Source organism: Lactuca sativa, chromosome 6 (assembly GCF_002870075.4).
Source record: "Lactuca sativa cultivar Salinas chromosome 6, Lsat_Salinas_v11, whole genome shotgun sequence".
NCBI lineage: Eukaryota > Viridiplantae > Streptophyta > Magnoliopsida > Asterales > Asteraceae > Lactuca > Lactuca sativa.
The window spans coordinates 197903629-197975717 of NC_056628.2; the positions used below are offsets into that span (position 1 = coordinate 197903629).

The window sequence follows — 72089 nt, forward strand, 5'->3', positions numbered from 1 at the left end:
GACGGTTGTCACATCATCCCCCCGTTAGAGGGAATTTCGTCCCGAAATTCGAATTTAGGCAAGGAGTTTGAAAATGACTAAGGTCGGCTCTACATTATTTTGATTCTGACTAAGAGACGAGTTATCATACATGAAACATAGCTTATACACATTATGATATAACCAATACTGGGCGGATAGTAAAATGTGTGATTCTATTTCAGTTTCACATCCCAACGAGGAAAAGAAACTAAGTCAGAATTCTCACATTTTATTATCTACCAGGTATTTGTTATATATAACTGGGGAATGTATAAGCGAGGAAATCATAACAAATAACTTAGTAATTCTTCTTAATGAATTAGAGTTCCTAGTCAGGGCTAACATTGAACCTAGATGTATTTTAACCGCTCACCTATAAAGTAGAAGTATGTTCTCGAAAGTTGACCTACATCCCTATGATGCAGTCCCATTGCGGAGTCGAAGCAATTCCTAGAATGGTCTTATGACGGCCTTGGAATTTCCTATTGTTTATGCTCCCAGTTTAATCTTTGGCATTACAACTATGCATGCTTAAATCAATGTTAGACTTAATTAAATAAAGAAATTTGGAATTTAAACGTCGGTGTTAGAAACACGTACTAATATTTGCAGGCAGTTCCGGGGTGGTCTCTCCTTCGGTGATCGCAGGTACCCTTCCACCACCACTGGCATCCCTTGCTCTTGGGCAGTTCCTTTTAAAGTGGCCTGTTTCTCCACATTTGTAACAGGCTGGGCTTACTCCAGAGCCGGGGAACTGGTTGATGGGTCGTACCGGTGCCTTACAGAAACGGGTAGTGTGCCCTTTTCTATTGCAGTTCATGCAATGCAATTCTCTACAAGCCCCAGTGTGATGGAAGCTACACTTGTTACATTTCGGGAGGGTTCCAGCATATTGCTTTATGGGAGTGGGTGTGGTGAGGGTTGTGGCAGCATGAATCGCGACAATTGGCGTGGTTGTCGAAGTGTCACGGCTGGCTCGATGGTCGATGAGTTGTTGTGCCAACTCCTTGGCGCTGTCGAAGGTAGTTGGTCTTGAGGCCAATACACTATCATGAATCTGGGATGATAGCCCCCAAAGGTATCGTTCTATCTTCTTCTCCTCTGGGGTGACCATTGCAGGACAGAGGAGTGCTAGGTCATTGAATCGGGCAGTATAAGCTTCGAGATCCATTCCTGACATTTTGAGGTTCCAGAGTTCCTCTTCTAGTTTTTGCACTTCGCCTCTTGGGCAATACTCCTTTAGCATTAAAGCTTTTAGATCCTCCCAGCTTATAGAGTTAGCCACGGCAGGAGTAAGTGACTTAACTCGGCTATTCCACCAAGTAAGAGCTTTTCTTGTAAAAGTGAATGCCGCATACTTGACTTTGCTCGCTTCGGGACAAGCGCAGATTTCAAAGACTGCTTCGGTCCTTTCAAACCATTGCATCAGCGCGATAACGCCCCCGCTTCCGTCGAAAGAATCAGGTTTGCCATTTGTGAAGTCTTTGTAAGAACACTCCTTAGTGCGTCCTGTGCTGTCCCCCTGATTCGAGTTAGTATTCCCGGATCCGAAGCCGCCGGATCCATTTGTACCCATTTGCGACATTGCTGCCGCCACTGCTGCTGTTACGGCAGCTTGAAACATTATGGGATCAAACTGCGGAGGGGGCGGTGCTGTGCTCCCGGAGGGTCTGGACTTTTTCTTTGGCGGCATAGTCCTGTCATAAGTTGGTAGAGACGTACAAACGATAAGTTTTTAATAATAGAGACAAGTCAGAAGTTATCAAGCCAGACTTGTCTGTATCATGTTCTGTTTTAAAAGTATTTTGTATGTATTTCGCAACAAAGTCCTCGTGAATGAATTTTAGTGGTGGTGACTCAAATGCAACTAGTGATTTGTTTCGCCTGATCCCTTTCTAAAATTACTTGATATATATTAAGAATTTCTTAGAGTTACCATATGTATATTGATTGTAGTATGGGGTTCGAGGATAATAGGTTTACATCTTATTAACGTAAGGAAGATTCTGGGCAATGCTACGGTTCCCTTGAATAGTGTAGTCTCCGGATTCTGAAGGAGTCGAATGTCTCCACTTAACAACCTAGGTTGGTCGTGTTCTTCTTTCCAGGTTTCCAAGCACTCTACCTAAGGAGGCGTTGGGCCTTGAATAACCGGACGAGGGTTAGGATTTGGAACAAGGGCTATCAGAGTAGGTTCTCCACCTCAGGGTTGGGGTCAGGGCCATCAGCAAAGCCTTCGGCTTGGTGATCATCCAAAGAGATTTGGTACTCACTCTATGGCTCCTCTCCGAGCCATTTAGTATTGCCGTGGTTAGGGTAGTACGGGTCGTCGTGGAGAAGGAATTCAGCCATAATATCTTTGCGAGAAATGGGGATATAAGAAATAACTAAGTAGACGTACTAATTAGATAATTATAAGATGATCTTTATCAGGTACTTCAATATATTATTTAGGGTATACTAGTCACATGTATTTGGGACAGGATAGACCTTCGAATAAGCGATCCTAACTCTAAATCCCCAATCCAACGAGAACAGGAAGTAAAGCAAAGATTCACAGATTCTAAGCCTATGACGTCCTGGATACATATAGTTTTATTGTATCCTCTAGGCAGTTATTGACCTATTGATAAAATCTATTTAGTTCTCAAATAAGTAATTATAATAATTCCAAATACCCCTATGGTATTTCATTGTGGTAGTGTTGGTAAGTTTTTAGACTTGTTGCAACTCCTACGACCATTCCTGGGCATATGGTAATCATTTCTGGGTGAGACATAGTTGATCAGGCTATGTCATTCCCAGTCCTGACTATACATCCCCAAGCCTACTCGTATTGTTCAACAATTACTACTTTTGTCCCATCCCATCGTGATACTGACCCTAGTGTGTGTGTGCACATGCTCTTACTTTTACCGAAGAATCATTTGTTTCTAAAAGTATAGTTGTTTTGAAAACTTTTAAATCAGAGACTTTCGGTCCCAATGTATTTATAGTTTGTATATCTTATGTGGTTCGATATACTGAGTTCACTATAAACAATGCTCTGATACCAATCTGTCACACCCCCAAACCAAGGATGGCGGAAACGTCCAGGGGTGGAGGACTTCATGTACAGTATCACAACAACGTGTATAATAGTGCTCAAAGTAAATACAACCATCATAAATATAATTGAAAAAGTTACATCAAAGTATATGTTTACATGTTTCAAAATCAATTACAATATGATGACAAAAATAAATTGTTGACGGTTTAACGTCCCATCCTCAAAGCGCTGAAGTTTTCCTGTTTCACTGATTTCCTGAGAATACAAGTAGTTTTGAAAAAGAGTGTCAACAATTAAGTTGGTGAGTTCATAAGAGTTTTGTTTGGAGTAAAAACCGTTTTCCTTCTTAACATCGATGAAGTTTGATTTCCAGAAAATCCAATATTTTCTTAGTTAAGTGTAAACAGAATAATCCTAAATGATACATTGATGTATTCTAGATTTACCCGTAGATTTCCCCTATAATTGTCCAGCTTATATAAGTTATATAAGATTTAGGTTAGATAAAACGTCGAATGTAATGGGTCCGCCCTAGGTCCACAACCAAACAAGGAACAGGAGATAAGGCGGGCACCACCAATTCCAAGCCAATCTAGACTAAATTCTTGTATGACTCAAGCATATACGCTCAACGATTATAGTTGAAGTCTAACCATATGAAAATCTATTGTGATTATAACCTATACATATCATAGTTCACCGGGGAGTAATAGGGATTAGGGAACCTGAACTATGCATATGAATAGCTTATCAAAAGTGATGGTGATGGTGAGTGTAACCTATACAATGTGTTAAAGTGAATATAACCTATACATATCATAGTTCACCGGGGAATAATAGAGATTAGTGAACCTGAACTATGCATATGAATAGCTTATCGAAAGTGATGTGAATATAACCTATATGATGTGTTAATGTGAATATAACCTATACATATCATAGTTCACCGGGGAATAATAGAGATTAGTGAACCTGAACTATGCATATGAATAGCTTATCGAAAGTGATGTGAATATAACCTATATGATGTGTTAATGTGAATATAACCTATACATATCATAGTTCACCGGGGAATAATAGAGATTAGTGAACCTGAACTATGCATATGAATAGCTTATCGAAAGTGATGTGAATATAACCTATATGATGTGTTAATGTGAATATAACCTATACATATCATAGTTCACCGGGGAATAATAGAGATTAGTGAACCTGAACTATGCATATGAATAGCTTATCAAAAGTGATGGTGAATTCCTTTCTTGTAATTAAGTTCCTAGAGTAGATGAAACATAAACTATACCTATTATAGTTTATTACATTGTTTGTAATATGTATTTACCATAACTATACCAATTATAACTAACGAGTTCGTTTGTGGGGGTATAATGGCTTAACTATACTTATTATAGATTATCTTAATCGTCCATAGCGGCAATAACTCTTATGTAAGTGTAAGACCTTTAATATTGTGTTTGTTATATGAATGACCCTAAACTATACCTATTATAGTTTATCGATTGATTTCGTGGGAAATGAGCATAGGCCTTACTTGTCATAATTTATCAATATTTATATTTTAATGGATATAGCCTCGTAGTATCGTATATATATATATATATATATATATATATATATATATATATATATATATATATATATATATATATATATATATATATATATTTGTCAAACTTGTGAAGATGTAAATCCATGTGTTTTCTGATGTATGTCTATGTAGGAATACAAAATTTGTCATATATTGCAACTACACATATTCAACTAACGATGTATACCTTGCTCGACATGTTACAAGGTGAAATGAAATTTATTGTGTTTTTCTGTTAATAACCTTTTCTGTAACTGATATTGGAAAAATTGTAGAAAAATCATAAAATGTCCAAATCAGGTTCTGTAACTTCTGAGAGTTTGGAAAATGAGTCTAGTTTGTTCATAATTTTTATTATAATTTTTAATGATCTCTAACTTGGGTGAAAAAGTCCATAATCACAGACTGGTCCGGATTGATGTTTGAAATGATAGGCGGTTTTGTAAAAATCACCATAAATTGTAGAAAAATCGTATGGAGATGTGCAAGTAGTCATTTTAAAGCTAAGAAGTGGAACTACATGCACCTAAAACAGTTTTGAAAACAAAAATATTTAAGATGTCCAAAACAGTCCGTGAATGGAGTGAAACTTTTCTGATGAAAGCTGTTAGAAGAATGTAGTTATGTTCTAAGCATTTTAACTTGTATCCCCCCCCTAAAAACTTGAGAAAACGTGAAAATGTAGGGGTATGAACTCACCTTGTGTGATTTCAGTAGATAAGTGATGAAGAAGAGAAGTGTTCAACCCAAGAACACTAGAAGAACCGTTTGAAGATTCGAAGCTCTAACACAAATATAATGGAGTTTGTGTAAGATATCCATGATTTGAGTGGAAATAATAGAGGTAATCATAAAGGAAATGGATTATGCTTACCAAAGGTGGAGGAAACTCTCAAGATCAGCCATTGAATCTTGGATTTCTAGAGAGAGAAAGTGAGAGAGAAAGGAGTTTGATCTTCTTGTGAAATGAGAACAAATGAAAGAAAAATGAGGAGAGAGGATGATTATCCAGCCCTCAAAGCATGGAGGTGGCTTGTGAGGGAGGTAAAAAGTACAAGGTATGGTGGGGAGGAGTGTGGGTTGTCATGGAGTGGGTGAGGGGGGTTGCTTGTGTCATAAAATAAGGTAAAGTCAACACTCTTCTTTTTTGTACTTTACCAACTCTTTTTTTAATAAGATTTTATCCTTAAAAATGTGATTAAATCATTAATTTAGGGGCCTTATATTTAAAAATAAAGTTTTGGGTGAAAATCCCATGTTAAAATAATTAAAAATGGGTTTAAAACGCAAAAATATGCAAAAACGGGCGAAAAATGCAATTTCCAGCAAGTTTCTTCGGACCTAGGCCGAGGCTCGGTCCCTAGGCCGAAGTCTGGTCAGGCGGCGCTTGGGTTCGGACGCGGGTGGCTAGTCTCGGAAGCGAAGGCGCGAGCCGGAGGGAAGAAACGAAGCGAAGCTGGTCCGAGGCTCGGTCCGAAGTGAAGGCGAGAAGCGAAAGCGGGTTCGGTCCGAGGCAGGCTATCCGACGCGAAGGTAGAGTTCGGTCCGAAGGGTGGCTAGAACCGAAGGTACTGTAGTGAACAGTAATGAACAGTAGCTTCGGTTCGGACCTTCCTTCCAAGTTGGGTTCGGTTCGGATCTTCTTCCTTGCATGGTTCGGTTCGGATCTTCTTCCTTGCATGGTTCGGTTCGGATGAACAGTACTTTCGGTTTAGCTCATGAACAGTACTTTCGGTTCAGCTCATGAACAGTACTTTCGGTTCGGACCCTCATGAATAGTGCTTTCGGTTCGGTTCATGAATAGTACTTTCGGTTCAGAGGGTTCGTTTCCTTAAGTCCGTTTTTCGCGTAGACTTCCGTTCTTGGGCTATTTTTCGCCAAATTCGAGGGTCGGGATGCCCCGAGTGATTATGGAAAGTTGGGAGAGATTTCGAGGGAGATTTGGGAGAGATTCCTCGTTCTCAGAGAGATTTGGGAGAGATTTGACATACTTGGAGAGATTTCGCATACGAAGAGATACGTGAGAGAGATTTCACATACTTAGAGAGATTTGGGAGAGATTTGACGTACTTGGAGAGATTTCGCATACGAAGAGATACGTGAGAGAGATTTCACATACTTAGAGAGATTTGGGAGAGATTTGGCATACTTGGAGAGATTTCGCATACAAAGAGATATGTGAGAGAGATTTCACATACTTAGAGAGATTTGGGAGAGATTTGACATACTTGGAGAGATTTCACATATAAAGAGATATGTGAGAGAGATTTCACATACTTAGAGAGATTTGGGAGAGATTCGACGTACTTGGAGAGATTTCGCATACGAAGAGATACGTGAGAGAGATTTCACATACTTAGAGAGATTTGGGAGAGATTTGACATACTTGGAGAGATTTCACATATAAAGAGATATGTGAGAGAGATTTCACATACTTAGAGAGATTTGGGAGAGATTCGACGTACTTGGAGAGATTTCGCATACGAAGAGATACGTGAGAGAGATTTCACATACTTAGAGAGATTTGGGAGAGATTTGACATACTTGGAGAGATTTCACATATAAAGAGATATGTGAGAGAGATTTCACATACTTAGAGAGATTTGGGAGAGATTCGACGTACTTGGAGAGATTTCGCATACGAAGAGATACGTGAGAGAGATTTCACATACTTAGAGAGATTTGGGAGAGATTTGACATACTTGGAGAGATTTGGGAGAGATTTGGCATACTTGGAGAGATTTCGCATACAAAGAGATATGTGAGAGAGATTTCACATACTTAGAGATATGTGGGAGAGGTTTCACATACTTAGAGACATGTGGGAGAGGTTTCACATGCTTAGAGATATGTGGGAGAGGTTTCACTGGTGACCTTTTTGAGTGTCCGGCCACGCACTGCAAGGTCCTTAAACCCAGTTAAGCCTTGATTAGGGATCTTGCATACTCCCGATGAGTATGTAACATTGTTTTATCGGTTTGGCTCTCTACGTACCACTGTTTCAGGTTAAGGAGATTTAGGTGAACGCACTTTTCAATTTATGATCTCTCATTAGAATAGAGAGTTGTTTAGAAGTTACTTAACGTAAACTCTAGTACTCACGGCAAATTGGGTTGACCGGTTTGACTTGTTGACTTTTGTTGACTTTGACTTGACCGAAAATTGACGGTTGTCACATATTGTGTTCTAGTAATAGTTCTAGTATCTTCCTAAACTACCCATATGGTAGTTTACTAGTAATCTAACTTGTACGTATGGACATGGATGTATACCCTTTCTACCCAAGGGCATGGGATGGACTGGAAGGGCCTTTATGACTATATATGTACATATGTTATATAACTAATATTTAAACGACCTTCGGACGAGTACCCGATATCCCACCAGACCACATCTCAAGCGCGAAAAGGAAATAGGGTGAATAGCCTTCCTAAGTCTTTTAAACATTTCTTATATAACTATACATATAGAGGCATGCAATTTATAATTTAAAATCATAAAATAAGATTCGTAAAACCTTTGAACATAAATATTTTCTAAGAAAAGACCGACTTGATGTCGATCTATAAAATGGTTTTGAAGGCATGGGTTTGATAAAACAGTTTAGTATAAAGAACATTTGTTTGAAACAAAATTGTAAATAAGTTTGAAATTTAATATACAGAGTAAAATGTACAGTGTAATAAGGAGTTTTTAAACACATAAAGTGTTTATGAAAAACATTTGAAGGAAACTGTTTGGTAAAATGGCTAATGAGTAGCCAATCATTTGAATGCTGCTTATTAATCACATGTGATTGATATAATAATTAGCATAATTCTACTTGTATCCCCCCATAAAACATTTAAAAATAGTTTAAAACATTGATTAAGGGGTATGAATTCACCTGCAGTAAGTGACTGGAATTGAACGGACTGTTATCGTAAGGAAGGATCGGACAAGTGCTTGGTGTCAAGTGAAGACTTTAGACACACACAATGATCCTAATTACATATGAAGACATATGTATATAAATAATTAGTGATTAAAACACTAATTATACAAGTATAAACATTTTAACGCGAGGAAAACACTTTTGGTCAAGTGCTAGGAGGCAAATGGGTTGCAACAAAGGAGTGCAAAACATCTAATGGGAGTTTATGGTCAAATGACCATATGCTTTGGAGTTTACGGCCCAGGGGAGTAAACTCCTGGCCGTAAACTCTTAATAAGGTCTCTAAATGAAGCTTATAATTAATACAACTCTAGTGGTGAATTGTTTCAAGGCTAAATCAAGTGTTTGGGTGACATTTTCCCCCTTTATAGGGGTTTACGGCCCTGGTACCATATCCCATGGAGATTACGGTCGTAATCTCCTTTGGGGGAAGGTTTATGGTGCTTTCAAACCTCTAATTTAACAAGGAATGCATCAAGGCAATTGTTCAAGGCTTTAGGGGGATTTATGGCACCATTTGGCACCATTTAATGGAGTTCACGGCCCTGGAACATCTTGGGCCGTGAACACCTTTTTCTTGGTGTTTTAATGATGTTTGCTTGCTCCAAACACACTAGGGTACTTGTCCTAATTCAAGCCTAATCCTTAGGAAGTGTTTCAAGGCATTTTGACACCTAAACATGGAGTTCACGGCCCAAGAACCTCCTTGGCCGTGAACTCACTTTCATCATTGATTTTAATTGCTTTTGGTGTCCTAAACATGCAATGGTGGGTTCTAGTTCGAGTTCTAAAGCTTTGAGGGTCATTGGGACACTTTTGGCCCTTAAAACGGAGTTTACTCCCCAAGTGTTCTTGGGCGGTAAACTCCCAAATCTTGGGGTTTTGGTCCGATTTTGATGTTTTCTAGTCATATACACACTAGCATACAAGTCTAAGGTAGTTACAAATCACGGGGAAAGGACTAGGTAGCATTTAAGCCACATAATGGAGTTTACTCTCCAAGAACGTTCTTGGGCGGTAAACTCCCGAATATAGTTGTTTTGTTATGAAATTGATGTTTCTAAACACAATCTAAGTTATATAACATAACTAGATCGAAGTACTCACAGTTTGGGATAAAAACCCGAAGATCCGTGAGAGAGAATTTCGGCTTTTCTCTAATCGGAAATGTAACTAATGAACTATTTGGTTCAGTTTTCTATATATAGTCCTGAGATTTTTGGTAGAAAATATTTCTATTCCCGGAATGAACTCTAATATCCTATAGTATTGGAATAACAGTGTTGCACAAAACCCTAGTGCATCCACTCTCCTAATATCTCCTTAAGTGTAAATCCTGAAAACTGCCAAACTTATACTCGATGTCTGAATTTTCACTATAATTGTTCTAGTTCTATTGGCTTCAAATGGTTTGTACATAATGGAAATTTCGGGTTGTCACATCATCCCCCTGTTAAAGGGAATTTCGTCCCGAAATTAGAATTTAGGCAAGGAAGTAGGTACGAATGATCGGGTCGTGAGGAGGAAACTTACTAATTGATTGGTTCTAGCGCACCTTAGTGAAATCGGATTCTCGGTTGGACTCCCAACGAACCTTCACTAACGGGCGATGGTGTTGCTTCGTCCGCTTGACCTGTCGGTCGAAGGTCACTACGGTTCTAATACGAAGGCGAGGATCTCGACGAGTGGACTTACAAGAGTCCTAACGGAAAGGTATGGTTTCACGATCGAGACGCGAAGAGTATAATGTACGTTACTGAGTTCGCGGAGTAGGTCTAGTTTGCGAGATACAGGACTGATTCCGGTAAGAATCTCGGAGGTCCTGTCTATCTTGGATTTACCTTTCCACGCTTTACGAAGCGTATTAAGCGGTTCCCGAGTGAGACTTCCTAAAGAATTTGGTCTCTCACTTGGAATCTCCAAAGGTTCTTTCTCTTGCTTAACTTCCCAGTCAAGGGCCACTCCTTGCTGGGTCAAGGTCGTATGGGTTTCTGCAATTTGCGAGGAGTTCTGAATGAACTATGACAGTAGGTCGGTAAGACCTAGAATTTGGCGAATGACTGTCGGCGTCTCTGGTGTTGACAAATTTCTCAACTGTTTTGACAAATTGAAAGAGTACTCAGGATTCCCACATCACTAATAGTGTGTCTTAGGAATCTGACTCTTAAATTTCAATACTCGCGCCTAGAGGATTTTGTGAAAAGTTCCTCTGAAGGAAATGTTTCCATGGGTTTTCTTCTTACTAAGAGGGTAGATAAGTAAGTCAGTACATGGGGAAATGACGAACTGATCCAAGTAAGAAAGACGTACCCTACTCATATAGCTCATGAAAACTATGGGCGTATTGGTCCTATCCGAAGGGTATCACTATAGACTCGAAGTGTCCGTATCGAGTTCGGAAGATAGTCTTACGGACATCCTTCTCTAACACTCGAACTGGTGATATTCGGATCTCAGATCCATTTCTGAAAGTAATTCTTTCCTTGCGTTTGCTCAACCATTTCATCTATGCGAGGCAGAGATAACGATTTCTAATGAAAAATCTTGACGGAGTCCTCGATATCCGAGGCACATACGATGCAATCCGTCGATCTCTGGGAGAATAAGATTGGGGTTATCTAGGGTGAGAAGCCTAGTCTTCTAATTCTATTTATGTGTGGTTCGCTAAGTTGTCTGTACTGTTCTTGTGTCTCCGTAGGTGTTTAAGCAAATGGGAGATCCGTTCACGGGAGTCGTATTGGGTTCTAAGTTTGTTCACATGACGATGTGATTACTCGTAGTCTTGAGCAGTTCTCCGTCCTGAAGTTCATATTAGAATTCATACTTGGTTCACAATCACCATTTCGTGTATACGAGTCGTATATAATTAAGATTGAAAAGGTAGTCGAATAACTGATTCTTCTTTAAGCTCACATCCCATCGGGGAAAAAGAAGTTAAAGTGAAATCATCAATTCCAAACCTGTAGAACCTTGATTATATATCACTCTTATACATACATTCCTCTTAGTGATAGATCAATCGTATGAATCCTTGGATGGAACTTGACGTACTGCACGAGTGGTACTTCGGGGATTTCTTCGGAAAGAAAATAACTAAGAGGTACTCCTGGCATGAGTACTTCGGTGTTCTGATATGATGGCTTCGCTAAAGTGACATTTACTGACAAAGGGATGTACGTATGAAGCTGTTATGGCGTGGATCAAATTGAATCTAATCGTATGATAATGTCGGAATCATACAGAAAATTTAAAGACATTAGATTTGAACATAAGGCGTTTACAGACAAAACATAACCGTGCAACCATGAACAGAGTTACAGTACTTTAGATTTTATACTGGACTATTGCTGCGAATAAGGTATACTACAAAAGACAAGTATACCCAGCACGAGAATCCCTATACAAACAGGATCTCGCTAAAAGGTATTACTTTAGTTGCACTAGTTTCGGATAATTTATAAGTCTGTTACAACTAAACGCCTAAATTACATTAACGATGGTTCCGGAGTAGGCTCTCTTGCGGCTGTGATCCTGAGGATCTTCCCATCTGCACCCGAGTTCTTTGCTATTGGGCAATCTTTCTTGAAGTGTCCAATTTCACCGCATTAGGGACAAATCAGGACAGCACCAACTTTGGTGGTAGAAGTGAAGTGTCGAGTAGGAGTTATGGGGACGCGGTTGCTTTCGTTGATCTTCCCTTTTGGGCAATTTCTATAATAGTGCCCTGCCTCACCACAACTATAGCAAACTAGGCTTGCTCCAGTGGTGGAGGTAGTTCTACAGAAACGAGCAATGTGTCCCATCTTGTTGCAATTATTGCATTTCCAGGCTCGGAAAATTCCCTTGTGGTGGTGGTTGCACCGGTCGCACTTCGGGAGTGTTCCTTTATATGGTCTGCTCGGTACTGGGATGGCAGAGGTTTCTACTTGTGGTTGTTGCCTGGAAATTCTCTGAAATCGTTTGCGTTCCACTTTGGCTTGACGTTTTCTTTTCTTGAACTCTGAGTTGTTGTTTTGGGTGGTGGCGACTGTTACTATTTGTTGATTCCTCGGATCGTTAACACGATCAGGATTGTCAGCTTCTTTTTCAGCCTTGTTTGCGTTGGCAGTGCTGCGATTTGCCAGGACTGCCGTCACGGCAGCTGTAACGGTGGCTTGAAAAGTAGCGGCGTCCATAGGAAAAGTAGAGGTCTCGTTGCTTGGCTGGTTGTTTCCGGATGAGGACATGATTCTGTTACACGAAAGATAAGGATTTTGTGAGCGATTCTGGTTGAACCTAGATGTACTTAGATTGTTCAAGTAAGGAGTAAGACTATGTTCTCGAAAGGTTGACCTACATCCCTATGATGCAGTCCTAGTACTAAATGGGAGTGAGTTTGTGAAATAGTCTCAAGACGTTTGCCGTTCAAGCCGAGGGATCGATGGTTGGTGAATAACAAGATCCAACCACTGAAAGAGACTTGGAGATGTCTCCGGAGCTAAAATATTATACTCCAATGACTTGACTAAAGCATGTTTCAAATAGGCTTCAATGAAAGTACATTAAGAGTACTTGAATAAAGAATGACACGAAAGTTAGCCGACTGTCAATATCTTTGATATTCATGACGTAAAGATTCAGGAAAATGACCTTGTAAAGGTCTTACATCATATCCAGAGAAGATAGTTCTTGACAGCATAAGGACCTAACCCAAAGTACTTACAGTATAAGGTAATTTCATAGAAAATGCCACATCGGCCAAAGACAGAAAAGCGATTCCTTTTAATAAGGAAAATAAAGTAAGGCGTCTACTAATGGCGACGGTCATCCCTCTGGTGAACTCTCAGTTCAGCCAGTTGACATTCCACATCAAGTAGGTGTCTTTCGTACACCTTCTGGCATACTCGGAGCTCTATGACTTCGGCTCGTGATTCAGTCAGTGCTTGCAGCTAGGTCTCATGGTTTCTCTCTGATCTCTCGCGAGCATCTTCTAGACGAATGGTGCGGAGGGTATGCATTTTAGCATCGGTGACAACTTCGGTAATCTGATATAGGGCTGTCCTGCCTTGAATCTCATTTCGGGCCACTCTGCGGATCAAGATTGGCAAGATTCTATCTGCTGAGCCCCCATTACTCAGGTCATAGAAGCTTCGGTCACCATTAAATGGCATGGGCTGATCTTGTCCTTGGCTCCATGTTTCCAAGCATTCCACTCACTCAAGCGTCGGGCCATGAAAAGCCAGACGAGGGTTAGGAATTGGAACGGGAGCTGCTCGGGGTAAGTTCTCAACCTCTGGTTCGGAGTTAGCATCTTCAGAAAGGTCTTCATCATGGTGATCATTCAAAAGGATATGATGATCATTATCTGGTTCTTCTCCAAACCAACCAGCAATGACCTCGTTCGGAAAGTACTGGTTGCCGAGGGGATGCAGTCCAGCTATGTTTTCTATGCGAGAATTTAGGGTAAGAGAATAATTATTAGACGAACTATCTAGATAATTATTTAGAAAACCTTCATTAGTTACATCGCTATTTGTGAAGTGCATACCAGTTATGTGTAATCTAAACAGGATAGACCTTCGAATAAGTGACCTTAACTCCATATTCACACAGAATAGGGGTGAAGTAAAATTTTCACAGATTCTAAGTCTATAACATCCTAATTACATATAGCCTTAGTGTATCCACTTAGCAACTATCAACCTAGTAATGAAGATCCCGTTTTAGTTCTACAGTATAAAGTACTTATAGTAACACCAAATACTCCTATAGTATTCTAAAATTTAATGTTATGTTCTATAGTTCTCATTGTGGTAGGGTTGGTAAGATTTTAGACTCGTTGCAACCACACAACTACACTTAGGCACATGCTAGTCAACCCTCAGATAATATAGGTGATCATGCTATATCTTCCTAGTTTTGGCCATATGTCTCTAAGCCCACTTGTGTTGCCCAACAATCGTAATTCTTTTGTATTGTCCTAGTGACACTGATTTTAGTATGAATGCAGGCACGTATACTTTATTAAATATTTTATTATTTAAAGTATAAACTCTTGGTCAGAGTATTTTTAATCCCTTATGTATTTATAGTTTGTATATCTTTTATGGGTTGATATACTTAATTCACTATAAACAATGCTCTGATACCAATCTGTCACACCCCAAAACCAACAACGGCGGAAACGTTCTGGGGCGGAGGACGTCATGTATAGTATCACAACAATGAAAAGTAGTAAACAAGCAACAACATCATCCATTGCATTAATAATATAATTATTATGCAAGTGTGTTCTGTCAAATTTTGATAAACACTAAAGCATATATCAAAATGAAAGATGAGTCTTCAACGAGCTCCATCTTCCCTAATCCTTGCGTCGGTACCTGTCTATGTTGACCTGAGGATACAAGTAATTTTGAAAGCGAGTATCAGCTTTGAAGCTGGTGAGATCATAAGTATTTTAGTGTCTTAATTTGTATGTAAGTATTTGTATGTATATGAATTGTAAGTATTGAGAATGTATATGAACTGTAAGTATAAAAATGTATATGAACTGTAAGTATAAAAATGTTTTGTATGATCCTAGGAAGCCCTATGTTTCCTACTAATTGTATCCTTCTACCAAGGCATCTAGTGTCTATGTGTATGGCTCACGTAAGAGAGTGTATTTTCCCAAATCTGACTATCATTAATCAAAATATAGTTTCTACATTACCGTGCTTCATGTGAAAATTTACGAAGTGAATGTAATGGGAAAAGAAATAGTACTATGGTGTAGTGTCGAACTACAACTGTACCTATTACCTTAAATCTAGGGTAATACTTCCAAGTACTATAGTATTTGTAATAAATAACTACATCGGTACTCAACTGCCTTATTTGAGGTGATAAGGTATAATGTGATGTCTAGATCCCAGGCTATACGCTCCCCTGTCAAAGGGATTTTGGGACCTACCCACGACCCCTGCATGTATGCAAGCCGTGAGCATCTACATTACTATGATCATGTATACTCGATATAACTATCACAATTGCATTGTGATTCATCGGTATAGTTAGATCCTGAACTGGTTCCATGCTATAGCACCTAGTGACGTTTGTCCTATGTATACGTAAGTGTGATCATGTAAGTGATCATGTAGTTGTTCTCATGTAAGTGTGATCATGTAAACATATCTATGTAATAGTATAGTAATGTACTGTAATGTTATAGCTGTAATGTATGCTCTCTCTCTCTCTAGCAAGTATAGTAATGTACTGTAATGTTATAGCTGTAATGTACGTGCTCTCTACTTAGCAAGTATAGTAATGTACAGTAATGATCTAGAAAGTATTGACTCATGAATGAACTGACTCATTGTATGATATTGTGTTCTATTAATAGTTCTAGTATCTTCCTAAACTAACCATATGGTAGTTTACTAGTAATCTAACTTGTACGTATGGACATGGATGTATACCCTTGCTACCTAAGGGCATGGGATGGACTGGAAGGGCCTTTATGACTATATATGTACATATGTTATATAACTAATATTTAAACGACCTTCGGACGAGTACCCGATATCCCACCAGACCACATCTCAAGCGCGAAAAGGAAATAGGGTGAATAGCCTTCCTAAGTCTTTTAAACATTTCTTATATAACTATACATATAGAGGCATGCAATTTATAATTTAAAAGCATAAAATAAGATTCGTAAAACCTTTGAACATAAATATTTTCTAAGAAAAGACCGACTTGATGTCGATCTATAAAATGGTTTTGAAGGCATGGGTTTGATAAAACAGTTTAGTATAAAGAACATTTGTTTGAAACAAAATTGTAAATAAGTTTGAAATTTAATATACAGAGTAAAATGTACAGTGTAATAAGGAGTTTTTAAACACATAAAGTGTTTATGAAAAACATTTGAAGGAAACTGTTTGGTAAAATGGCTAATGAGTAGCCAATCATTTGAATGCTGCTTATTAATCACATGTGATTGATATAATAATTAGCATAATTCTACTTGTATCCCCCCCATAAAACATTTAAAAACAGTTTAAAACATTGATTAAGGGGTATGAACTCACCTGCAGTAAGTGACTGGAATTGAACGGACTGTTATCGTAAGGAAGGATCGGACAAGTGCTTGGTGTCAAGTGAAGACTTTAGACACACACAATGATCCTAATTACATATGAAGACATATGTATATAAATAATTAGTGATTAAAACACTAATTATACAAGTATAAACATTTTAACGCGAGGAAAACACTTTTGGTCAAGTGCTAGGAGGCAAATGGGTTGCAACAAAGGAGTGCAAAACATCTAATGGGAGTTTATGGTCAAATGACCATATGCTTTGGAGTTTACGGCCCAGGGGAGTAAACTCCTGGCCGTAAACTCTTAATAAGGTCTCTAAATGAAGCTTAGAATTAATACAACTCTAGTGGTGAATTGTTTCAAGGCTAAATCAAGTGTTTGGGTGACATTTTCCCCCTTTATAGGGGTTTACGGCCCTGGGACCATATCCCATGGAGATTACGGTCGTAATCTCCTTTGGGGGAAGGTTTATGGTGCTTTCAAACCTCTAATTTAACAAGGAATGCATCAAGGCAATTGTTCAAGGCTTTAGGGGGATTTATGGCACCATTTGGCACCATTTAATGGAGTTCACGGCCCTGGAACATCTTGGGTCGTGAACACCTTTTTCTTGGTGTTTTAATGATGTTTGCTTGCTCCAAACACACTAGGGTACTTTTCCTAATTCAAGCCTAATCCTTAGGAAGTGTTTCAAGGCATTTTGACACCTAAACATGGAGTTCACGGCCCAAGAACCTCCTTGGCCGTGAACTCACTTTCATCATTGATTTTAATTGCTTTTGGTGTCCTAAACATGCAATGGTGGGTTCTAGTTCGAGTTCTAAAGCTTTGAGGGTCATTGGGACACTTTTGGCCCTTAAAATGGAGTTTACTCCCCAAGTGTTCTTGGGCGGTAAACTCCCAAATCTTGGGGTTTTGGTCCGATTTTGATGTTTTCTAGTCATATACACACTAGCATACAAGTCTAAGGTAGTTACAAATCACGGGGAAAGGACTAGGTAGCATTTAAGCCACATATTGGAGTTTACTCTCCAAGAACGTTCTTGGGCGGTAAACTCCCGAATATAGTTGTTTTGTTATGAAATTGATGTTTCTAAACACAATCTAAGCTATATAACATAACTAGATCGAAGTACTCACAATTTGGGATAAAAACCCGAAGATCCGTGAGAGAGAATTTTGGCTTTTCTCTAATTGGAAATGTAACTAATGAACTATTTGGTTCAGTTTTCTATATATAGTCCTGGGATTTTTGGCCGAAAATATTTCTATTCCCGGAATGAACTCTAATATCATATAGTATTGGAATAACAGTGTTGCACAAAACCCTAGTGCATCCACTCTCTTAATATCTCCTTAAGTGTAAATCCTAAAAACTGCCAAACTTATACTCGAAGTCTGAATTTTCACTATAACTGTTCTACTTCAATTGGCTTCAAATGGTTTGTACAGAATGGAAATTTCGGGTTGTCACATGATGTGGCGTCATTCACATGTGGCTTCCTTCACATTTATCTCTCAATATATTTGGTCTAAATAATCCCTAAACATTTTTTGTTGTTTTAATTTCTATCACATATAAAAAAATATCAATAAGATATATGATAATTTTGGAATTAGGTCTAATTAACGAACAAACTAATGAATAATTATTCTCAATCACATAAAAAAATATCAACAAGATTTACTTGTGAAAAAAAATCCAAATTAAACGATTTAGTTGTTATCAGATCAAATAAAATTAGAGTTAGATGAGGTGAAATTGATTGAAGCGAAAGTGATACGATTTTGAATCCAACACAAATCAGGTTTCTCGAATCAAAGAAGTATGAAGTGAGAAAACCGACAAGAAGAAAGCCTTTATTCTCTACATTTGGAGCATATGAGCTTCATGGAACACCTGATGATGACGAGTAATAGAAGTTGTAATTTTAGTAGAAATTGTTGTATTCTTGGTCTAGTTGCACAAATTTGCCTCTCTCTTTAATGTGTATTTGTTGAACCTGAGTTTTTTCTAGTGGAACTCGGATTGTTTTCTACTTAAAGGGATGAGGTCGTAAAGAATACCCATAGTTAGATGGGATTTGGTGGGATGCACAAATAATATTTGTTTGGGGATGAAAAGATAACGGTTTAAGTGAAATCCGGAAAATAGAAAGAACGAAAAAAATCCTAATAATCACAAAACGCCTTTGTGGTGGAGGAATTAATAAAAAAAAAATCTAAGCTTTGTGATGAAGTCGAGTTCGGGAAACGTGGTTTTGAAGTTGTTTCATGCCTAGGTGGTGAGCTTTCGAGTGTTAAGAAGGCCGCAACAGTAGATTTCAGCTTGTTATCGAAGGAAGTAGGAAGATTAGCGATGGGGTTAACCAAGGTTGGTGTAATGGTGGGTTTAAAAGAACATACCGGATCTAATGAAAGATTCTCCATGAGCATGTTCAACATACCGGATCGAATGAAAGATTCTCCATGAGCACGTTCAACAAAAATTAAATTTATTTATAGCGTTAAAAATAGAAATTTTCATTAAGTATATTTGAACGTTATGGATAATAAAAATGAATAAATTACGTTCTCTTGATTTTGTAAATATAAAGAACGTCCAAAACGAAAATCGTATGAGAAAGTTACGCTTCTTTAAAGGTATAAAAATCAATATTTATCTAATTTTCCTGAAACAAACCGTGCACTGCTTCGTTTGGGATAGTTATGAGTCTCGTAAACTATTTTTGAACACGTTTTTGAATTCAGATTATGTATACAATTATAATATTGTAATAGCACTACTATACACATGTATACAATTATAATTTTATAACAACACTACTATACACATGCATATATAAGTCATAGAGCCTCCAAACACTAATATCAATCATGTACAATAAATTTTGGCTCCCATTTACTTGCAATACTCGATTTCCCATACATATATCATATACATATATAACCAACCACTAATATGTGTATAAACACATTATATGTAAATATATATGTATACAATTTCCCATACATATTGTACTATACAACTGCACACTCAAATAAATAATACACAAAAGAAGTTTAAGAAAATATTGCGACGGTACAACTAAATCCAAAAAAATCTAAAATCATGTTCCTACAATACCACACACATAAGGAATACCACACACAATGAAATTGGACAATCCTACACTCAAAGCAAAACATATTATAAACAATTCAATTGAAGCTGTGAAAACAATAAACCAAAACACATCCATGTTCTTTCTTTCTGCATCGATCCCAGCCAAGAACACCTCCATTTAATCCAAGAACACCTCCAAATGGAGGTGTTGTGGTATTTCAGCTAGCCATAAAGGGCAGCTACACCCTTTGTTTCTCGTCTTCTTTCCCATCGATTTCACAACCCCGATTGTGCTCCTCCTTCCCTGTCAAATAAAGCAAACCAAACACCTTCCTTTTGATTTTCGATGTTTCTTTTTTCCCTTTCAAACACGGAACTTAAACATCCATTTCCCCTATCGATTCCTATCAAACATCAACACCCAAACATCCAATTTCCAATGATTTCTATCAAAAAAATAGAAACAAAATAGAAAGAAGAAGATCAGGGGAGTTTCCGGAGCAGCCCCGTCCACGTACCTTTCAACGATCGAGAGCAAATCCCACCGAAGTGGGTGTTTCCCCGGAGCAAACACGGGAGGCGACAGCCCCCTCTGATCCCTCGACCTCTTTCCTACCGCGACGACGCTGCTGCCCTACCCCCTCCCGTTCTTCCCTTCGGCCCGTCGAACCCAGGAGAACACATCGGTTTGCGAACCCGATCGACGAAACCCTTTCTGGCCTCCTTCACTTCGCAACCCGTTAGCCACACCGAACCCTCGTACCTCCCATTCACACCGAACTACCGTAGATGCCTTCGCCCTTCGACCTTACTGTTGCTTCCGTGCGTCCTCCTTCCTCTCTCGATCGAAAACCTCGCCCCTTGCAAGCTTTCATTCGTGTTTTCTTCTTGATTCTTCCTGATCAGACGAGGACCGAACCCCCAAATGATCTTTTTTTCCCGATTTCTGTTGAATCCGTGTGTTCCATTCGTCTGTTTCGTTCGTAATACTATATCTGTCTCTGCTTTTTTTTTTTGCCCGATCAGTCCAAGTGACGAGGGCATAAAGCCCTAATCCTCCTAAGCTTGAGCCATTAAACACATCTAGCCCCTCCATTTGCAGCTTTAATTTAAAATCAGCCTATTTGCAAATGGTTAGTCAAAACAGCCCTTATTTGAATTATCTAGCCAAATAAACCCCTCAATTGAAGGAGGCCAAAAATTTTGATTTAAACCATTACCATAAGTTCCTATAGTTTCTTTGTGATTTAAATAGTCCCTTTGTTTCTAAAAAAACTGCATTATTAGAGGCCAGAAATACTTGATCAAAAATAGTCCCTTTGTGATTTAAACCATTACCATAAGTTCCTATAGTTTCTAAAAAAAAATTGAACACAATAATCCTATTATTTTATTTGTTACAAAACAAACCCTTTCGGTTAAAAATATTACACAAAAACCCGAGGGTTTGTTGTAGCTCAAAAGACATCAAGATGTGGGTTCTCACGTGAAGTTTCACGAAAATGAAACCAATTCCATACAAATCGAACTCACACTTCAATGGTGAATTTCTACGGCCCCTCTTTTACTGTTTTAATATTTGGGAGAGAATACATGTGTGTCTATTAAAGTTTTGATGATTTTATGTTTTATATACAAAATAGCAACATACTTTATTATTGGTCAAAAGTTTACGAAATAGTAATCTAAATTGTATAAATCATATAAATAAAATTAGAATGCTATAAATGATATGATTACACCTCGTTGTGATATATTACCAAATAATATCAAAAATCACAAGATTATATGTTAAAGTATCAACTGGAGTATGAAAAAAATATACAAATGACCAAAAATATTATTCGAGTATAAAACGAAAGTACATAGTCATAATTGATGAAAATACCAAGATTATGAAAATATAAAATTAATAGTTTAAATTATTGAAAGATTGACTTTTAATATATATATATATATATATATATATATATATATATATATATATATATATATAAAAGTTATGTACGAATGAATGTAAATTTATTAATATATTTTTATATTAAAGATAAAATATAACTCATTCTACTAAGTTATAAATATTATTGCAATAAATAACATGATCGACTTCACGACTTAAGAGTTGTTATTTCCAAAATATTGTATAGTACTAACCATTTGAATTATAAATGTATTGGAATTTGTTGGTTTCACATTGGTTGGAACCAGAAAAATGTTAAAAAAAAAAAAAAAAAAAAAAAAAAAAAAAAAAAAAAACAGCCGTTATGATGCCCAAATCCTGTCATATCAGATAATAGATATTTGGAAATGTGTTAAGTCTTACTAATCTCAAATATCATAAGACTTCAATCAATAATTATTCCTAAACATAAAAGAATTATAGATGCTCGTCATACTTATAATTGACATTTTAGGATTAGGATACCTAGACTCAAAGTTAGGATCCAACACTCCCGGGTCTCTCTATAGAAGCTACGTTCATTTCTAAAACCATATGAGCTAGGATCATTTCCTAATATATATGGGCTACCTTGCAACAATACTAAGACCGTACATCTTAGCGGAAAGTCCTCTGTGTCATAACCGTTAATTAGTATGCATCTAGGAACGTCAAGTATACGTTCAGGATCGCATACTTATATGGGTTAACATCCCGCCACTGGTTGCTAGCTACAACCATCGGCTGACGAGTCGAAACGAGCATTGGCATTCCTAAACGATAAAGTCCATGATAATGAATAAACGTGGGTGTGGACGTTTAACACTAAAATTTCCAAGTGCTGGTGCAGAGGCATTCGTCACAGTTCGGTTATGACCTCATGATAGATCTCATATTTGCCTTGTTACCGTATAGAATCAGTATTGGGTTTATACGTGGTTTTTGTTCAGTGATACTATTTGAAAGAGACTGTATGTAGTGGGATAGCTTATGACTCAAAACGATAAGTGTCAATACCAAAAATTAAGTCATATAATATTTAATTAATATCATGACACGACTAAATGAGGTTTATTAACTTACAGCTAATAAGTTATTTATATAAACCATTTTTTACATGAAAACACAATTTGTATGTAGGAGGAGTTTTGCCCCACTGGTTAAGTGTCGGTTCCATAATTAAGTAAGATAATACTTAATTAATACTATGACACAAATTTACAAAGTTTATAAATTCAAAACTTATGAGTTTTACATATAAACTATATGAATGCTTGTACAAGGTTTCAAGGGTAAAATTAGCTATTTTATGTTTTCACAAAGAGTGATATGACTCTACTTTATATAAATTGTCATTCAAAATCCTTATATAAAATGTATTTTGGTCATGGGAGTCGTAAATTTTGATATAAGTTTGTTTTACTTATGTGTATTTTGCCAAAATTTGTACTTTTATATTTGAACAAATGGTATTTATAAATGAGTCCAAATACATTTCTATAACTCAATTATTTTATACTTTTGATAGAGAAGTATGTATTTATAAAAGATGGGTCACCAGATAAGTTTTATAAAGCGCATTCGCTTATAAAAAAAATACTCTGTGTCAAAACCTGTAGAATTCACCAATAATTTTGTTGACGTATCATAATGCACGTATCTCAGGTTATTTATTAGGTCGGAAGTGTACGTTAAAAAGACTCACTGTTACTTTTATTATACATTTGTAAACATTGGTTGTTAAACGTTTGTCACGATTTTGCAATGGCCATTATGAATGTAATTAATATTCCTGTTATAATATAAGATTGCAATTTATGTTCAATAACTGTGATTACTAATTTACGCTGCGCACCTCGACATTTTTGTCGGTGGCCGCGAGTGTGATAGAGTCGAATAACACAAGAGCAGGCAAGTAATTCATTAAGAATGTAGCTGTTAGAAATATAAACATATGCATACCATAAAATAATTGACAAAATGATAAATAGAAACAAAACCATGACCTATCTTGGCCACTTGATCCATTCATGGTTGTCTTGATAGATCCAAAAAGCTCCGGTATCTGCCCCCGGACAACAATCACTACCTCACTAGATATCAACGCCCTAATCTCCTCCTCAGTCAACCATGACCTATCTTGGCCACTCGATCCAACTCCTGGCTCAAATCTCCTCGTAACCACCATACTGAAAATAAACCAGAAAATATCATATGAGGCGCAATTCATGCCATATGAGCTATTCCAAAAAACAAAACCCTAGGGGTTGTGACTTCCCTGCTACGCGTACGGGTCCAGTGGTTCCAATAGCACAGGCCTATACTACCTTCCGCACCTACCTGTGTTTGTCTCAAAAGATCATCACAACGACCCTAACATCACACACTAGAATACACATACATTTTATTCTCATTTCCTAGAGAAAGGCTACACAATCCTCAACTGGTCGACTGACTCCACATAACTCATCCATGAAATTTCCACCAACTTTGCAACACTCATGTATGCTAATACATCACATTGGATCCTATAGATAGTCAAATACTTGATTCTAGCCTAATCCTTTCATTAAACAAGAACATGAAATAAGGCTAAACCAAACATTCTCAATCTATAGAATCTTAGTTACGTACAACTATGATGCATACACTAAGCAGCTACAGTAATGATGTTAATTCCATACAAGAAAGAATCCCTAGGCTATCATGAATCAATTACAGACAATTCTATCATGCAATTCTTGAAGATCCCTAGCCTATCACTAGCAGGTTGTTCTATTGAAACATAATAGCAAATAACAGTGTGGGTAATTTGGGATACACTTTCTTGATCCAGTTGATCGTACAAATCGCATCCTTTATTGTTTACTTTTGAAAACAATTTTTGAAAATCAGTTTAAAAACTTTTCCAGATCCCTAGTTTGAGTCTGGATTCACACGAATGTTCATCCAATTCTCTCAAACCAAGGCTCGGATGTCAACTTGTAACACTCAAAAATCATAATAATTTAATATTTTCAAAATCAACCATTCATCATCATTGTTTACAAAAGTAGTAATTGTTTCAAAAGTATTATTTCAATTCAGAGTTTTCCCCAAGATCCAGTGACATAAACATGAAGATGTGTGTGATCATGCATTTACCTTCCCACGATCCTCTGAAGTATCTAAACCCATAAACTAAAAACTAAAACCCAAAGCTTAGTTAAGTTCCCCCAAAGTACCAGCACACACATATATATAAAAACATATATCGGGTCCACAACTATAAAGACTGGATTACCCTCGAGCCCTCTGTATGAGTCTAGCAAGCCATTCGGGTCCTCAGCTCATATCTGGAGTGCTCCCGAGCCCTCGATATGAGTCTGGCATGCCATTTGGTCCCTCAGCTCATATCTGGAATGATCACAGGTTTGTTGGCTATAACACAAAGCAGTACAACCTCAACCTAACCCAATATGTCGACATATGTAAAAGATAAACATAAAAATAGAACCAGCAAAATACAAATAATCATACAGATCTACTAATCATCCACATACTAGTATAACACTATCCTAAGCACAATAAATAATCTAGTGGGCCGACATTGGTGCCTTCAACCCACACGTACAGAGAGGACTCACCTCACAGCGTGAATGTAGTATGAATAAATCCAAGCTCCGATAACCGGCTCAACCCGACCCCTAAATATAAGAACATTTCCAATTAAAATAATAACATTTTTCCCAAAATACCCTTGGTCAAAACTGGTCAAAACCAACAAGTCAACTGAGTCAACCCAGCCGAGTCAAGTCAAGGCTCGTACACGGGGCGTACTTCGAATATACGCGGGCGTATTCATGGTCCGAGACGTCGGGGCCAAATATGTGTATGTGTAGTGTACCATTTGGTACGCCGAACGTACACATCAGTCTTCCATCTTAACCATTTAAGAGCTTATTACTTCGACTTATTACATCCAAAAAGGTACTCAATGAGGAAATTGCTAGATCTACGATATAAGATGATCAATCTAGAAGCTTTCTACCTCTTGGAGGTTACTAGCAAGGAAAGAATCCCATATCTAAGTTACATCCAGCTCTAAGGTCTTCCCACCACCGTCTTTTTCTTTAATAATATCACCAAAACACAAGGATGAGCTCAAGATACACACCTCTCACTTAGGGTTAGCTAGAAGGACATTTTCTTAAGTGGACGCTAATGAGGGAATGAGAAATGAGGTGATAATGATGCTTATATATGGACCAAAACATAAAAATTTGGGTTTCAGGACTTATTATGTACGCCCTGTGTACGCGGTATACGCTCATTGTACCAACTCTTTGGCCAAAATTACCAAAATGCCATTATGGATCATTCTTATAATCTTTCTCGAGCACAAGGATCAAAATGCAATATTCCTTCATACATAGGGTTAAAATTTAAGATAACTCATCATCGGGATGTTACATATAGGTTGTTTCAGCATCGGTGTCGGAAGGTGGTCATCTGCTTCGGGTGTTGTCCAACTCTTTGAAGAATGGGGTTTTTGACCTTTGGAAGTTTCTTCTTGGGTACAGCTTGTGAGCCTGGTTTTCGAAATCCTTTTGTTGGTAGTTTTAGATTCTGACATTCAGAGTGGCTTCGAATCGTGTTGAGCGAATTGGGCTTGGAAAAGCCACAAGGACTTCAGAGGGTGTTATAAGAGTAAGTTGTAAGGATAGAATTTGAGGAAGAAATCTAATTTAAGTAGGAGAGATTGTAACATCCATATTCCAGAGCGGATATGTGAATGATAGAAAGACATCAAAGATATGGTTTTTGGGGAAAACCATATGCCATGACATGATAGGCTGATGACCACGGCATGGCATGACACAGAAATGATCATGCGTCTTGATGAACACCATGACGTGGCAAGAAGGATGCCACGTTGTAACGATTATTCCAACCCAAGCTCACGATTTGTAGGGTTTCCTTTATATTTAAAGGCCTTATCTCAAGGGTTAGGTCATTTCCCTTAGCCTCCACCCTCCTATCGAGAAACCCTAGCCTCTTCTCTTGTATTTTGAGCTCTTTGTTGGTGCTCTATCTATTTGAAGGTTGAAGGAAGGATTTGTTAAGCAAAGGATCAACTAGCATCTTATCTTCATCACTTGGTGCATCTTCTGGACTTGTGTAAGTCCCCAAGTTCTTACCTTTATGATTTATCCTTTGTAGATTTGGGTTCTGATCTCATTTTCTTTTTAATATGTTAAAATGAATGGATGATATTGATAAACTTGGCAACTTTTTCACTCCTAGAGGTCCCTTGGTCATCTTATGTTTCAAATATAGACTTTCATGTGTGATTGGTACCATACATGGAGTTTTGACTTCATTTCTTTATATTTTGACCTAGTTTAGGGAGAGACATGCATTTGACATGTATGTCCATCACGTAAGGATTTTTATGGTTCATTTGAGAGAAAGGATTCCTTTTGAAAGTTTGAGCAAAAGACTTGATGGAGTAAGTTCTTAATGATAAAAATGGCCTTTCTGACTGTAACCACGACGTGGCGAAGGAAGGGCCACAATGTGGTGATGTCCTGCATACCGACATTAGGTCCTTAAGGGGGAGAAAATATATGGAATCATTATTCAAACCCTATTTCGTTGATGATTCTGGGACGTAATCATCCTAAGGGGGAGATAATTGTAACGTCCGTAGATCAGGGCTAGTTAATTTAGAGACAATGAGCATCAAAAATGACTTTTTGATGGAAGATTATTTTGATGGAATAATCTTAACTAAGTTGTAGTATATGTTACAAGGATCCCGTACATATAAAGAACGCTAAAATTCGAGTTATAACGAAGAAGTTATGACCTGTCGAAGTTTCACGACAGAACCGACACGACATTGCGCGATGTAAATAGTGAATTTACGATAGAGCGATATTTAGCCTTAGTGATCTAAACGAAAGTCGTAGAATACGTTAAACTGAGAGCGTGCATAAAAAGAACGTCTAAATCTGACTTCGTATGAGGAAGTTATGATTTTTCGAAGTTTCGACTTAGCTGTATGCAACCCAAAGTTTAAATATGAGATCGAGTGGTTTCTAGCCGAAACAATCTAAACGAGAATCGAAGATCTCATCGATAGTAGTCCAACGATAAAAAGACAGACGAAAACGGACTTCAGATGAATAAGTTATGAATTTCTAACGGAGTTTTCCTGTCCCGGCCTACTAAAAATAATATAATAAAAATAAATTCAAAATTTGCCGATGGAGTCTAAACGAGAGTTGTAGAGCATAGTCTCACCTACGCGTGGATATAAAGAACGTCAAAAACGGAGATCGTATGCAAAAGTTATAAATTTCTGAAGTTCAAGGCATGCATCCCAAAGAGGGAACGCCCCGCGTTCAATTGAGGAACGCCCTACGTTTAATACTTGGCTCTGGAGTGGCCACGTCGATGCTGGCTCAGCGGATAAGGGATAGGATCGGAACCCCGCTCCTACGTACCGCGTTAAAAGGGAACGCCCAGCGTTCGGGGAACTCCCTGCGTTCGCGGCAGACTTCAACACTATAAATAGAACATGAAGGCAGCCGAGTTTGGTTGCCAAATTTCATTTATCTCTCCCGTTTTACGTGCAAGAAATACCCCCAAAGCCTCGGTATCAATCGCGACACCCGAAGCAAGTCCCGAAGCCCCGAAAATCCTGAGAAGTAAAGTTTCTGAGCCGAGACTCTGCCCGCGAGAAGCCCGATTTTCAAGGAAGCATCCTGATTTCACCGAAGAATACTACATTTAGAGTCGTAGTGTTGTCCGATCATCGTTTTATCATGTGAGTGTGTAGTTACTTTCTTCTAACACATAGATATGAAGTATTTGCTATGAAATACGTGTTATGTGTTTATATATTGTTTGTTTATTTGAGATGGATGTTGGATGAATGTTTTATACATGTTTGTATATGATTTAAACTATATATGTAATTTATATCTACAAATATGTTGGGTAGAACATGGTTAGATGAAATAGTTGGTGTGTGAGAAAAGATGAGTTTGAGGATGAGACAAAAGATGATATAGATCATGAGATGAGGGTGACAGGTGAAAAATGAGTGAAACCTTTACCCAAACGATGGCCCCCGTCATTCATCAGAGTTGGGATGACAACCACGGACTATTCTAGACAATCATGTGGAACACTAGCAAGCTCGCAGCTTGTAGGTGTTGTGGACTTGATGTTCACCGGTGTACTCTAAAAACCCTGGCAGCTATAGATTTAGTGCCTTATAATAAAACGATGGTAGCTATGGATTTAGTACAGTGTAGATGAACCTTGGTAGCTATGGGTTTAGTATTGTATAGATGAACCTTGGTAGCAATGGATTTAGTACTGTATAGATGAACCTTGGCAGCTATGGATTTAGTGTATGTTATAGGAACCTCGGGTAGCAATGGACTTTGTGCCAATTCCTTAGGTCAATCCTTAGGAACGAATGAAGGAAGGATAGTCGATTCTTAGGATAAAACCTTAAGAAATAAAGAAGATAATGGGGATGGTAATTGGGTTGATTGTTTGATGATTGAATATAATAATTATATTATTGTGGGTTGAAAACCCTATATGATCACCAGGCTCCCAAGCCTGACCCACTCAGTTTTCTTTGCATTACAGGTAATGACACAAGAGTATAAGTTAGTGGACTTGACGACAGATTTTTGATTATAGATCAGTAGTTATAAATAATTGTTGTAAGGGCTATTTTATATTGTTTATGCTTTTGGTCTGTATCGGAACATGACATCCCGAGATTTTGTTATTTAATGAAAATACATTTCTTTAAAGAAATGCTTTGATAAATTCTTATCACCTTTTGTTTTGGGAACAAATTCTGCAACAGTTTTCTTTAAACGATTACTCTGATTTTAAAACGAAGCATAAACAAATCGTTCTTTTCTGGCCATGAAAATGGGGATGTCACAGTTGGTATCAGAACATTAGTTTAAGCGAACTAGGAATTTGTAGGATTTCTAGACTTAAACTTAGAATGCTAAGCGATGATTGTGAGATGAGTGTCTACCATATTTTAGACACGAGCACTAATATATTTTAGGAAAGATGTCTAAAATGCTTTATTTTCTAAATGCTATATGTTTGCCATATATGAAATTGTTTGTTCAGATCTATGGTCTGTTGCCGATCGGATCCGGAAACCTTATGTGTTTAGGATTCTAAGCATACGACTACGATATTAGAACTAGCATGTAAACGTTTCGGAGTGATAAGGATGATTTGAATATCTACCATGAATGATAATCTAAAATCACCCTATTCGGTGTATAGATCAAAAATGGCAAGAACCAGGAGTGGAGCTGGAAATGTGATCGAAAACAGGAATCAACCACCTGTGATTGAGCAAGTAGTTGTTGCAGCAGCACCACCTGAGCCAATGACAATGGTTGGAGTACAATTGATGATTCAAACGATATTGGATCGTCAGATGGAAGAAACTAGACGTCTGCTTCAGCAGAATCGTGAAGAACTTTCAATACAAGTTGAAGAGCCCGAAGTGAATGGAGGACAGTCAAAAGGAGGAAACTTAAGTGGGATTATTGGTCAAGCCGACCCACCGTTAGTTCGACAGAACAACTAGGATGGAGGAAATGATGGGCGTGGGTGCAAGTACAAGATATTCATGGTGTCCAAACCGTTGTGTCTATCTGGAAGCCCGACACCAGTGGTAGTTATGGATTGGATCTCTGAGATGGAGACAATGTTTGAGAGTTGCGAGTGTAGCAATCGGCAGAAAACCGCTCTCGTTATTCCTCTGTTAATGTCTGGAATGCTGAACTGGTGGAAGCTACTAGCTGGTTCGATGCCCAATGGAGAAGCTAGCAAGATAGCTTGGGAAGATTTTGTGGTGCAACTAAAGATGCAATACTGCTCTGAGCAGGATCTTCTGGAAATCAATAATGAGTTCCAGAATCTGAAGAATGGGAGATTGAGCGTCACCGAGTACGCTACTAGTTTTACGGAGAAGATGAAGCTTGTTCCCTACCTACTTCCAATGGAACTTTCCAAGGTCAACAAGTTTGCCAATGGATTACCAGCGGACTTTGGTCCAATGGTCAAGCAGGAAACCACTTTGAAAGCCACTATCTGGGTAGCCAAGAATGTTGAGACCCAAATAAAGGAAAAGGGTCTGGAGAGAGCTAAAGTTGGCGAGAGGAGGAAGCTTGAAGGATCCTCAAGACCTGATAGTAAGGGAAAGTTCGCAAAGCCTAACCTGGATGACCAGAGGTATGGAGTCGGGTGGTGTGAAAAGTGCAGGAAGAAGCACTTTGGAGCATGCAGCGAAGAAGTAACATGTTACAAATGTGGAAGGATCGGCTACTATTCCTCGAATTGTACACATAATGATAAGGTATGCTACGGATGCGAAGGCAAGGGGCACATGTCTAGAGACTGTCCAAAGAAAAATGGGACAGCAAGGCTAAAGGCACCACCTAAGCCAAGGGCATTCCACATGATCCTCGACGAAGCAGACAATAACAAGAGGAATCAGGAATAAGGATTTCATATCCAAAGATCAAATTATGATGTAACTTATCGTGTAGCTTATTATAGGCATAGTATAAGGTGAACTTGAGCTTTTGTGTAATAGTTTCAAGAATTAATATAAACCCTGGTTTTGTTATCTGATGTAGTGAGTGACACCTATCGGAAGATATCGAAAGTGGAATCTTGCCTTTAGTTTATGTCTAATAAAATAACAGTACGTTTAAAGGAGTACGGTACGTCTGAAGTACACCTTTAATTGGCAGGATGATGGAACGATTGGTGTAATTCTTGAAGTTGTCCCATCGTCTGGAATTTCCATCACTCACTGAGTTGAAGTAGAATTTATGGGTGAAGATATGCATGGAAGAGGTCCTAGTAGAGTCTAGGAAAATTTGTATGATTAATTGGACACATTCGTATGTGTTAAATTGTTTTGTGATTTTAGGACTTGGGGACTGCGATACAATACTTGGGACGAGTATGAGTAGGTGTGAATAGTAGTAGAGATCTATACTACTGGAAGCACAGGTCTCACGCTTGGATCAGGGAAAGTCACAATGTTACCAAGAAGCTAGTGACTAATTCTGTTTTTATTCAAATATGTCATTACCATTGTTTCGGTAATGACTAAGAAGATGATTGATGTTCTGACCCTGGTGGTCATATTAAATTGAGTCCGACTACGATGATTTTGTTACGTGGTTCAGAGAACCAAGTTCGATGTAACATCTGACTTAAGTCAGAAGATTGAAATCAATGCGATCGATGGCATCACGCTCGTTGTTAATAAATCTTGTATCTAGAGATGCTACATGCTAAAATATGATTATATCACATTAGAATATGAAGGAAGATATATTCCATTCTGGAATTTGAATCTAAAAGACTTGAGTCTAGGCGTTGCATCATACGATGAGAGGTCATTAGAACATGACCCATCGATCTGTTATAATAGATAAAGGAAAGTATTTATCCTAAGAAGAAGAAGAAGTCCATGATAAGGACTTATTTTGTAACTTGAAGGTTATGATTGAAAGTCCAACATAGTACAAAAAGCAGATGCAAGATTGAGCATCGTTTGCACTCAAGAAGACCTAGAGTTAGATACCATTTCAAGGAAACATAGAAGTTACGGTTATTGCCTAGGATGACGAGAAAACATATGAAATCATTATTCAAACCCTATTTCGTTGATGATTCAGGGACGTAATCATCCTGAGGGGGGATAATTGTAACGCCCGTAGATTAGGGCTAGTCAATTTAGAGACAATGAGCATCAAAAACGACTTTTTGATGGAAGATTATTTTGAAGTAATAATCGTAACTAAGTTGTAGTATATGTTACAAGGATCCCGTACATATTAAGAACGCTGAAATTCGAGTTATAACGAAGAAGTTATGACCTATCGAAGTTTCATGACAGAATCGACACGACATTGCGCGACGTAAATAGTGAATTTACGATAGAGCGATATTTAGCCTTATTGGTCAAAACGAAATTCGTAGAATACGTTAAACCGAGAGCGTGCATAAAAAGAACGTCTAAATCTGACTTCGTATGAGGAAGTTATGGTTTTTCGAAGTTTCGACTTAGCGATATGCAACCCAAAGTTCGAATATGAGATCGAGTGGTTTCTAGCCGAAACAATCTAAACGAGAATCGAAGATCTCGTTGATAGTAGTCCAATAGTAAAAAGACAGACGAAAACGGACTTCAGATGAAGAAGTTATGAATTTCTAACGGAGTTTTCCTGTCCCGGCCTACTAAAAATAATATAATAAAAATAAAGTCAAAATTTGCCGACGGAGTCTAAATGAGAGTTGTAGAGCATAGTCTCACTTACGCGTGGATATAAAGAGCGTCAAAACGGAGATCGTATACAAAAGTTATGAATTTATGAAGTTCGAGGCATGCATCCCAAAGAGGGAATGCCCCGTGTTCAATTGAGGAATGCCCTACGTTCAATACTTGGCTCCGGAGTGGCCACGTCGATGTTGGCTCAGCGGATAAGGGATAGGATCAGAACCCCGCTCCTACGTACCGTGTTCGAAGAGAACGCCCAGCGTTCGGGGAACGCCTTGCATTCGCGGCAGACTTCAACACTATAAATAAAACATGAAGGCAGCCGAGTTTGGTTGCCAAATTTCTTTTATCTGTCCTGTTTTACCTCGTTTTACGTGCAAGAAATACCCCCGAAGCCCCGGTATCAATCCTGACACCCGAAGCAAGTCTCGAAGCCCTGAAGATCCTGAGAAGTAAGCTTTTCGAGCCGAAACTCTGCCCGTGAGAGGCCCGGTTTTCAAGGAAGCATCCTGGTTTCACCAAAGAATACAACATTTAGAGCCGTAGTGTTGTCCGATCATCGTTTTATCATGTGAGTGTGTAGTTACTTTCTTCTAACACATAGATATGAAGTATTTTCTATGAAATACGTGTTATGTGTTTATATATTGTTTGTTTATTTGAGATGGATGTTGGATGAATGTTTTATACATGTTTGTATATGATTTAAACTATATATGTAATTTATATCTACAAATATGTTGGGTAGAACATGGGTAGATGAAATAGTTGGTGTGTGAGAAAAGATGAGTTTGAGGATGAGACGAAAGATGATATAAATCATGAGATGAGTGTGACAGGTGAAAAATGAGTGAAACCTTTACCCAAACGATGGCCCCCGTCATTCATCAGAGTAGGGATGACAACCATAGACTATTATAGACAGTCCTGTAGAACACTAGCAAGCTCGCAACTTGTAGGTGTTGTGGACTTGATGTTTGTCGGTGTACTCTAAAAACCCTGGCAGCTATAGATTTACTGGCTTATAATAAAACGATGGTAACTATGGATTTAGTACAGTGTAGATGAGCCTTGGTAGCTATGGATTTAGTATTGTAAAGATGAACCTTGGTAGCTATGGATTTAATACTGTATAGATGAACCTTGGCAGCTATGGATTTAGTGTTTGTTATAGGAACCTCGGGCAGCAATGGACTTTGTGCCAATTCCTTAGGTCAATCCTTATGAATGAATGAAGGAATGATAGTCAATTCTTTGGGTAAAACCTTAAGAAATAAAGAAGATAATGGGGATGGGTAATTGGGTTGATTGTTTGATGATTGAATATAATAATTATATTACTGTGGGTTGAAAACCCTATATGCTCACCAGGCTCCCAATCCTAACACACTCAGTTTTCTTTGCATTACAGGTAATGGCACAAGAGTATAAGTTTGTGGACTTGATGAGAGATTTTGGATTATAGATCAGTAGTTATAAATAACTGTTGTAAGGTCTATTTAATATTGTTTATGCTTTTGGTCTGTATCGAAACATGACATCCCGATATTTTGTTATTTAATGAAAATACATTTCTTTAAAGAAATGTTTTGATAAATTCTTATCACCTTTTGTTTTGGGAACAAATACCGCAACAGTTTTCTTTAAATGATTGCTCTGATTTTAAAACGAAGCATAAACAAATTGGTCTTTTCTGGCCGTGAAAATGGGGATGTCACACCCGCCCTCACTCACCCCTCTCCTATCGTGGGCCTCGCCCCTCCCCTGCTCTGCTACTAATGAGATATGGAACCCCATCCATACTCTGCTAGTGGTGAGATACGGGACCTCGCCCACACTCACCTCCCTACCAGGCACATATGAGTATCACAGAGACAACAAGTATAAACTATCATGCAAGCATTCCTCGGGCACCCGCCTGACATCGGACCTTGATCTGAAATCGCATACTAACATATAGTGCCTAGGGCTAACCCCCGGGTCATCCTACTCATAAACTGCATGGGCTGGCATTTGTGGTCGTAGACCCATTCACATAGTGAGGAGATTCACCTTGCACTGCTAAGATGGGTCATGGAGAGTCTCTTACCGTGCACCTGCAAAAGATGCAAAGGTATGTCGACCGTCTTCGCAAGTTGAATGTTGTCTTTGGGGAAGACTTGGCGATTGATATGGTGCTTCACTCTTTGCCTCCAAGCTATAATCAATTTATGATGACCTACCACATGAACAAAGAAGAGGTCACCCTAAGCAAGCTCCAAGGTCTCTTGAGGGTCGCTGAGAGCAACTTCAAGGACAAGTCTGTTATACCAACTCCCAATCCACCCGCTGCTCCTGTCTTGGCTATTGGACAAGGAAGGGGAAAGAAGAGGAAGGCTTCATCTAAAAATCATCGCAAGGTTAAGTCCCGAGATGGTGCCTCTTCTAGTGGGACCAAAGTTGATCCTGCTAAACCCTGCCCTAACCCAAAGGAGGCAGAGTGCCACCACTGCCACAAGATAGGACATTGGAAGAGAAGCTGCCCAGAGTACCTGCAAGCCATCAAGCAAGGAAAGATCAAGCCGTCTTTCGCAGGTATATACACAATTAAATCTAACGATTCACCTCATGCTATTTCTTGGGTTCTTGATACCGGTTGTGGTTACCACATTTGTTCTAATGTGCAGGGACTAAGAAGAAATAGAGATGTGGAGCATGGAAGGATAAATCTAATCATGGGGAACAGAAGATCGTCGCCTGTGACCAAGATTGGAGTGTATTCTTTAGTGCTTAGGAATGGTTTAACTTTAGATTTGAACAATTGTTGCTATTCGCCAGAAATGGCTAGAAACATCATTTCATTTCATGGTTTGTTTAGACAAGGTTTTAGATTTTCTTTTAATAATGAGAATGGTTCTATTTTGGCTTATCTAAATGGTGTCTTTTATTTTGAAGCTATACCATGTAACGGAATTTATGAAACTATTATGATTGTAGATAACTTAGGAAATGATGTTTTATGCATGGATTCTTCCAATAGTATGGATAGAGCATCCTTGTGGCATTGTCGTCTTGGACATGTCAACAAGAAGCGCATAGCCCAACTCCAAAAGGATGGAGTGTTGGAGTCATTCGACCTTAGGGAAGATGACATATGCGAATCTTGTTTACTTGGAAAGATGACTAAGTCACCCTTCACAAGTACGTGTGAAAGGGGTGAGGGTCTATTGGACCTAATACATACCGATGTATGTGGACCGTTTAGATCAACCACGAAGGATGGGAACCGCTTCTACATGACTTTTACCGATGACTATAGTAGATATGGGTATATCTACTTAATCAAGCAAAAGTCAGAAAATTTTGAAAAGTTCAAAGAGTTCAAGAATGAAGTGGAGAATCAATTGGGCAGGAAAATCAAGATGCTTCGATCCGATCGAGGAGGAGAGTACCTAAGTCTTAAATTCCAAGATTATCTCAAGGAGTGTGGAATAGTTTCACAATTGACGCCACCTAGGACACCACAATTGAATGGTGTGGCAGAAAGGCGTAATCGAACCTTGTTGGACATGGTTCGCTCTATGATGAGTCGTGCTTCACTATCAATATCTTTTTGGGGGTATGCCTTAGAGACTGCCACCCATATCCTTAACCGAGTCCCTACTAAGAAGGTTGCCAAAACACCTCACGAGATGTGGACAGGGAAAGCTCCCTCGTTGGCACATATCAAGGTTTGGGGTTGTGAGGCTTTCGTAAGACGAGATACTCACGACAAGCTCGAACCTCGTAGTGAGTGATGTATTTTCATCGGCTACCCACAGAAATCCTTTGGATATCTCTTCTATAGACCGAAGGACAATGTTGTCTTCGTTGCGAGGAGAGGAGTTTTCTGAGAGCGAGAACTCATAAGCCAAGGAGACAGTGGGAGGCAAATCGAGCTTGAAGAGATTCAAGAGTCGATAGATGAAGGAACCTCTACCGCTGGCACTCAACCCGAGGAGGAAACTCCGGTTGAACCGATTGACGAATCCATACCTCTTAGACGTTTCGAAAGAGTTAGAGTTCAACCCCAGATTTATGGTTTTCATATTACTACCGAAGGGGACACGTATATTAGTGATGGTACACTAATAAATCTTGATGAACCTAATAGCTATAAGGAAGCCATGGCAGGCCAGGAGTCTACGAAATGGAAAGAGGCAATGGATAGCGAGATCCAATCCATGTATGATAACCAAGTTTTGGAATTTAGTTGATAATGTGCCCGGACGTAAGACCGTTGGGTGCAAATGGATCTTCAAGAAGAAGACCGACGTGGATGGAAACGTACATACATATAAGGCGCGATTGGTTGCGAAGGGCTTTACTCAAACTCCCGGAGTTGACTATGATGAGACCTTCTCACCAGTTGCGATAAAAGTCTATTAGAGTGATGCTAGCTATTACCGCATTTAATGATTATGAGATTTGGCAAATGGATGTCAAGACCGCTTTCCTTAATGGGAAGTTGGCTGAGGATGTTTAAATGGCTCAGCCAGAGGGGTTTGTGGATCCGAAGCATCCGAATAGAGTGTGTAAGCTTGAGAAGTCCATTTATGGACTTAAGCAAGCATCTCGCAGATGGAATCTTTGCTTCGACGAGAAAGTCAAAGAGTTTGGATTTGTACGAAGCGAAGATGAATCATGTGTATATGTCAAAGCCAGTGGGAGCATAGTTAGCTTTCTCGTTTTGTATGTCGATGACATACTACTCATAGGAAACGACATCCCGACTCTGCAGGAGGTTGCTCCTGGCTCGGAAAGTGCTTCGCTATGAAGGACCTCGGAGAGGCTTCCTATATTTTGGGAATAAGGATGGTAAGAGAAAGAAGTAAGAGACTAATAGGACTTAGTCAGAACACTTACTTAGAGAAGGTACTAAAACATTTTAGTATGGAAAACTCGAAGAAGGGAGAATTACCGATACAAAGTAATGCCAAGTTGAGTAAGACTCAAAGTCCGAGTACCGAAGCTGAAATAGCAGAAATGAGCCGAGTACCATACGCTTCCGACAGGGACAACTATCGTTCGTAGTCGGGCTGGGTCTTTACCCTGAATGGAGGAGCAGTGACTTGGAAAAGTTCCAAGCAGGAAACCGTAGCTGATTCAACGTGCGAATTAGAGTACATTGCAGCGAGCGAAGCGTCGAAGGAGGAAATATGGTTGAAGAACTTCATCGGTGATCTTGGAGTTGTACCCGCCATAAAGGAGCCCATGGAGATTTTCTGTGATAATGAAGGAGCAGTTGCCTTGACCAAGGAACCGAGAGATCATGGTAGATCTCGACACATCGACATAAAATATCACTTTATTAGACATCGTGTATAAGAAGGACAACTCGTAGTGAAGAGGATATCATCAGAAGATAACCCAGCAGATCCGCTTGATGTGCACAAAAGTACCCACTAATTTTAATATTTATAACCTAACAAACTTAGACTATCTATGCACTTATAGGCAGTGTACCTAGTCAGATTACAATATAGCTTAGGTAAGTCGGGTGTCGATCACAGGGAACGGTGGATTAATTTAAAATATTTGATTATAGGTTACAAGTCACATGAAAATAATGAAGAAAATAATCTCAAACTAACAATTAATTAACTAGTCTCGATAAACTAACAGGAAAGCACATCTCTTCAGGTACTTTGGTTTAGATAAATTACACCTTAAAAACATAGACAATTGCATACACAAATTCATTTATTCATGTTCACCGATTCCTAAAATGATTAGATTCGCGTTCACTATAACTAATCCTTTAGCAAACAAGTTTATTCAAATAGTGATTAGTTGATTAAACTAACATGCTTCCTAGTGTTCAGTTCGTATCGAGCAAGACTTGTAAATATTGTTAATCAATTTAAACATTTAATTAACCTCTTGTTGATGGTCATCGAACAAGGCTCACACATTAACTTACTTATTCTCAAATTAATCCTAGTTTCACATTCGTTATTTCTAGTCTTATAATTTTGATGGTCATCAAAAATCATAAGAGACAAGCAAATCAAGCAGATGTTCATACAACTTAATTCACTTAACAATTAACAGAAAATAATCATCATTAACACATGAGGATCTTTTAACAAGCTTGGCAAGATAAATTAAACACAAATAAACTATTCAATATAGCAATTAGTCTAATAATCAAAGCTTCATTCAATCATAAACACAAAGTAAAAGGTTTTTACACCCAAATCAGAAACTAAATACAGAAAAGTACCACAATGGAATGCTAAACATGGTCACGTTAGCAATCCATATGATTACCGACATGTATCCGCTCTCCAATCCTTCCAATCTCTGCTCCTGTTAGCTTAACGGCTTTCCGGCCGCCTTCAAGACCCTCAAAACGGCTTAACAGAAGTTAATTGTCGACTAAATTACGTTAGAAGTCGAATCCCCCCTCATGGTTAGCTGAAAATCGACTTTTATAATCTTTGTGGCCGACCTAAGTACGTTGGGCGTACTTAGGATTACGCGGTGCGTACTCAAGATTTACTCGTGATCAAGTCTATCCGGTGCAAGTATGAACTAGTTTTGAGCATTGGAACAAACCCGTGCTTGCTGGAATCACCTTATGGAATATGATATAAAAGGGTGATCGAAAGATGATAATATCATATAGTCTTAAAACCTAGATATATGGTTTGTTATTTGTTATTTGGTTGTACATTGATAATGCGAAAACGCATCAGTAACTCGGTGTTATAAAACGCATTGTTGTGTATAGTTGATTAATGAATAAGTAAATGCATATAAGTCGAAGCTTAAATGTTACTTTTATCCCAAGAGGGTAAAAGTGATATCTCGGCCACTCGATGATTTGATTTGACTGATGTGCCGGGCCCGGTCAGAACTGAATTGATGTGTTCGATTAAGTTCTATGTCGAATAAATCGGAGATCGAGAAACCAAATGCTAGACAAATTGTTCCATAGAATTGTCAGCATGATATCTAACAGAGGACTGTACGATCCCTTATCAAAAGGACAAGATTGATTAGATCAGAGTTTGACAACGTCTTTGAGAGCTACGATTGCAAATAGAATTGTACTTGTGCATATAGTTACTAGACTTATCCAAGTGGGAGACTGTTGGAATAGTGTCTAAGGCTGCAACTATATTAGGCAAGTATTTGACCCGATTGTGCATGGTCCTTTTGGGTTGCCTTCACCATAGCAACTTGACAGGATGATTTATTATGAGAGAATAAATATTATTAATATATTATGAGAATAATATAAAGAATAATAATATTGTTATTTGATTAATATAAGTCATAAATTAATTAGAATTAATTTGGTGACTTAAAGAGATTAATTAAATAAGAGGGTATAAACTGTCAATTGTTTGATAGTTACACTTTGGGCTGTAAATCCTTCTTGGATAGGGTTGGATGAATTCTAGGGCTTGGGATAAGCCACAAATCGTACAAGGGATTATCATGGAAAAGATTTGGATTGCTTTGAGTAAAGATTATCCAACTAGGGTTTAAGGGTGAAACCCTAGGAGCCTTACAAGTATAAATAGACCCCTAGGGCAAGGGAAATCGACACCTCTGCTAAAGCAAAGAAACCCTGGCCGATTTCTCTTTCCTCTCCTCTCTCTCAAATAATCCTCTTGCTAGTTGGTGTTTGTAAGCCATTAGAGGAGTGACATTTGTGACTCTAAAGCTCCAAGAACAAGAAGATCAAACAAGTGTTTCAAGGTAAACTTCTAACTCTGATTTTGTATTGTTCTTATACTCTATTAGCCATTAGAAGTCTTGGATTCAATGCATGTTTAATTAGAGAAACCTAGATCCAAGCATTAGGGTTTGTATGTGCACATAGGAATGTTCATATGGCCAAAACCCATCAAGTACGTGGGGCGTACTCTTATGTACGCTAAGCGTACTAGCCAAAAGGTGTGTACGCTGGGTGTACCTAAATGTACGCGGAGCGTACTCCCCCTGTTAAGACAGTTTCCCATTAAGTGCTTAATACTCCACTCCATAGGCTACCAACTCAGATCCGGTCCTTTTCCACGTCTTAATCCATAAAGTAACCAACTTGGTGACTTGCAACCCACCAAATAAGCCCAAACTCAAAAGTGACAACATACTTCCATAAAAAAAAGGGCTAAATATCATGCATGAACTCATTAGGACCATCAAGATTGAAACTTTACTACTTATGGGACACTTTTAGCTCTAAGGGTGGCAACCCCAAGCTCAAAAACGAAGTTGCACCAAAAAGGTCCATTTTTGGGACCAAAATCACTCCAAAACCACACTACATTAGATCTAATCATTCTTAAGTAAAGTTATGAACTTTATACCTCTAGAGAGTTCCAAATGATGATGTTATTCCAGATCTATAAGCTCCAACTTCCCAAGTCCTTCTTTGACAACTTCCTTTTTCCTCTTCCAAGCTTAAAACCACCAAAATGAGCTTCCCAAGGTCAAGATCTCACAAGAATGAAGGGATGAGGCGTTATAGGGTTTCTTTGAGGTTGGGGAGGCTGATAAGGAGGCTAGGGTTTGAGCCATTATGTTATTTATATAGTGGCTCACCCTAAAATTAGGGTTTATGAACATTGGACGTACATTGGGCGTACTTCCTGTACGTTGGGCATACGCCTAAGGCACCTGCGGCCATTTCCCTATGTACGTTGGGCGTAACCCAACCTTAAGATGGGCGTACCCAGCTAAACACACGCGTGCACTTCATGCATGCAAGGGACTGCCTTGCCAACTTTTGAATGATTTATCGGATCGGTGATAAGATTGCATTTGAATGATTTATCGGATCGGTGAAAAGAAAGGAAGCTTGGTGAAAGAGCAAGATGAATCTAATCACAAGGAATGGATCTTGATCGCATGGACTTGAAGATTAGATTTTGAGATTAGATAGTTATGATAGAGTTGTTAGAAATTTTTTCTTTTAAAATACATAGTTTTCAATGGATTTTGCATAGTAAAGACAAATGTTTTCCGCTGCTTTTATAAATAAAATAAATTTTCGTTTGACTTATTTATTTATTTGTTTATTTCCTTGCAATGAAATCGTTATGAAAATTGGTGTTTGCATATTTCTACAACAAATGGATATTATTCTTGTTTATGGTGTTTATGGAAAAGTCAAGAATTTACCAAATAGGGAGAGTTTCTCATCGCCCAAGTTTCAATTGGACAGAAACTTGGAATCATGCAACGTGGATGCACGATGAATGAGAAACTTCGTATTTGGAAATTAGACTAATTCATTGACAAAGTGTCAAGTGAAGGACTAGGAGATCGAGTACACAAAGTTGTGTGTTGATCAAAGTCCACCATAAGAGTAACAAGATATTCGTCATGATTTACTAAAGGTTTAGTAAATATGATTATACTTATAAGATTAAGTGTAATTCTGAATTGATTGAAAAAGTTTAAATCAATAGTAGAACGAATAACAAGAATCAAGTAGGCAGAAAGATAAAAGTTTCTCCATTCTAAGAAGAAGGGAGAGTACCTTTTATGTTTTATGATAGGTCTTAATGATTAAGAACCATATTTCAATTGATCCTCTAAGTACAATTGTATGTTTAAGAAGAGGAATCAAGAATTGAAGAAATGGTTAAATCAAAAAGTCAATCATACTTCGTTCCAAAACAAGTCTTAAAGTTAAGATTGTGACATTGAGTGAAAAAGTATTAAGAAGGTTTATAACATTCATTAAATGTGGTAAGTTGTGATGTCTTGGATAAGACAAAGACCAACTAGGACCAATTTATGAAGAGTTTTGATTAAAGCTACACTAACTCTTGAATATTTGTTTGTCAAGAAATGTTTTGACAAGAGAATCTTATATGTCAAAGAGTCAGTGGGAGTCTTAATGGTCTTGAAAGGTTTCAAGAACAAATCAAATAAACCTTATCAATCATCACTAGTACACGAGTTGAGGTTTACAACCTATCGTGATGACATTATTTTGGTTCTGTGTCAATCCAGTCGAGTTAATTATGCAGTATTCTATGAGTTCTCATTTTGAACGCATAAAAGGCAAAGCACCTTAATCAATGAAAGGTACATTGATAGGAAAGGGTGAGCTGCTTAACTACTTGGAAGACATGGTGGGCAGCTGTGCTACCATAAGGCAAGAAATCAAGATTAAGAAAGTTCGGTCCATATGAGTTTGAATTTATCGTAAACCTTGGTTTTAACAAATTCACATGGATAGGAACACATACACCGTTTAATTCTAAGTGTCATAAGATTTCCTTCTTCATGAAAATGATTGTGAGGAAATGCTTTCACTAAGAAAGATTTTAAGAAGATAGTGATTGTAAAATTGCATTCTCGAATTCGATTATGGTTACGGTATCCGTTTCCATAATTTGAATTGTGAGGTTTGGCAATTAGTCTTAAGTGTTTAGACACATATATGAACTATCGAAGGCAAAGGTGTATAAGTTCAAGAAACCTTGATAAAAGATTATCAAAGCACTAAGTATTATAAACATGAACTTAAGAAATTCAATAAGCATTGTTTTTCTAAAAGTTAAGATGATTATGAATACATGTCGCAGCTAGTGGGAGCATAAGTGTTATGTTTTATAATAATCATCATGATAGTGGGAGCCTAAATGTTATGATTGTATGATTATTAAGGCACGTATTGCAAGTTGGCAATATTAATTATAGAAAATAAGAGTTATACCTTGCAAAGTAGTAAGGGTTATAAAGTTGTTTTGCTATAATTAAGGGAGAGAATATTATGCTTCATTTCAAATCTAAAGGTTTAGGTTGAGAAATGTTAATAAATTTAGTCAAAGGTACATAGTGTGTTCTTAAAATTTCGATTATGATTACGGTATTCCTCTTCATAATTCGAATTTTGAGAACATAGCAAATAAAACATTATGCGTTGTGTCCCATACGCTTCGGGTATAGGATCGATTGCAAATGCTTTAATGTTTGACCATTCTAAAATTTCCAAATGTCTAGCGCATTTAGAGGGAAAAGGACTAGAATCGGTTTTGACTAAAATGATTAAACAACTATCAAAGGACAATCCAAAGTTCGACGAGGATTGGTCGCTTGTGAGTAGTTGGAAGTATAGTATTGGAAAATATGGAAATGTTTCCATATTGGATGGACCATATCGACATCATTACGAATAGATAAGATTCTATTAAGAATGAGTTGTCATATGGAAAATATGGAAGCGTGTCCATATTGGGAATTGAATATTGAAAAATCTATGACTAGATTAGAAACCTTTATGCAAAAGGATGTTCGAAGGAATGTACTTTGAGTGAGAAACATCATATCTAAGGAATTGTCTTGCAACAATCTCCGATAGAAGACTTTGTAATATCATTGGCAATAGTCTTTGTGACTTTGGTGCTGTGACATTACGAAAGGATAAGTTGCATAGAACGTTAGAATCTAGCATATTCTATAAGTAGCAAGAATTTGATATTCTTTCACTTATGGAAAAAGGATTTGGAGTTGTGAAATGAGAATGATTGGAAATGTGTTCAATGTGATCTATTTCACAAAGTAAGAACCATAAGTAAACATTGTGTGCATGCTAGGAGCATGGGACAAGTGTTGTAATTCAAGTAAGAAGTTGATTAACCGAAACGACAAATAATGAGTAATCGATATGGTGATAAATAAAAGGTGTTTTATTTATACTCAAAGGTTTGAGGCCATATGGGATTAGTATTATTCTTGTGTTTCACCTTTGCATGTTTTGACTTCCAGAATAATTGAGTTTATTAAGAATAATCGAATTATTCGAACGGGCCACAGTCATTCATACGTTGGAAGTAGGTATGAATAAAGACTGTCGTGAATTGGTGTGTGGATTGTCTAAAGAGCATTAGACATAAGCAAATGTTTGCTGCAACGTTCATGAGTGCTTATGAATATGAATTTGAGCATTGGATCAAACCCACGCTCACTTGGATCACTCCATGAATTGTATCACGAGTGATTGGTAAGACGATAACATCTTATATTCTTGAAACCGAGATGTGTGAGTTGTATCTTGCGAACGGTTGCACATTGATTATATGTAAACGCACTAGTAACTTGGTGTTATAAAACATATTGTTGTGTGTGATTTGGTTAGTGAGTGCAAGCAAGCATTGTATCAAAGTTTATCCGTTCCTTTTATCCAAGGTAGGATAAAAGCGATATCTTTTGGGCCCCTCGATGATTTAGTGATGACAAACGTAAATGCTCGGCTGGGCTAGGGCTAATTTGATTTGTTCAATTAGTCAGTCGTCATAAATCAGAAATCGAGATATAGTACAAAGAGAATGATTTGAAATCATATCTCATATGATATCTAGAATGGAGGAATATATGATCCCTTATCTAAGGACACGCGTATCTGATAGGATCAGAGTTGACAGCGGCTTTGGAAAGCTACGATTGCAGATCAGGATCTGAAGTCATACGCATAATAGTTATTAGACTTATCCAAGTGGGAGACTGTTGGATTAGTGTCTAAGTCCATAACTATTTTGGTATGTACTTGACCCGATGGTGCATGGTCCTTTTGGGTTGCCTTCACCAAAGCAACTTGATTGGAGAAATAAATAGAGAGAAAGGTTATTATGATTTATTAATATGTTATACGAGTAATATATTAAAGGAGAAATCATATTTGTTTAATTAATATTGGTCAATAATTAATTAAGAATTAATTTTGTGATCAAGTGTAATTAATTAAACTAGAGGGGCTGAATTGTAATTATGTGATAGTTACAAAATATGGTAATGGTTATCCTAAATATGGGTTGAACGAATTCAAGGAGATAAGGATCCTTGAAATCGTCCAAAGGATAAAGGATAAGAGTTTTCAAGGCTTATCTTATGGTTACTTGGTGGGCAAGCAACTAGATAAGGATAAGGACTAAAACCCTAATCTCTACACCTATATAAAGACCCTTAAGGCTCATGAATTCGTCCATGCCTTCCCAAGAGGTCCTAGAGACGAATTCTTATACCTCTCCTCTCTCTTTATACCTTCTCCATTTGCTCTTGGTGTTTGTAAGCCATTAGAGGAGTGACACTTGTGACTCTAAGCCTTCCAAAGTCAATTCAAGGAGGAATTCGATTGTTATTGCTATATAACAATCAAAGGTATGATCTTAAACCCATTTATATGTTAATATCGATTTCCATATGCTAGAATTAGGGTTTATAGTCTTGGATTCAAAGCATGTACAATAGAGAAACCTAGATCCAAGCATTAGGGTTTGTATGAGCACATAGGATGTCTTATGACCAAAACCCATCATATATATATATATATATATATATATATATATATATATATATATGTGTGTGTGTGTGTGTGTGTGTGTGTGTGTGCGGTGCGGTTCGGTTCGGTTTTTTGTGGTTTTTGCAAGAGTAGAAACCGCACCGCACCGAGCATTTTCGGTTTTTGCAAAACTAAAACCCGCACTATCGGTTTTCATTTCGGTGTTGGTTTTTCAGTTTCAGTTTATGCGGTTTTTTCGGTTTTTTTTTATTTGCGGTTCAATTTTTCCTCACCCTAGACTATAATATATATAAAAAAAATACCTTAGAAATTTAACGTGGACAAAATTAAAACCTTATTACCCTCTTAGGTCATTAACCCTTTATAATAATAATAATACTTAATAAAATAAAATTACAATAGTAAAAAATAAATAGGCGTTTTTATATCTTATAGTAATTTTTTTTTCTAGGGTTTTGGCAAATAAATGAAGGCATTAAAACAGGCAAGCCGTTAGCACCTGTTTGTAAAATGGCGGAAGATGAGCAGCGGCTACTGTGCGAGGCGGCGACGAACGGAGATACTGAGAAAGTGCAAACCCTAATCGCTTCCGGAGCTGACGTTTCCTACTTCGACCATGACGGTTTCACACCTCTTATGCTCGCTGCCAAACACGGACACGCCGATGTCGTAAAAACCCTGCTCGACGCAGGTGCTCCATGGAACGCCCTCTCTCCTACCAATCTCTCCGCCGGAGACTTCGCCATGGATTCCGGTCACCAAGATGCCTTTGACATACTGCTTAATACGGGTACTTCGTCATATTATAACACTTGTCTGTTTATCACTAATTTTTGTTAATTTTTCATCCTTATATCAAAATCAGCGCTCATTTTATAACAGAAGTTGATCATAATAGAGGTGCTTTCATTGCTCATTGTATGTACAGGGATACAAGCTGAATTGATACTTGGTACAATTGCAAGAAAAGAAAACAAAATTGGTGATTTGGATGGAGACTACTTAGAGGACAGAGTTAGTTTCAGTGAAGATAAGCTCATGGATGCCAATAGCAAAGCTGTAATGATGGCTTGGGAGAAACCATTAATGGAAGCTCACGCAAAAGCCATCTGCTCAAGAGGTGGTCACATTCTAAACATAGGATTCGGAATGGGTCTTGTGGATACAGCTATACAACAGTATTCACCTGCTACACACACCATTGTTGAAGCTCATCCTGAAGTTTATGAACGGATGCGTCTTTCTGGTTGGACTGAAAAGGAAAATGTGAAAGTAGTATTTGGGAAATGGCAGGATGTTGTTCATCAACTTGATTCTTATGATGGTATCTTCTTTGATACATATGGAGAATACTATGAAGATCTAAGAGAATTCCATCAACATCTTCCTTCTTTATTGAAGCCTGAAGGGATTTATTCATTCTTCAATGGACTTTGTGGAGGTAATGCTTTCTTTCATGTTGTTTATTGTCAGTTAGTATCATTAGAACTTGAGAGTTTGGGTTATTCAACACAACTTATACCCTTACCTGTTAAAGATTGTTTGGGAGAAGAAGTATGGGAGGGTGTGAAACATAAATATTGGCAGTTGGATACTTATTATCTTCCTGTTTGCGAATCTTTGGAAGAATCTGAATGATATGTATGTACTTCTGGAGTTGTTTTTGTTGAATTAGTATCAATTTTGAGTTATTGTAACTTGTTTTTGCTAGCTATATCTTTTTTTTTAGCAAAGAAACATTGAGATTAATTGTTTAGTATATTTATTCTCATTGAAAGCAAGCGAAAGAAATGTATCACTTTTTGGTTCATGTTGGTTTGAAGAAGACATGGAAAACAATTTATTGGTCTAAAGATCCTACAAGTTGTAGATAAAAGAACATAATGCTATAGAATCAGATAAGATGCAAACCAAGTAAACAATGGTCATCAAATTTATTTTCTTCAGTGAAGATCTTGGGATCCTTAACACTCCCAAAAACGAAAGCCTCTATAAATATATAATACATTGCAAACATTATGGATCATCAAAAACAAGATCCATAATATACACACTAGTTTGAAACTCCAACATAATAAAATCTCATGGATTGTGGATGATTCTAAATATCCATCTCTTGGAAGACAATCAAAATGTCTTACTTTGTTGAAGCCATGAGAAAGTAATCAATTAAAACCTGATTACAAATCAGGTTAAAGGAAGGAAAATCAATAATGGCCTTGCATGTTTAGGGAATAAAATAAGTTGAGACTTTAGAAAGTCTATGGATAAAATCAATGAGGGAGAGGGAGAGGGAGAGAGTGTTTGTTTTATAAAAGGCAACTTCGGTACCACTTGTTAAAGATAAGATAAACACAAAAAACAAAATAATAATACCAAGAACACAAAAAATAGTTGAAAACAATTTTTGGGGGAAAAACAAGAAGACATTACTTGGTGTATTACTGAAATTGACAAACAAGAAGAATGTTACATTGTTTTAGGGATGAGTTTTGGAACAGGACCGAACCGAACCTAGAACTGGATTTAAGAGTTTACAAGAACTAGGAACCGTACCGTCGGTGCCGGTTCTGGTCCTGGTATCGGTTTTACAGTTATTTTTCAAATTAGAACCGATTTTTGTGATTTTTCATTATGGAACCAGATTTGGAACCATGAATAACAATGACTATCAAAAAAGAACCAAAAATAGCAATGCACTTTCACAACTACCACAAATTGAAAAACTAAGTTTAATACAATTCATATAACAAAGTTTAAACCATAAAATCAAATAATTCTGACTTCAATATAGTGAGTTATGCACATTTTAAAAAACATGACAAAATTCCCAAAAAAAAGAAAAGAAAGAAAAGAAAATACGTAACATTGATATACTATATTCGGGGGATTGTAGCTAATTCAATATTGAATCAAAATATGTGTTTTTTTTTTTTTTTTCAGAACAGTTGAAAGGATTTTATTAGCCACACTAGCAAGTAGCTAGCGAGCAACGAACAAAACAAATTACAATTGAATAAACAAAATTTTTGAATCCAAGATACCTGGTTAATGTTGATTTTTCTATTCCTATTAACAACCCAAAATCCATAATACTCTACAATCGTGTCTACTTTCTGTTAAACACTTTGGAATTTCTAAAGCACCACAACACCTAAAATGTACTCATGCAAATAGCTTCAATAACATCATTCTTTAAAGCCCACAAATAAAGAGAGTCAAGCCATTCCCAAATGCCTAGACCTATGGAGGCCAACAATTTTAGGACTGTATTCCATGTTTATACAATCTAAAATAAAGTACAAATACCAAATTACATGCTAAAAAAAGTCAAGTAATTCTGACTTCATATCAGTGAGTTATGTCGCATTTTAAAAAAATGGGAAAGATTGGTATGTTGTCTTATGGGACATGTAGTTGTTTTAGTAGCTAATCAAAATATGTGTTTGTACAGTCCAAAATGAAATACAAACACCAAATTACACGTTGGGAAAAAGAATCAAGTAATTTAGACTTCGAGTTATACACATTTTAAATAACGGACATTTACTCAATGTCTTTGAACGAGTGATCTTCGTTTCGATATATTTACATTCCCTAGTTCATTCCACATAAAATACTATGAGACATGCTTTAAAAGTATAATTATACCACTAATCATGTTTATACTTTATATCAACTAAACTGGTTATATCTATAACGTTAACATTTTGTTTTGTTTGTTAACACAAGCATGTAAGTTATTACTGTGGTTTGCATTTTTTAGATCAAAATATAAAATGGCTATTTTAAAGACAAATAATGATTATATTTATATTTAAAATACGCAATCCAAGTAGGAAAAAAAAACAAAAATAAAGACAACTGCTGAAAGCAAATGAAATTACAAAGTTATTGGTGATTTGGTTCCATGGTGACTAACGCACTATAGACATGTACTAAAAGATGCGCATAAATAATATCCACTTGAAACACACTTTGAAACAAAAGGCTACATAGTAATATCCCTACGTAAACAAGAAGATATTGTTTTGGTGGGTAATATAAACATTCTATTTTTTATACCCATGAACTCATTGATAGAAAACAAGGAGAATATATTCTTAAACATTAAAATAATATATTTATCCAATTTAATTTTTAATATCATATTTATCATATATATAAAATTTCAAAATATCATATTTATCTAAATTAACTTTTTAATATTTTATAATCATTTTAAATTTGGAATTTTATAATATGTATTTTAAGGACACATTAATACATATATAAGAAACATTAACTATTAAAAATATTAATATAATTAAATATAAAATGTATTAATTATATGAAATATTCTATTTCATTTGGTTTGGAAATAATCTAAAAGTTTTTTGGTTTGATTCTTACCCTAGTATATTATTCGATAAATTATATAAAAATATAAATAGACAAATTTAAAAGTTTCAATCAATCCCACTTAGGATATACTTCGCTCTTTGGTTTCTCAACCAACATCCAAATTAAAAATTCCCCATTTTCACTCTTTTCCTCTTACTATAAATACAAACGATGTCCTCATTCCCATCATCACCCACAAGTCTCAAACAAAGATGGAGATGATACAACAATTTTTCATGGCTGCTTTTGTTGCTTTCGTGTTCTCCATCCTAGTTGATAAGCTTGCTTCTATTACCATCAATAATGGAGATGAACGAAAGTCCAATAGGCCCAATGTTCGTAGTACTAAAAGCAAAACCAAAACCAAAAAAAAGGTTAGATTTGCAGTTCATAACCAGATTGCCATTGTTATTAACAATAAACTCGTTAGATTAGGGACCTTCAAGGTCCCAAAGAACAAACAAACTTGGGATACAATGAGTTATGATAATTTGAATGAGGCATATCTTGGTGCACAGTGGATCGGAGAAGAGTCAATGATCTACAAGGAAGGTGGATTGCTTATAGAACCTCAAGAACTAGGGTTTGGTGGGGATCACGATTGATGATCAAAGAAAAGTGGATAAGGATGAAGTTATTCCGATTGAGTTTGCTCCAATAAAGTTGAGTGACTAAAAACAGTACTATGATAGATTTGAAGATATATTTTGCTTGATAATGTTGTCACAAAAAAACAAAGGAGAAAGCTTATTTCGTTAAGAAGAAGATGTCACTACCGATGGGGACAAGGTAGCTAGAGAGAATTGATTCAGACATTTAGTCTTTTGTGGATACAAATTAGGTTCCTCTTAGGATAACCTTGATTTAGGAGTTAATCTGGCGTTTCATAAACTTTGTTGGTGCAAATGAAGATTTTGTTTAGTTTTTATATGTAATTAATTTGATAAACTTGATTTGATGATTGCCAAATTGATCATTTTTGTAGAGACAGAGTTTGTTTTTATGCATTTTGTAATTTACAGATAAGTTCATTTGAAATAATTGAATAGTTTACAATATTACAATATACGTTTAAGATTTGATCTTGAGAAGCATATCGAAAATATTACACTTGAAGAGAGTTCCTATATGGAAGACGTGAGACTCCAGAATCACTTGTGTGTAATGACAAAACTAGATAAGTTCAAGTGATCTCGAGCTCCTGCAATTAGTTAAATTGCAAAAAACAATTTAATTGGGAAAAACATGTTTTAGGAAAAATAATTTTAAAGCAAAAAAAGATACAAAAAATGAAAATGGTTGGTCACCTAACACTACGAGAGAAAGTTGGGCATTAGGGGCGACTCTATAGTGGTGACATGATTATAGGAGTGCCATTTTAAAGTTTGATGGGTGACATGTGTCGCCGTTATTGTCCTAAAATCTTGCAGTGAACGAACATGCACAAGTTTGTTAATGTTCACCTTTTAAGTTTAACCGAACAAACGAATAGACACGAACAAATAAATAAATTTCTTGTTTATGTTCGTTTATATACTAAATGAACGAACATAGTCAAACATAAATGAATATTGACAAACATATATAAATATAAATGAACATAAATATTCATATTAAGAACTATCGTCAACGCTTATAATATGTTGATTGTACTTAGCTGTACCAATTTTTATAATTTTACAAAATCTAGAAAGAGTAAATTACATGATTTGTCCCTCGCATAAGTAATAAATTGCACGTTGAGTCACTATCTGTAACACACATAAAATTCAAGCCAAATTTAAACTTTTTAACACATTTTAAAACCGTTAAGTTATTACAGGTTGTTTTCAAAATAGTTTAGACATCAGAGTATTCCTAGAATCAACCATGAAAATATGAGGAGGTGCACGATCACGCATTCGTCTTCCCGCAATCATCCGAAGTGCCTGAAATAAAATCAACAACTGTAAGCCCGAAGCTTAGTGAGTTTCCCCAAAATACCAACACCATACAAACATAACTATATCATATAACCAATACAGAACAACATACATAATGAGTCATCACCCTGACTGGACCGCCTCACGGGCCTTCAGTCTATCTGAACTGCTCTTCGAGCCTTCGGCACGTCTGGACCGCCACCCAGGGCCTACAGCCTATCCGGACCGCTCGTTGGGTATGTTGGCCTACAACACAAAGCAGGACCGCCTCAACCCAACCCCCAATCAAAAAAACATGTGCACATAAATATCACACGCTAGCTCATTTCATATAACAGTCAAACTGATCTAATAGATCACCAATCATAGCAACATCCCAATAACCGGGATACAGACCTAACCGGTCACTAACATAGCATCATCCTATAACCAGGACAATCATGTGCACATAGACATCATATAACACTAGCATGTATATATATAACAGTCAAACCGATCTAACATATCACAAAGCATAGCAAGAATCCTATAACCAGGATACCGACCTAACATGTCACTAAAGCATAGCATATCACCATCCTAACTACCAGGGTATAAATCACTATGCATAACATGCAATAATCTGAATACAATCCATAAAGGGTCGGCCTTGGTGCCTTAGACCCTGTTGATATAGTGAAGAGAACTCACCTGGCACTGCTGAAGTCCCGCCGATAAAACTCCATCTGCTAGTTGACAGGTTCCCGAACTGTCAACATCAAACAACACCCAATTAATAATTGGGTTCCAAGCCCAAAGTCCAACTCACATACTAAAGGCTCAATAGTCAAGTAATGGGCCAAAGCCCAACATATGGCCCAATTTTCCAAATTGGGCCCACACCCTCATATGGGCCTTACCTTAAGCCCATCAACATATTTCTAGTCCAATTGCTTGACTTTGGATAACCCATTAATAACCCAAATCATCAAGGCCCAATAGAAAGGCCTAACAATAAACCCACGTGAAATTAGGGTTTCACATAAAATGACGATTAGGGTTAAGTGTTTCTCACTTAACCCATTAAGGACTTAATCTATTAAGTCCAATATTGTTTAGATTAATCTTTGCCAATGATTATTATTTAATATCTCAAGTTATTAAATAATTCTCGTGTCTGTGTCCCGATTAATTCTTAAAATTAGGGTTTTATTGGCATTAGGGTTTTCCAAACTCCAATTAGGGTTTCCAATCCAATACTAGTCCATTGGGATTTTATTAAGTCAAATAAGGATTTATTGGGTCCATTAAGCCCACTAGAGCTTCATTAAGCCTATTAGGGTTTCCAAGCATCCCAACGAATCAACACCACAATGCAAAGCACACCGCCACCCGACACGGCGGCCAGTGGTAGTAGGTGGCGGCAGCCACCACCTCACGGTGGTGGTTATGGATTTTTCTATTATTATTCCGGTCGATTACAATTACAACACCATCCAAAACACACACACACACACACTGATAACCACAAACTAATAAACACACAAAAATACTACACACGCACACACACAGCCACCTTGGCGGCAGGCGGCGGTTCATGGCGGTGGTGGTCTTCCTTCGGACTACGGCCAAGGGCACTCTAGGAACCTTCTTCCATCACAAACACAACCCACAATACGTATGGCCGGAAAAATAACCCAACAGCAACGAAACCTTGACTGGAGCACACCCGAGAATAAGAACATACACAAACCCCGGAACAGTTGCACCACCAATCTCCTAGTGGTTCACGGTGACAATAGCCACACCTCTAGCGGCGCAAAGATGGCTAACGGCGGCAGGTGATGTTGGCAGCAGCTTCATGGAGAAACAGCCGCATGGCGGCGGCAGCAATGGCGAATCCAACAGCCGCAATCGCGACCGGTCCTCCCACCACCACAGCGTCGATCTTCTTCTTCTTCAGCCACCACGGAAACGGCGACATTTGATGGCAGCGGATGAAACAGTGGGATGGTGGTGGTCAATTGTCAGCTTCAACGCTCGCCTCACGACCGTTCACGACGTCCGACAGCGAAGTTGGACTTGAGATGGCCTTTTGGTGGCTGGGACTTCGACCGATCGGAAAAGACGAGAGGGTGTTGGGGTGGTTACAAAACAACCCCCAGTTTCCAAAACAACCCCCAGTTTCCGAAACAACCCCCAGTTTCCAAAATTCATAACAATTCAGCCCCAAAGGTTACCATATAGCCCCCATGACAAATTTCTATTCAACATAGGTCCATAATTTACCTATTTAACCCCATCCCTCCAAATCCTTTCATGTTAAATCCAAATGATACCAAACACACCCCGACTTCTGAAATCCTTTTCAAAATAGATCCCGAAATTATACTTTAACCCTTGGAAATTCAAATTTTGTCAATTGGCTTCCCGAACCAACTCCAAATTAATTATTATTTGGTTTCGGAATATTATAATATTAAATAATATTTAGAATTACTCCTCGGGGTTCCAGACTTATTATTTAATCAACCTATTTTAAATGGGATGTTATAACTCTCCCCCACTTAAATTTGATTTCGTCCTCGAAATCGTTTTCTGATCATTCCTTACACCCCAAACAACTTGAACTACAGTGCTAAAATTATGGGCATAACCCTAGCCTTTCCAAGGCCTCCACAGCCAACCCCTGCAGGGTTCTAAAACCTGAACAGAAACGAATCCCTCGTAATATGATCGCATTTACTCGATCCGAAACCTGAAACCTCGAGATAATCTGGCTCCTTGACAGACCTCTCATACCCAATCATTATTGTTGTTCCCAGTCCACCTATTTCTTTTATAACTATTAAATTTCTGATATCATGGGTTCCAACATCTAGATACTTCCCATACACCTGAAGACCCAATTCGTCAATACCGCCCTAAATGCAGAAACTGACTGAACACTGATCCGCCTGAAGCAGTATGGTACCACACAACTACTTTCAAGAATCTACCGAGACCTCCCTGGTCTCAATTCATTCATTAATCATCCCACATACCGGGTTCTGACCCGGTCACGGAGTTTAAGGACTCCCACATAGTTGTTTCATACAACTTCCGAACGAATCCTTCCGTGGAACTAGTTACCACTAGTTATCATGCCACTGCGACTCTAACAATCTCCTGTTCCAACCGATCGGATACACGCATCGAATCTTGTCATTACCAAATCCACGACTAAAAGCGGTTGCTACATGACCAATGGTAGCCTTACATCACACACAACCTTAAGCAATTCATTGCTTACTTGGTCTCATAACTGTAGTGGTGTTCCTAGAGTCTTATCACTAGCTTAACCAGGTCCAATCCAGTTCCCAGAACCTGAACGACCGAACATTCTAATCCCAAGCCTTCTTAAAACTGTCGGATACCCATTCAGATCTACTTCCGGTTCCCAATTGGTGTAACGACCCAATTTTCACGTCCAAAAATTTTGTTTTTAAAACATTACTTTAGAAAACATTAATAATTAAAAACATTGTTTGATCAAACCACATCACAACGTATACCATGTCTAAAAGCCAAATCATACAACCAATCGAAATATCAGAGTATAAATCCCAGAGAAATCTCGTAAATGCGAAAACCAGTGTGTGTGTATGATGTGCCGCTACCGCGCCAGCTCCTTCCCCTTAGATGAAGAGGTACCTGAAACCAAAACTGTAAACTGTAAGCACAAAGCTTAGTGAGTTCCCCCATAATACCTCATACCATGCAAGCATATAACAAACAACATTCAGCTAGGAGTTACGGGCCTCGCCCACACTCGGAAAGATACGGGCCCTGCCCACACTTCGCTAGCCGGGAGATACGGGCCTCGCCCACACTTGTGAAGATACGGGCCCTGCCCACACTTCGCTAGCCGGGATATACGGGCCTCGCCCACACTCTACTATCTGGGAGATACGGGCCTAGCCCACACTCCACTCTCGGAGAGATACGGGCCTTGCCCACACTCAACCGCTAACTCATAATATACAAGTATCACACAGACAACAAGTATAGACAACTCTATCATACCGACACATATATCATACTTGACTAAACCAAGAGATACGGGCTCGGCCCACACTCTAGTGCTAACATCTCGTCTACTCGGGTCGGCCTTGGTGCCGTAGACCCGTTCCTACTGGAAAGGAAACTCACCTCGAAATAGCTGCTGGTCTGTGTGGGAATTGACTGTCTGCTGCTGCTGCTCCGGAAATCCTCCGGCTATAATTCCCACAAAACACTCAATCAAACACCGCTAACTGACCCTCGGGTAAATTGACCATTTTACCCTTGATCAAGTTAAAAGTCAAAGCCAGAGTCATCTTTCAGTTGACCCGACTCGCCGAGTTGGCTCCCCAACTCGCCGAGTCCTTATCCAATCAACTGTCCTGCAACCCGTCTCTACTCATCGAGTTGGGCGTTGACTCGACGAGTTCTCCTTCTAAACTGATATCCAAGTCCTTCATCCTACTCGCCGAGTTGTATGAACAACTCGCCGATTTCATCTTCATCCGATGAACAATTTATGCTGTGACTCGCCGAGTTGTATGAACAACTCGCCGAGTCTGGTCTTGATCTAAGAAGATTGCCTTGAACTCGTCGAGTCAGGGCGTTGACTCGCCGAGTTCCTTCATGGGTGAGTTCGGCTACCAACTCATCGAGTCCACCCAGGACTCACTACTTCAACTCGACACAACGAAAAGGGGACAAACTCGGAGACTCGCGACCAGACTCGCCGAGTCTGCTTCATGCAAAAGCCATATACGCGATTTTGCTCGAATCCAGTCCATGCCAATCATAGATCTGAGCTCCTAGGGCCTGGTTTACACGTAAAGTTTCCAACTTTACGTGTAGATCATCACCAATAAAGGTTCTAAGGCTTAAATTGCACCAAAAGGGGGTAGATATAGGGCTTGTGTGCAATATGACTCCGTAAAGGCAGTAGATCCAAGCTCCAGGGACTGAATGGGGTCTAGATCTAAAGGCTAACAACTTGAATCAACCAACAATGCACAACCAAGCTTGGGACATGGTTCAAGAGGGACTTTAATGGAGTAATAAGCATAGAAACAGAGGGAAAACGAGTTATACCTCAAAGAAATTACTGAGAGAACACAGAGATGCTTGGCTTCCTTCCCTTCCTCTTGATTTACTCCTCTTCCTTCTCAAAATCTTCAAGGAAAACACACTAATAAGCCTCAAACTCACAAGAACAAGGGCTAGGACATATGGAGGGCTTCTGAGGGTGAAGGGGGCGGAGTTGGGGCGCAAATGGTCATTTAAATAGGGTGCAAACCCGTGGAAATTAGGGTTTCATCGGACAGCGCGGACTCGCCGAGTCGCCAACTTAACCGCGTCCCAAGTCTCGTCTCTACTCGGCGAGTCGGGCCTCCAACTCGCCGAGTCCCAGGCCAATAATACAAAATACTCAGATAATCTTACATACCAGGAACCAGGTGCTACAAATCTCCCCCACTTATTTTAGACTTCATCCTCGAAGTCTGCTGCTCAATCCTGGAACAGCTCGGGGTAATGCTCCATCATCTCTTCCACCGGCTCCCAAGTCCACTCCGATCCCTTCTGGTGCTGCCATTGAACCTTCACGAGTTCCACTCGCTTGTTCCTCAAATCCTTCGACTTCCTGTCGAGGATTGCGACTGGACGCTCAATGTAATTCAGGATTTCATCAACCTGTATATCCTCTAACGGCACTACCGCGAAATCGTCCACTAGGCACTTCCGCAGCTGAGAAACATGGAAAGTGCTGTGGATCTGGTTGAGCTCGGCTGGCAGATCCAGCCTACACGCCACCTTGCCCACCCGGGCTACAACCCTGAACGGCCCAATATACCTCGGGCCCAACTTGCCCCGCTTCCTGAATCGAATGACGCCCTTCCAAGGCGACACCTTCAGGAGAACCATATCCCCAACCTGGAACTCCAGGTCGGATCGACGCTTGTCGGCGTAACTTTTCTGCCGACTCTGCGCGGTCTGAAGCCTGCTACGAACCTGCTGAATCCTCTCGGTAGTCTTGAGCACCACTTCGGTGCTCCCCATGACCCTCTGACCAACCTCTACCCAGCATGTCGGGGTCCTGCACCTCCGTTCGTACAACATCTCGAAAGGAGGGCGGTCGATACTCGCGTGGTAGCTGTTGTTGTACGAGAACTCAGCCAAGGGAAGATAGGTATCCCAGCTACCACCGAAATCTAGCATGCATGCCCGCAACATATCCTCCAAAGTCTGGATGGTCCGCTCGCTCTGACCATCAGTCTGCGGGTGAAAGGCGGTGCTAAAATGCAGACGAGTGCCCAACTCCTCATGAAACCTCTTCCAAAACCTGGAAGTAAAACGCACATCCCTGTCCGAGATAACCGATACTGGCACCCCGTGCCGCGCCACAATCTCCCTAATATAGATGTCGGCCAATTTCTCGGCCGATATGCTCTCCTGAATCGGAATAAAATGAGCACTCTTGGTCAATCGATCCACGATGACCCAAATCGAATCTACTCCACGCGCGGTCCTGGGAAGCTTCGTGATAAAATCCATCGTGATATCTTCCCATTTCCACAACGGGATGTCCAACGGCTGCATCTTGCCATGCGATCTCTTATGTTCGGCCTTGACCTTCCTACAGGTCAAGCACCGCTCGACGTACCACGCCACATCCCGCTTCATGCAGGTCCACCAATAATCTAGGCGAAGATCCCGATACATCTTTGTCGCCTCTGGATGAATAGAGAATCGGGATTTGTGCGCCTCCTCCATCAAGATCTGGCGCACGCCTCCAAGATACAGCACCCACACCCTACGGTGTAGTGTCAATAGTCCTCGGCTATCATAATCGAAGGAGGAAACCTGACCCACCACACGCTCGCTTTTCTGATGCTCCTCCTTGATAGCCTCCTGTTGAGCCTCCCGAATTTGCTCCAACAGGGGAGTCACTACGGTCATCCTCATGCAAATATCCCTGATCGGTGCCACCTTGCGGCTAAGTGCATCGGCCACCACATTGGCCTTCCCTGGGTGGTAAAGGATCTCACAATCATAATCCTTCACCACGTCTAACCACCGACGCTACCTCATGTTCAGATTCGGCTGATCCATGAGGTACCTCAAACTCTTGTGGTCCGTGTATATGGTACATCGAACCCCATAGAGGTAATGCCGCCAAATCTTGAGGGCAAAAACCACCGCCCCCAACTCCAAATCATGCGTCGGGTAGTTCACTTCGTGAGGCTTGAGCTGCCTCGAAGCGTAGGCAATGACATGCCCCCTCTGCATCAGTACCGCGCCTAACCCTGAAATGGACGCGTCACAGTAAAATACAAAATCCTCTACGCCCTCTGGCAGGGCTAAGATTGGTGCCTCGCACAATCTCTGTCTCAGCATCTCAAATGTAGCCTGCTGCTCGGGTCCCCACCGAAAGACTACGGCTTTCTTCGTCAGCCGTGTCAAGGGTACGACTATCTTGGAGAAGTCCTGAATGAATCTCCGATAATAGCCTGCCAATCCCAGGAAACTCCGAATCTCAGATGGAGACTTCGGAACCTCCCATCTCATCACGACCTCGACCTTGGCCGAATCGACCAGAATCTCGTTCTGGTTGACAAGGTGTCCGAGAAATTGCACCTCGCGCAACCAAAACTCGCACTTGGAGAACTTGGCATACAAGCTCTCCCTCCTCAGGGTCTCCAAAACTTCTCTCAGATGTTCCTCATGCTCCTCCTGTGTCTTGGAATAAACCAAGATGTCGTCAATGAAAACTATCACAGACCGATCCAGCATCGGTGTGCATACGCGGTTCATGAGGTCCATGAACGCGGAAGGAGCATTGGTGAGCCCAAACGGCATCACCACGAACTCATAATGGCCATAGCGCGTCCGAAACGTGGTCTTCTGCGCATCCTCCTCTCTGACCCTCATCTGATGGTATCTCGAACGCAAACCGATCTTGGAAAACCAAGACGCTCCCTGAAGCTGGTCAAAGAGATCATCAATCCTCGGGAGTGGGTAACGGTTCTTCACCGTTACCTTATTCAGCTCCTGATAGTCTATGCACATCCGATGCGACCCATCCTTCTTCTTCACAAACAGGATTGGGGCTCCCCAGGGTGAACTACTCGGACGAATAAATCCCTTGTCTAGTAGCTCCTGCAGCTGTGTAGACAACTCCTGCATCTTGGGAGGAGCCAACCGATACGGTGCCTTGGCTATCGGAGCCGCACCAGGAACGAGATCAATCCTGAACTCCACCTGTCGCTCCGGAGGTATCCCAGGAAGCTCCTCTGGGAAAACATCTGCAAAATCTCGAACCACCGGAACCTCGCTCACCGTTACCTTACCCGCCTCCCGGGCATCCGTCACATATGCGACATATCCTGCGCATCCCTGCTGAAGATAGCGTCTAGCCCTCGCTGTTGAACATACAGTGGGTCCGCAATGTGGCCTCTCGCCATGAATCACTAACTCTCCCCCACCTGGGGTCCTGACTCGCACTAGCTGCTGCGCGCAGTCTATCAACGCCCCATTAGGGCTCAACCAATCCATGCCTATAATCACAAGGAAAACACACTAATAAGCCTCAAACTCACAAGAACAAGGGCTAGGACGTATGGAGGGCTTCTGAGGGTGAAGGGGGGCGGAGTTGGGGCGCAAATGGTCGTTTAAATAGGGTGCAAACCCATGGAAATTAGGGTTTCATCGGACAGCGCGGACTCGCCGAGTCTATAATATGGACTCGCTGAGTCGCCAACTTAACCGCGTCCCAAGTCTCGTCTCTACTCGGCGAGTCGGGCCTCCAACTCGCCGAGTCCCAAGCCAATAATACAAAATACTTAGATAATCTTACATACCAGGAACCAGGTGTTACAACTGGAGTATTACCTGATCCAAGCAGATTAATCCTGTGAGATACTCTGAACTGATGGGATCACCAAGATCCTCTATACTCTATCTGATTTCTAATAACAACTTCCGATCAACCCAAATACACTGGAGTTTTCAGCCTACTCCAGCAACATGTTCAATACTTGGCAACAGACATACTGATTGATATAGCATAGTAGCATACTCAATACCCGCATATAAATCTACAAACACATACAGAGTCTTCAGCATGACTGGACCGCCTCACCAGGCCTTCAGTCATCTGGACCACTCTAAACTGTTGAGCATCTCCTTGGACCACCCCCTGGTGATCTTTCCCATGCATACTGTTCTCACCCACTTAGGTTTTTGAACTCCTGATCCATTTCGTGGACTCTAACCCCGGCCTAACCCTAGACCTCATATCGATCATCCATCCTCTCGGAAATCCGTGGTCTGTTCCCTGACCCGCGTGCCTAACATATATGCTAATAACCCGCACACCCGTGTTGAAAGTACTGCCGAGCCCTGGCAGCTAACAAAACCCTCAATTTATCAATCCCAAGAATCCTCAGATTCGAGCACACCCTCGACCGAATACTCGAGCTGAACTCAATTCATGACTAGGACTCCAACCTGGTTTCCCGACTTCTGCTATCATGCACCAAGAAGACGTGATACACAAGCTCGGGAGTTCTACCGAACTCCCAATTCACACAACTCTCAACCTAAACAACCACTTGGGTTGTCTTTCTCCCTGACAACGATGCAAAACTTATCTTATTTTCAAAACCATTCCTGCTTCTGAATCTAAAAATAATTCTCCCCCACTTAGATTCGACTAAGTCTTCACAACCCATGAAAGTTGGAAAATTCCTAGTACTTCTCATGTTCCAATGATCGATCCGATGACAACCAACTATTTTCCAACTAGTGCTCTATTACCAACCAATTACCAATGATCACACACTTTTAAGAACTAGCTGAACACTTCCTGAATCCCAGTGAATCTGACGGTTCCTAATACTTGAATGCTCCCACACTCTAATCCTGAAGTTTAAAAAGGTATTTGCTCCAACTGACATCTCAGCAACGAGTTACTTCCCTTGGCTCTTTCCTTCGCCAATCAATAACACTTACTAAAATCACTGAATCCTGACAATGCTGGATAACCATCATGTGGAACTCTGTCCGCGGACCTCCCACATATCACCCTTCTTCTCAATATGCACCAATAAATCTCCCGCTCTCTACTTTAGAAATAATAACATTTAGTATCTCGCACTTTGGTTCACTCACCACCTTGATCATCCACAACTGAACTGCAACAATTGAAGCAACCTCTGACCTAAACCGGGCTACAAACTACTCCCAAGACATAGTCTGCAATCCCCAAAAGTGCAATAGATTGCACAATCAATCCCTACTGTCCGACACAAGAGACCCAACGCAAACCGGATCTCACAAAATATTTATGCCACATCGACCCACCTGCGCTCATTGGAGCTGAAATAATATCACCAATCCCTGTAACCAATAGTCCTCGAGCTGGAATACAACTTGATCCTGGGTCATAAGCATGCTTACTCCTTCGAGCTTGAAGAACTAAAAGGGCACAATCCTTGCCCTGTAAGACGACAACCCAATTCATCAATTAACCATTCCGCTTCCAGCTACCAAAACTCCAGCTGAACATAATCGTCACTCTTTTCCAAAGTCCCTCGCGACTCACATTCCAGCCTCCAGCAAGACCCCCTTAAGCCTCACATCCAGAAACTCATGGTGTTAGCCTCTCCCGCTCAATTCGCGGAACATAATGAGTACAGAACATCTCCCTGATCCCACATAACTACAGCCCCCGGCTCATTAGAATATGCACCAGTAGCCAATCTCGATACTAGAAAAGCTCGACCCGCTCCTCTCCATGTCGTTGTTACAACTGCTATAGCTGCCACGACAATCATCTCATCACTAGTTGTATAGCGCTCGTCGAAATACTCGACCATAATGGTCTTGATAGATCCAAACATCTCCGGCAACTGTCCCCGAACAATCTCAATCACCTCCTCCCGAATGATCTCACTAACACGATCATCTAACAAAGCTGGCCTATCCTAGTTGCCAACTCCCGATCCTAACTTGGATCCGGTCTCAAGTCGTCTCGTAACCGCCATTCTGGTAAGACACTAGAAAGATCTCTGATAATCCATAATATAACTGGGGACCAACTCCCTACTCAACCTTAATGGTTGTGACTTCCTTGCTACGCGTATGGGTCATGTGCTTTCAGTAGTACGGGCCCATACTACCTTCCACACCTACCCATATTTGTTCCAAGTATCATCACAACGCCCTAACAATATACATAATCATAGCGAGCGCTCAATCCTCACTCCTTGAGGAATACTAAATATCTCATAACTGGCCTCCCGGCCTCACACAACCCACCCATCCATGAAACTTCCACCAACCCTGCAGACTAGTGTATGCTAGCCATACATAACGCTGGACCCCATAGACTTTTGAATATTCGATCCTACCCTAAGCCCTAATCAATAAGAATAGAACATAAGGCCAAATCAAACATTCTCAGGGTATAAGATATTAATTATATACAGCCGTGATGCATACACAAGTAACTACAGTAATGATGTCAATCTCATATAAGGAAAACCCTAGGCTAGCAGACATCATGTAATCAAACAATTCTATCATGCAATTCCTGAAGATCCTTAGCCTAGTACTAGCATGATGTTCTAACATATCACATAATCAAATAACTGTATGGTATTTTGGGGTCTACTTACTGGCTCCGGCTGATCGTACACCCTGCATCCTCCTTTACTTATTTTGAAAACCATTTTAGAAATCATTTTGAAAACCTTTCCTTGATTTGAGACTGGATTCACACGAATGTTCCTCCAATTCACTCAAACCAAGGCTCTAATACCAACTTGTAACACCTATAAAATTCAAGCCAAATTTAAACTTTTGAACACATTTTAAAACCGTTAAGTTATTACAGGTTGTTTTCAAAATGTGCACGATCACGCCTTCGCCTTCCCACAATCATCCGAAGTGCCTGAAATAAAATCAACAACTGTAAGCCCGAAGCTTAGGGAGTTTCCCCAAAATACCAACACCATACAAACATAACCATATCATATAACCAATATAGAACAACATGCATAATGAGTCATCAGCTTGACTGGACCGCCTCACGGGCCTTCAGTCTATCTGAACTGCTCTTCGAGCCTTCGGCACGTCTGGACCGCCACCCAGGGCCTACAGCCTATCCGGACTGCTCGCCGGGTATGTTGGCCTACAACACAAAGCAGGACCGCCTCAACCCAACCCCCAATCAAAAAAACATGTGCACATAAATATCACACGCTAGCTCATTTCATATAACAGTCAAACTGATCTAATAGATCACCAATCATAGCAACATCCCAATAACCGGGATACAGACCTAACCGGTCACTAACATAGCATCATCCTATAACCAGGACAATCATGTGCACATAGACATCATATAACACTAGCATGTATATATATAACAGTCAAACCGATCTAACATATCACAAAGCATAGCAAGAATCCTATAACCAGGATACCGACCTAACATGTCACTAAAGCATAGCATATCACCATCCTAACTACCAGGGTATAAATCACTATGCATAACATGCAATAATCTGAATACAATCCATAAAGGGTCGGCCTTGGTGCCTTAGACCCTGTTGATATAGTGAAGAGAACTCACCTGGCACTGCTGAAGTCCCGCCGATAAAACTCCATCTGCTAGTTGACAGGTTCCCGAACTGTCAACATCAAACAACACCCAATTAATAATTGGGTTCCAAGCCCAAAGTCCAACTCACATACTAAAGGCTCAATAGTCAAGTAATGGGCCAAAGCCCATCATATGGCCCAATTTTCCAAATTAGGCCCACACCCTCATATGGGCCTTACCCTAGGCCCATCAACATATTCTAGTCCAATTGCTTGACTTTGGATAACCCATTAATAACTCAAATCATCAAGGCCCAATAGAAAGGCCCAAGAATAAACCCACGTGAAATTAGGGTTTCACATAAAATGACGATTAGGGTTAAGTGTTTCTCACTTAACCCATTAAGGACTTAATAGATTAAGTCCAATATTGCTTAGATTAATCTTTTCCAATGATTATTATTTAATATCTCAAGTTATTAAATAATTCTCGTGTCTATGTCCCGATTAATTCTTAAAATTAGGGTTTTATTGGCATTAGGGTTTTCCAAACTCCAATTAGGGTTTCCAAACCAATACTAGTCCATTAATCAACCGGTTGGGCTTTTAAGTCACTTTGGGCTTCATTGGGCCCATTGGGATTTTATTAGGTCAAATAGGGCTTTATTGGGCCCATTAAGCCCACTAGAGCTTCATTAAACCCACTAGGGTTTCCAAGCATCCTAACGAATCAACACCACAATGCATAGCACACCGCCACCCGACACAGCGGCCAGTGGCAGTAGGTGGCGGCAGCCACCACCTCACAGTGGTGGTTATGGATTTTTCTATTATTATTCTGGTCGATTACAATTACAACACCATCCAAAACACACACACACACACACTGATAACCACAAACTAATAAACACACAAAAATACTACACACGCACACACACAACCACCTTGGCGGCAGTCGGTGGTGGTCTTCCTTCGGACTCCGACCAAGGGCACTCTAGGAACCTTCTTCCATCAAAAACACAACCCACAATACGTATGGCCGGAAAAATAACCCAACAGCAACGAAACCCGTACTGGAGCACACCCGAGAGTAAGCACATACACAAACCCCGAAACAGTTTCACCACCACTCTCCTAGTGGTTCACGGTGACAATAGCCGCAACTCTAGCAGCGTAATGGTGGCTAACAGCGGCAGGTGATGTTGGCAGCAACATCACGGAGAAACAGCCGCATGGCGGCGGAAGCAATGGCGAACCCAACAGCCGCAATCACGACCGGTCCTCCCACCACCACAGCGTCGATCTTCTTCTTCTTCAGCCACCACAGAAACAGTGACATTTGATGGCAGCGGATGAAACAGTGGGACGGTGGTGGTCAATTGTCGGCCTCAACGCTTGCCTCACGGCCATTGACGACGTTCGGCAGGGAAGTTGGACCTGAGATGGTCTTCTGGTGGCTGAGACTTCGACCGATCGGAAAGACGAGAGGGTGTTGGGGTGGTAACGGCGGCTGGACGAGTGATAAGAAGATGACGGCTGGAGAATTAGGTTTAGGGTTAAAGGGTTGCATGCGGTCTTAAAGAAGTTATATGTATGTGCTAGTAAGGCGATGGGAAAGGGAGTCGGGTTAAAGTCCCGCTCCATAAAACTTATACACATTTTACATATCTGGCCCCTCCCATGAGATTTTTTTCCAACTCAAGGTCGCAATTTACAAAACAACCCCCAGTTTCCAAAATTCATAACAATTCAGCCCCAAAGGTTACCATATAGCCCCCATGACAAATTTCTTTTCAACTTAGGTACATAATTTACCCATTTAACCCCATCCCTCCAAATCCTTTCATGTTAAATCCAAATGATACCAAACACACCCCGACTTCTGAAATCCTTTTCAAAATAGATCCCGAAATTATACTTTAACCCCTGGAAATTCAAATTTTGTCAATTGGCTTCCCGAACCAACTCCAGATTAATTATTATTTGGTTTCAGAATATTATAATATTAAATAATATTTAGAATTACTCCTCGGGGTTCCAGACTTATTATTTAATCAACCTATTTTTAATGGGATGTTACACTGTCATCAAAAATTAATTCGAAAAATCCCTCGTTTGTTTAAGTTTTCCATGCTTCATCCCTAATGTGGCTGGCCAAACATAAAAAGACGATTTTGCCCTTATCTTTATAATTTTTATTTATTTTTATTTGTTAGTTATAATTAATTAAATATTTATTTCTTTATTTAAAGTAATGGACCCCGCATCATATACCTCTCTCTCTCTCTCTCTCTCTCTCTCTCTCTCTCTCAAGAATAGAAAAATGGCAGTGATATTTGAGCGGAGGGGATCATTTCTTATGCCATTGCAACAACCATATAAACACATTTTAACATTAATTATATATGCATTACAAGGATGGTTCACATTATTTTTTAAAAATAGGGATTCAACATGCAATTTGACACTTGAGTCAGGGTCGAATCATCTAAAATTTATAAAAATTGAACCATTCATAGAAGCTCCATTTTCACTTTGACCGGTTCGTATGATATTATTATACATATAATATAATATAATAATCATATAAACAAAAAAATATAATAGTAGTATGATAATTACCTTTTAGACTTTATTTGTTATACTCGTTCTACAACCAACATGAAAAGGTAAACACAATACTAGTACCACCAAACTTGATTATTTTAGTGCCAATAATCGATGTTCGACTAGAGATATTACAACCCGACCCGAAGGTCAACAAGTACGTAATGACCATTGAATAGAAACACTATATCAAAATGCGAGTTTTAAGTACTTGGAGTCATCGATATGAAGGGAAAGCGAAGGATGGTGTTACCCATTGCAATAAAAAGGGGTTTGGTGTTAAACGTCAGGGCGGCCACAAGAGGATTATACGACAACAGGGTTTATTGAAATGAACAGAAAACTCTTCAAGTTAATAACTTCGAATGCTGGACGACAAAGCAAAAGTATGAGAGGAAGATATAAGTTGAGGAAATGTGGTTCCTCAACATTGTTGGACAAGAAGCTAAACCATTGTTGGACAAGATCAAAAGAAGACCTAGACAATAATTTTATCGGAATGTGGTTCCTCAAAATTGTTGGACAAGAAGCTAAACCATTGTTGGACAAGATCAGAAGAAGACCTAGACAATAATTTTATCGACGTCCATTATATAATTAATATAGTATAATAAATAAAATAAAAGAATAAAGTACAATAATATTTAAGGTTCTTTTCATAAATTACTAAAAAAAATATACTTAATATATTATAGTAAATAAAATAAAATAATAAAATACAATAATATTTGAGGTTCTTTTCATAAATTACTAAAAAAATAGTGATATCCTTATGTGTTGTTTTCTTTTGAGATTTTTTCTAAAAAGATAAACTATGTAAAAAATATAAAAGTAAATTAATATGAATATTATCAAAAGAAACTCTAAAAATATATCATTCGAGGCATACTATAACTTTTTATCTTTATTCTTTTATATATATATATATATATATATATATATATATATATATATATATATATATATATAGGACCGGCTGTACTCTTTGTAAAACTAAGCAAGGGTTTAGGGCCTCCAATTTCAAAGCACCTCCAATTTTGAAGCATATTATGTTATATATTTATATATGTATTTCTTGGGTTAGAAAGACAAGTTGAAGTTTGTTTGCGTGGTAAAAGCATTGGTTTATAAAATTAAAGGTCTCAAGTTCAAAACTATTTGATTACTTGAAGAGCCTTAATTTTTTTATTTGCTTAGAGCCCCTATATATATATATATATATATATATATATATATATATATATATATATATATATATATATATATATATATATATATATATTTGCTTAGAGCCCCTAAATTGGTTGAGCCGCCCATATATATATATATATATATATATATATATATATATATATATATATATATATATATATATATATATATATATATATTAGGCGAATGTCCGCGCGTTGCGTAATAGGATAATTATGTAGTTTAATATGGTTATATATAGTTTAATGTATTGTGAATAAGTCATACATAAAATTTGTATGCGATTAAATATCATGTATATTTTTTGATTTACAGATTTTTTTATCATAATAAATAATGAAATTTTTTTACTATTAGTTTAAAATTTTAAATGTAATTTTTATGTACACATTAGTATCTAATGTAATTAGTTGATGATTGATTAGATATGAATTCTCATATGTGGCCGTCTATTTATGTTGAACCTCATAAAAACACATATTTAACGACTTTTGTTAGTTTTACTATTGAATACAAAATGGTGTCGTATTTTAAGTAAATATAAAAAATATCATTCTCAATCTATTTTAAGATAGTGACATATTTTAAGTTAATATAAAAAATCACATTCTAGAACTAATGAAAAGAAAAAACGGAGCCAAAATTTTTAACTATAAAAAAGTTGATTCCAATTAAAAAGTGTTCAATCGAAGATAATATTATTCAATAAACATCATAAGATATTACGTTATATTCAAATTACAGACATCATTTTTGTAAGAGTCATTCAAAATATATGAGACTATAGTGTCTAATACAACAATGTAATAACCAAATGACCCTAACATATTTTAAATGAAATATAATTATAATATATTATCTATGCAACTAGATTTCTGCACAACATATGAGATTCGTCTACTATATGATATTCTTCTAATATATTATATTATAGTATTAACATTATATTTGGAAAACTACTTTGAGTTATATTGTAGTTTATAACATTAAATTTGTGATGAGCTGTATTTGACACACATTTGTGTATTTATATCTATATTATATATTTAAAACAAATCTAATGTAAACATCCAACCTAAATATTCATCTTCAAGTTTACTTTCTTCGCCATGTAAACAAACTTTTGTTATAAAGCCAAAAATAGAATAAAAGACACTTAATTGTATGATCATGATATATTGTATTTTGATTGGGGCTTGTACAAAACATGCATGAGCATATATTATTAATTTATCTCTTGTTTGGGTAATTCGAATAAGATAGCTTCAAATCCAACGTATCAAACGGATTACCTATTTACCAAAGTCTAAAACCCAAAACTCAAACATGTTCTAGTACCATACAAATGCATGAGGTTTTAGCAAATTATTATCTCATATGAATTACCATTGATTATGTGTGATTAATTATTAAGAAGGTGAAAAAGTTTGGGGGTTTCAAATGCATGAGGTTTTAGCAAATTATTGTGGGGGGTTTCAAATGCATGACAATCAAGGAAAAATGCAAGGTTTATAAGTATGTAAGATATATATATATATATATATATATATATATATATATATATATATATATATATGTGTGTGTGTGTGTGTGTGTCTATTTATATATGGTTGTCATGTATGTAATATTAGGTATAGAACCATCAAAATTGACTTCATTTTGATTAAAAAAAATATAATTTTTATATAGTTGATGGTCATTTCAAATGGAGTGCAATGCATGCAACCCGCTACTAACATACTAAATTCATGTTCGGACAAGATACCAACTGTAGTCTTTTTGGAATAAAAAAACTTGATATCATGTTTAGTCTTCTGACGAATCAGTAGAGAAGATTAAGGGCCATACAATTCATTTTGGAATAATCATCGTATTGGACATCTCATTGCCATCTATCGAATGGATCTATGAATTAATTTTGATTGTTTCAATAGTAACAAAAAAAATCAATTCAAAATAAAACGATTATGTTTTTTTTCACGTAGTCTTTTAATTTTCGATTTAAATTTTTGTTTTCCAGTTTATGATTTCAATCTTTCTTAATACGTCGATTCTGATAATCTGATTTATACGCATCTTTAAAAAAATGATTTTGTATTCATCTTCATCTACTTTCTGGAAGCGCCAACGATGCTAATTTATGATTTATAATATGTGCTAATCTGATTTTTGATTTATGAATTGTGCTAATATGATTTTTAACTCATGTAAATTGAAATATTTTGTTATTTTTCTTTACTTCTTTTTTGTTAGTTTTTTGATAAAAGGTAAATTTATTTGTTTTCTTTATAACACATAATTTGAAACTTCAATATCACAAGTTTTAAAATCTTTGTTGGAGCCTAAACAACGATTCAAAAATTATTATCCTTGTTGGAAAAGGATTAAACACCACAAGTTCATATTTAGGTGTTTTCGTTTCCTTTACTTATTTTATTCTCATTGTTTTATAAGTTTACAATAATAACATGAATAATTATTGGGTGGTGAGATAAAGAAAGAAAAAATATATAAAAAAAAACAGAAGAACTAATGTTATTATAAAAATGATTCCACTCATCAATTGTAACAAAGTTTATTCTAAATAAATACAAAAACAAAAGTCATGGTCCTTTACTAAAAAAAATTATTGAGCTTATTATATTTTGTCTCGGGTCTCAAATCGGTTTGGACTTACCTTGTTTGTTTTAGTCTAGTGCTCTGCTTGTATCTATAAGGCTACACAAAGTGGTCTCGATGGGGAGTCGACATGCCCAACGTGTGCCATTGGCACTAACGGCTACACCGTCTCACCCAGAGGTACCTCCCAAAATTATGCCAGGGCATCTCTACGTTGATGGCTTTCCCCACTTACCCCAAAGACTTGTATCATATGTAGTGTGTTATCCCAAAGGTGGGGATAGAAAGATGTTTATTTTCATGGTTGTTTAATGGTTGAAAGATGGAATGAAAAAATAAATTACTCATTGATGTGGTACTAATATG

General features: G+C 38.4%; 1 protein-coding gene and 1 long non-coding RNA gene across 2 annotated transcripts; one reads left to right on the forward strand and one right to left on the reverse strand.

Annotated features, from left to right (window-relative positions):
* Positions 1-19562: 19562 nt before the first annotated feature.
* Positions 19563-20896, reverse strand: LOC111901687 (uncharacterized). Its single transcript, XR_002853577.3, has 2 exons — positions 20307-20896; positions 19563-20192 (listed from the first exon to the last, which is right to left on the reverse strand). It is a non-coding gene; the product is annotated as an uncharacterized LOC111901687 (long non-coding RNA).
* A 25939-nt stretch (positions 20897-46835) lies between these two features.
* LOC111901692 (protein arginine N-methyltransferase 2) lies at positions 46836-48056 on the forward strand. Its single transcript, XM_023897581.3, has 2 exons — positions 46836-47149; positions 47288-48056. The coding sequence occupies exons 1-2, from the start codon at positions 46870-46872 to the stop codon at positions 47995-47997; spliced, it is 990 nt and encodes a 329-aa protein (XP_023753349.1). The 5' UTR covers positions 46836-46869; the 3' UTR covers positions 47998-48056.
* The last annotated feature ends 24033 nt before the right edge of the window (positions 48057-72089 follow it).

What these genes read in the sequence shown, in the direction of transcription:
- LOC111901692 (XM_023897581.3), top strand. Translation starts at nt 46,870, where the DNA reads ATGGCGGAAGATGAGCAGCGGCTACTGTGCGAGGCGGCGACGAACGGA. An exon ending in TGACATACTGCTTAATACGG is followed by an intron (nt 47,150 to 47,287) that starts GTACTTCGTCAT and finishes TTGTATGTACAG; the next exon opens with GGATACAAGCTGAATTGATA.